Source organism: Arachis ipaensis, chromosome B3 (assembly GCF_059453495.1).
Source record: "Arachis ipaensis isolate K30076 ecotype BB chromosome B3, ASM5945349v1, whole genome shotgun sequence".
NCBI lineage: Eukaryota > Viridiplantae > Streptophyta > Magnoliopsida > Fabales > Fabaceae > Arachis > Arachis ipaensis.
Window position 1 is genome coordinate 74141668 of NC_142438.1, and position 72089 is coordinate 74213756.

Genomic DNA, 72089 nt, shown 5'->3' on the forward strand with positions numbered 1-72089 from the left:
TTTTTGAATTTTAAATTATATGATTAAATTATTTTTTTATATTATAAAAGTAAAATAAAGTCCAGCAATATCTAGTAAACAACAAATTTGTAAATTTATTATTTTCTTTTTTACTTTTTAAACAAAAAATTAATATTTTTCTAATAGTAGAAAAATAAAAATTCTAACAATATACAAAAAAACAAAATAATTGAAAAATTTTAAAATTAATTTATTCTTAATTTGTGTACAAGTGCAACCAAAAAAAGTTAAGTGTCCAGGTGTAGCATTATCCGGTGAATAAAAAATAAAAAAGAATTTAAAAAATTTAAAAGTTTTAAAAATTTTAAAAAACTAAATTTTTTATTTTTGAATTTTTATATTATGAAATTAAATTTTTTTATTTAAATTAGAAAAATAAAATAAAGTCTAGCAATATCAGTAAATAACAGATCTGTAAATTTATTATTTTTTAATTTTTAAAATAAAAAAATAAGTTCTTTTCTAATAATAGAAGAAAAAAATTCCAAAAATATACAAAAAATAGAAAAATAGAAAAATTTTAAATTTTTTAAAGTAATTTATTCTTAATTTGTGAACAGGTGTAGCAAAAAAAGTCAACTGTCCGAGTGTAGCATTTTTCGGTGTATAAAAAGTAAAAAATATTATTAAAAAATTTAAAATTTTTATAAACTAAATTTTTTATTTTTGAGTTTTTAAATTATATTATTAAATTATTTTTTTATATTATAAAAGTAAAATAAAGTCTAGCAATATCTAGTAAACAACAAATTTTTAAATTTATTATTTTCTTTTTTACTTTTTAAACAAAAATATTAATTTTTTTCTAATAGTTGAAAAATAAAAATGCTTACAATATACAAAAAAACAAAATAATTGAAAAATTTTAAAATTAATTTATTCTTAATTTGTGTACAAGTGCAACCAAAAAACGTCAAGTGTCCAGGTGTAGCATTATCTGGTGAATAAAAAATAAAAAAGAATTTAAATATTTAAAAATTTTAAAAACCTAAATTTTTTATTTTTGAATTTTTATATTATGAGATTAAATTTTTTTATTTAAATTAGAAAAATAAAATAAAGTCTAGCAATATCTAGTAAATAACAGATCTGTAAATTTATTATTTTTTAATTTTTAAAATAAAAAAATAAGTTCTTTTCTAATAATAGAAGAAAAAAATTCCAAAAATATACAAAAAATAGAAAAATTGAAAAATTTTAAATTTTCTAAAGTAATTTATTCTTAATTTATGAACAGGTGTAGCAAAAAAAGTCAACTGTCCAGGTGTAGCATTTTTCGTTGAATGAAAAGTAAAAATATTATTCAAAAATTTAAAATTTTTATAAACTAAATTTTTTATTTTTGAATTTTAAATTATATGATTAAATTATTTTTTTATATTATAAAAGTAAAATAAAGTCCAGCAATATCTAGTAAACAACAAATTTGTAAATTTATTATTTTCTTTTTTACTTTTTAAACAAAAAAATTAATATTTTTCTAATAGTAGAAAAATAAAAATTCTAACAATATACAAAAAAACAAAATAATTGAAAAATTTTAAAATTAATTTATTCTTAATTTGTGTACAAGTGCAACCAAAAAAAGTTAAGTGTCCATGTGAAGCATTACCTGTTTGTTGAATTTTTTCTTTTCCTTGTTTAATTTCTGCAAATCCAATTCCCAATTCCCTTTACAATTCAAGCCATTTACATTTATTTTACTTTAAGATTCTGCAATTTACATTTCTTGCATTCTAAGTTTTTGCCATTTAATTTCTTGTTCTTTAAGATTCAGCACTTTATTTTCTGTTCTCTTTAATTTCATGCAATTTACCCATTCCCTTTACTTTCCATGCAATTTAAATTCTGTTAATCACAAATCACTCAACCAAATCTTGATTCGCTTGACTAAATCAACCACTAAACTGAAATTGCTCAATCCTTCAATCCCTGTGGGATCGACCTCACTCACGTGAGTTATTATTACTTGATACGACCCGGTGCACTTGCCAGTGAGTTTTGTGTGTTTGGAATTCGTTTTCCGAAAATACACATCAAGTTTTTGGCGCCGTTGCCGGAGATTGAAATAGATTGACAATGATTAAGTGAAGTGGAGCTCTAGATCAAGCACTTTTTCTTTTCTGTTTCTCTAATTTTTGACTAACACACTAACTGTTTGAAATTTTTCTTAAACTAAACTTCATTCTAGCAATAGATTGAAGTGTTACTGGTGGTGTTTCTTTTGTTTTGTTTGTATGTCAGGTACAGGGAGATCCATTCCTGTTTTATCTGAAACTGACCAGAGAACTCTTAGAAGGTTAAGAAGAGCTGAAAGAGGGAAAAATATTGTTGGAGAGGAAGAATCTGAGGAAGAATATCACGAGATGGAAGGAGATCCATCTAATCCAGGAGGAGGGGTTAACAATAACCCACAACAGAGGAGAGTACTGGCCTCCTATACCTTTGCAAATGCTAGACATTGTGGAAGCAGCATTCTCACCCCTAATGTCAATGCAAATAACTTTGAACTGAAGCCACAACTCATCACATTGGTCCAAAACAACTGCTCGTTTGGGGGAGGACCATTGGAGGATCCAAATCAACATCTATCTACCTTCTTAAGGATTTGTGACACTGTCAAATCCAATGGCGTGAATCCTGAAACTTACAAGCTTCTTCTGTTCCCGTTCTCATTAAGGGACAAGGCCGCACAATGGCTTGAAACTTTTCCCCAAGGAAGTATCACTAGTTGGGATAACTTGGTGACTAAATTTTTAGCCAAATTCTATCCACCCCAAAGAGTCATCAGGCTGAAAACCGAGGTGCAGACATTCACACAATTAGATACCGAATCCTTGTATGAAGCATGGGAGAGGTACAAAGCCTTAATCAGAAAGTGTCCTCCAGAGATGTTCAATGAATGGGACGTGCTGCAAAATTTCTATGAAGGCCTGATATTAAAATCTCAAGAGGTATTGGATCATTCTGCTGGAGGTTCACTACAACTGATGAAAACTGCTGAGGAAGCCCAGAATCTTGTGGACATGGTGGCCAACAATCAATATTTCTTTGCTCATCAAAGAAACCGCCAACCATCACAAAGGAGAGGAGTAATGGAGCTATAAGGAGTAGATTCAATCTTAGCTCAAAACAAAATGATGCAGCAACAAATTCAATAATAGTTTGAACAAATGGCCAAAAGGATTGATAGCCTTCAAGTAGCAGCTGTGAACACAAGCCAACCATCAACTGTATGGGTGCAGAATGAAGAAAGCCAAGAAGAGCAACAACAGGAGCAAGTGCAGTACATGCATAACCAAAACTCTGGACAGAATGAAGTGTATGGTGACACATACAACCCATCTTGGAAGAACCACCCAAACCTCAGATGGGGAGACAATCACAACCAAAACCAACAACCATGGCAGAGGAACTCAAACCAAAACACTTCAAGGAACAACCAAAACCACAACCAGCAGCAAACTAACCAAAACCCTTACAGAAAACCTCAAAACAACTACCCCAACCCCAACCATTACCAATCCAATAACCAACCCACCAACCAAAATGCCTACCATCCACCATCCACATCTCACAACCCACCACAAGCATCACCTGAATCTCAAAGACTCACTAACTTGGAAACTTTGATAGACAAAATGTGGAAACACCAGGAAATGACAACCAAGAACCATGAAGCCTCCATGAAGAGCCTAGAGAGGCAGATTGGGCAAATCTCCAAGCAGATTTCTGTTGAGAGACCTTCAAGCTCACTGCCGAGTGACACAATCCCAAATCCTAAGGAAGAATGCAAGGCGATACAATTAAGGAGTGGGAGAACATTGATGAGCAACAATGACACTACAAAGAAGCAAGCAGAGAGCAGCAAAAGACCAATAGAAGATGAAAAGCAAACAAAGGCAGATGAAGCCAAGGATCAAGTTGTGATGCCAAACAAGAGCACTGAGAAACTCAAAGAGAAGAACAACCAACCACACAGTTCAAAAGAAGTGATTCAGGGACAGCAGCAAGTAGGAAAGAGTATCACACCTCCACTGCCATATCCCCAGAGATTCAGCAAAGAGACTAAGGACCAACATTTTCATAAGATCCTTGAGACTTTCAAAAAGCTGGAGATTAATATTCCCTTGGCTGAAGCACTTGAGCAAATGCCTCTGTATGCCAAGTTTTTGAAGGAGCTTATCAACAAGAAAAGAAGTTGGGACGAGAAAGAGACCATACTGCTTACTGAGGAATGCAGGGCTTTGATTCAAAAAGGGCTTCCTCCTAAGCTTGAAGACCCTGTGATCTTTTTGCTGCCTTGCACCGTTGGGGAATTAACCATTACTAAGGCAATGTGCGATCTTGGAGCAAGTATTAACTTAATTCCCTCCTCTTTGGTGAAAAAGCTGCGTATAGAGGAAGTTAAACCGGTACAGATGTCTCTAGAGCTGGTAGATAAGTCAATGGTATACCCCAGGGGTGTAATTGAAAATCTTCTAGTCAAGGTGGACAAATTCATATACCCTGCAGATTTTGTGGTTCTAGATTCAGATGAGGATGAAAGTGACTCCATCATACTTGGGAGACCGTTCTTGGCCACTGCTAGGGCTATCATAGACGTAGAGCAAGGAGAATTAACTCTCAGGATGCATGATAAGAGTGTCACTCTGAGAGTATTACCAGAAGCGTAGTTCAGTGATGAGAAGAAAGACTATATGAAACTCGACAAGGAAGAATCACAGTTAAAGGAAGAAAGGAACAAGGCGATTCACAGTCACCTCCCAAAGCAAGAAGTAGATAATACAGCATGGGAAGAAGAAAAAGAACTTGTACAGAGCAATGAAGAGATTCATGAAAGCATTGATGTGTTAGTTATCAAGAAGAAGAATCCCAAAATGAAGCCCACTTGCAAGCAGAAAGTATCAATAAGAAGAAGGAAGAAGAATGAAAACAGAATAAAAAAGGGATGGAAGAACAAAAAAATTCCAACAGAAGGGCTCTCTAAAGGTGACAAAGTGCAGTTAGTCTATCAACAACTGGGAGCAAGCCAACAGATTGATGATTACTATACTGTGAGCAAAATACTCTCACTAGAACATGCTGAGATAGAACACCAAGGAACAAAGAAGAAGCTCACAATCAGAGGGGACAAGTTGAGGCACTATAACCATCAACCACCATGAAAGAAAGCCCCAATGTCAAGCTAGTGACATTAAAAGAGCGCTTGTTGGGAGGCAACCCAACCAGAGGTAGTTTTCTTTTCATAGCCTTTTCAATAAAAATGTTAAATGATTGGTATGTATTGCAAGGAGCTAAGTTTGGTGTTTCACACCAAAACAATTTAAGGGAGAATAAAGGATTCTAAGTTTGGTGTTCCACCAAAATCTCATTTAAAAGCACATTCTCACCTTCTGCACAAAGGGTTACTAGCTCCAAGCAATCTGATAAATCATTTAATCATTGTCTGTTTCTAGTTTTTAGTTTTATTACCTTTAGCAAAGACTTAGGTTTTCACATATGGTTATTTTAATGCATAAGAAACATGGCAAGGGGCTAAGTTTGGTGTTCACACACCAAAGTAAGTTCAAAAGCCTACAAGAAAGTCTTGCACACTAACCAGTCACCTAAGGGCTTGAGAAGCAAGCAACTTTTGAGAATTATGCAGGAAACTAACCACCAATTGAAGACATAATGCACCATGACTCAAAAGGGGATCAACAAAAAGAAGGACAAAAGAACTGCAAACCAATAGGTTGTATCTATACTTAACTTCAGCTGTTGAGAGATGCCATGAGTTATATCTTGCTAAAGTGTTCATCTAGTACAAGTAGAATCAATTTTCTTAAAATAAGTAAGCTAGTCTAAGTGTGTGCTTGTGTGTTTACTTTCACTTGACAAAAAGCATGCTTTGTCCCCTGTATCTTTAATTCAATAAAAGAAATGTTTGAATGTGAAGTAAGATAGTTCTCTGTTAGATAGAAGTACAATAAAAGTAAGTGGTGGTATGTATGTGTGATTGTATGATAGCTCACTTTTAGTGAATAAAAGAACTAGGATGCCTCCTTCTAAGTAGAAAGTGGCCTACTGTCTATGAATCTCAATCAAATAAAAGTCCTTGGTTAAAAAGAAAAACAAAAAGAGAAAAGAAAAAGCCAAAAAGTGGCAACAGAACAAAAGAAAATAAAAAGAAACAAAGCCAGACACCAATAGCTTGACCTTAGAATATATTCCTGTGGTGTCTTTGTACTAGGATCTGCTTGGATTATTAAGTTCTTTGGAGTGCATCAACACTCGGTGACTTGAGTTAACTAACTCGGGATCATCAGCTGAAAGTCCACTATCAAGAGCAACCTAACTACAAGGCATTTAGTAACCCAAAGAGGTGCTGGGCATCAATGTTTTAAGAAGGAATGTGAGCCAAGTGTCTATAGTGAATAATGTGTCAAGTATAAAGAAATAAATGAACTTGTTACACATGACACTGAACTAAAGCTTATAGAAAAAAAAAATAATAGTCAAGGACAAAGGAATAATGAGAGGTCATAGCAGTGTGTTGCTTGATGCTTGAAGGAGACTTTCTAGGCCTAAAAGTCAATAAGAAGTGAGTGTTTACTTATCCACATAAAACCCCATGAACTACCAATAATACTCTGCTAGCATGAACATCCTCTTCCATTTCATTCTTTCTTCTCAATAATTCTTTTCTTGCTTGGGGACAAGCAAGCTTTAAGTTTGGTGTTGTGATGACAAGTCATCTTAGCCTAGTTTCACTAGCCTTTTTCTTTTGTTTTCAATTGATTTTATGTACTTTCTTAAGCCATAAGCAAGCCAATTGGGTAGATTTCCATGTTTCCTTTGATTCAATCAACCATGGATGAATTAATGCACTTTCATGAGATTTTATGCTATAATTGTCATATATTATGAAAGAAACACAATCTCATGATTTGGGGCATAGCTTTGATTGTTTTGATTGATTGATGATAGGTGAAAAGAGTTTTGAAGAAGGTTGAAGAAAGAAGGAATGGCTAGGAGCAAGAGAGAACAAAAAGCTTGAGCCAAAGTTTACCTCAAACTTTAGCTCAAACTTTTGGAAGAATTGAAAACACCCCAGAGGAAAAAAAGCTTGAGCCAAAGTTTGCCTCAAACTTTAGCTCAAACTTTTGGAAAAAAGCTTGAGCCAAAGTTTGCCTCAAACTTTAGCTCAAACTTTTTGGGAAAAAAGCTTGAGCCAACGTTTGCCTCAAACTTTTTGGCAAACGTTGGCATCACAAAACCAACACCCTGGAGGAGAAAAGCTTGCGCCAACGTTTGCCTCAAACTTTTTGGCAAACGTTGGCGCCACATGATGTATGGAAAATGATCCAACACAAAACTCACCGGCAAGTGTACCGGGTCGCATCAAGTAATAATAACTCACATGAGTGAGGTCGATCCCACAGGGATTGAAGGATTGAGCAATTTTTGTTTAGTGGTTGATTTAGTCAAGCGAATCAAGATTTGGTTGAGTGATTGTAACTTGCAGAAACTAAATTTGCTTGGAAAGTAAAGGGGGAAGGGTAAAGTGCAGTAAATTAAAGAGCAGGAAAGTAAAGAAGCAGATTCTTAAAGTGTAAGTAATGTAAATTGCAGAAACTTAGATTGCAAGAAATGTAAATGGCTGAAGCTTAAAGTGCAAGAAATGTAAATTGCTTGAATCATAAAAGGAATTGGAAATTGGGATTGCAGAATCTGAACAAGAACAACTAAATTGCATTAAACATAAAAGAGAAAATCTAAGTGCAGTAAAGTGGATCTTAACAGAAAAGTAAAATGACTTGAAGAATTTAAAAGCAGGAAAGCAGTGCTTAATTTGCAGCAAAGTAAAAGAGGTTGAAGATCTCAAGAGTGGAAGAGACTAGATAACAATTCTAGATCTCAAATCCTTCCTTGATCCAACAAGAACAATTGCAAGAGAAATGAAGAAAAGTGAATTGCAGAAATTGTAGAAGAAGAAGCAGTAAAGGGAAATTAGAATTCAATTATGCAGAAAATTAAAACAAGATCTCAAGGTGAGATTGAAACAGAAGTTCTTCAATTCTCCACCCAAGATCCAAAGCAAGGAAATAAAAGAGTGTTCAAGCAAGAACCAAGAAGAAGAGAGATCAATTCTCCTTCCAAGTTCTCTGAAATCTAAACTCAAAAACAAAAGCTCAAAAATGAAAAATGAAAGTTCAAAGAAAAATTCAAAATAAAATTCCGCTCCCTAATTACATCAAACTAACTCCTATTTATACACTTTCTATTCTTGGATATTGGAATTTGGATGGGCTTTTGATTTGGTGAAAGAATGAAGTAAGTTGGAATTTTAAATTTCAATTTCAGCCCAAATGCATCTCCCAGGGGAATGCTCAGCTCACAAAGTAAGCTGAGCTTTGTGCCTTGCATAGCGTGTCTTGCTGGTTGGGAAGCATCAGGGGAGAGCTCAGCTCACTTTGTGAGCTGAGCGCTAGTGTCTTGGTGCCAATTTGTGCGCGCCTTGTGCTGCCCAGGACCGTGTCATGCGCGCTCCACTCTTTTCCTGGCCGTGTCAAGATGTGTTGCATGTGCCCATGGATAGCGCTCAGCTCACTTTGTGAGCTGAGCTTTGGTGCATCCAAGGAAGGGTCCTTGGTTCGAAACTTGGAGGAAGCATGCGCTGGAGCTTTTCCTTGGTTTTCTTGTGATGCCTTGCTTCCTTGTTTCCTCATGGTGGTGAGTTCGAACCTTGAGGAGTGCATTTGGCCATTTTTTGCTTATTTTCCTTAGTGAGTAGCGCCTCTCCCATCCCCCTTGGTCATGAGTTCAAGTCTTGGAGCATGCATTTGCAAATCATTTTCTTTGAATTATTTCCTCAATGCTCTCGATAATGCTCACTTTGTGAGCTGAGCTTGGTTCCTCATTTCCTTATTTCTTGGCCTTGTGTTGTGCTCAGCTCACAAAGTGAGCTGAGCTTTGTGCCTTGGTCTCCTGGAAGCAAGTGTAGCGCTCACTTAGTGAGCTTTGGAGAGAGCTTCATGGTTTTGTTGCACCACACTTCCTCCTTTCTTGGCCACACTTTTTCTCCTTTGAGCCACGCTTCTTAGGCCATGCTTCCTTCTTTTCTTCTTTTCTTCACCTACAATTAATCAAAATAACCAATCAAAGTATCACCAAATTCACAAGGTCTATTAATCATTAAAAATCAATTAAATTTAGCTTAAACCTCATGATTTAGCATCAATTTCATGGTGGTTGTTTGATTCAAAGAAGTCATGCATTTTCATTCCAAATTACTTACTTAGAGTGCAAGAAAGTGCATAAACCAAATGAAAAACAAAGAAAAAGGCTAGTAAAACTAGACTATGATGACTTGTCATCACAACACCAAACTTAAAACTTGCTTGTCCCCAAGCAAGCATAAAACATAAGAGAAGATAGAACGAAATAGATAAGTATATATGTTCTTATTAGGCAGATAATTGAACTTGGTCTATGGGGCTTTATGCAGATCAAAAGTAGCTCATTTATTACTTGCTGTCAAAATAAACAATGTTCCTTTAAAGGTTCACTAAGGTTGCTGCTATGAATTCTCACTTCCTGCTCATTTCCCTTGTCAGCTTTTCTTCCTTCTTTTGCATTACAGAACTTATTTCTTATTGAAGGCTTGGTGTCAAATGTTGCAGTGGCCTTTGGCCTTATTTTACTCAACATTTCTTCACCACAGACACATGGCTCACTTTGTTCTTCCTAGGATCATTGATGCCCAACATCTCTTTGGATCACTAACTGTTTTGTAGCTAGGTTGCTCTTTATTGTGGACTTTCAGTTGGCAATCCCAAATCAGTTGATCTAAGTTGCCAAGTTTTAAAATACTCCTTAGAACTTACTTGTCCAAGCATATCCTAGTACACAAACACCACAGGCATATGTCCTAGGGTCCAAGCTATTGGTGTCTAGCCTTATTGTTTTTCTCTTAGCCAACTTTTAGCTTTTTCTTCTTTCTCTTTTCTTTGTTTTGATTTATTTCCAAGGGACTTTCAATAATTGAAGGATCATAGCAGCAAACTAGCTTACACTTCAAGAAACAAGTCATTCTGCAACATTTATTCCATGAGCTAATAGTTGAATCAAACACACACCACCACTAACTCCATTCCAACTTTTGCAACATTGAACAATTACTTTTCTAAATCAAACATCTTTCTTTTATTCAAACAGCAAGGGAGACAAGACAAACTTTTCAAGTTAATGAGTGATGACAATTATTATGCAGATGACTTTTAGGCAAAAATTATGCAGATAGCTTTCTTCAACATGTACTTCCACTTGCAACTAAATAATCATTCCAACCAGACTTAAAGGACTCTCTGAATTAAATCATTACATAATAACAAGGATCAAGAATAGGTACAACCTGTGGAGTTGCAATTTTCCATTCTTCTTTCTTATTTGCTCCTTTTGAGTTATAATTCAGGTGTTCTTTTAAGTTGTTGGCTATTTTTTTTCTGCCTGCTCCTCAATTGTTGCTTGCTGTTCAACCCCTTCAGGTGTTGGTAAATCTGCAAAGCTTGTGCGTGGGTTCTCGAACTTATTTTGGTGTGTGAACACCAAACTCACTTGCCAATATTTCTCATGCAACAAATTGTATGTGAACTCTTTTTCTTTTTTCACAAGAAATAAACTAATGATTTTGAAATAGCAGAATAGTTAATTAGTTTATCTAAATGCTCAAAGCTAGCATTATATAGGGGGTGAGAATCTGTTTTATGATGAGATTTTGGTGGAACACCAAACTTAGAATCCTTCATTCTCCCTTATATTGTTTTGGTGTGCAACACCAAACTTTAGCTTTTTGCAATGTAGATAAGGCTAATTAACCTCTTTATTGAAATAACTATGGAAAGAAACTACCTCAGGTTGGGTTGCCTCCCAACAAGCGCTCTTTTATTGTCACTAGCTTGACATTCTCTGTGTTTGTTCAGTTTAGGTACTAAACTTCCTTTTCCTTGTCCCATTGTCCTCCTAAATAAGGCTTTGCTCTATGTCCATTTGCTGTGAAGTGGTTCTGTGTGGCTTCATCTAGCAGCTCAAGACTTCCATAAGGAAAGACTTTTGTTACTAGATACGGGCCTGTCCATTTGGACTTGAGCTTTCCAGGAAAGATCTTGAGCCTTGAGTTATACAGGAGCACTTGCTGTCCTATCTTGAACTCTTTCTTTGAGATCTTCTTGTCATGCCACCTCTTAGCTCTCTCCTTGTATATCTTAGCATTCTCATAAGCTTCTAGTCTAAACTCATCCAACTCATTAAGTTGTAGCAGCCTCTTTTCTCCTGCTGCTTGAGAATCAAGATTGAGGAGTTTGGTGGCCCAAAAAGCTTTATGTTCAAGCTCCACAGGGAGGTGACAAGATTTTCCATATAATAGCTGAAATGGGGACTTTCCAATGGGAGTTTTGAAAGCTGTCCTGTATGCCCAGAGTGCATCTTCTAGTTTCCTGGTCCAATCTTTCCTTGTGCTTCCCACTGTTTTTTCTAAAATTCTCTTCAACTCTCTGTTTGCTAATTCAGCCTGGCCATTAGTCTGAGGATGGTATGGTGTGGCTACTTTATGTATAACTCCATATTTGTGGAGGAGTTTCTCCATTTGTTTGTTGCAGAAGTGACCACCACCATCACTGACAAGACCCTTGGGTACTCCATATCTAGTGAAGATATGCTTCTTAAGGAATTGAAGGACAATTTGTGCATCACAAGTGGTTGTGGCTATGGCTTCCACCCATTTTGAGACATACTCTACTGCCACCAAGATGTATCTGAAGGAATACGAAGGGGGAAAAGGTCCCATGAAATCAATACCCCATAGGTCAAATAGCTCAATTTCCAGGATGAAATTCTGAGGCATCTCATTCCTTTTTGTCAATCCTCCAGCTCTTTGGCATTCATTGCATTGGTGAACAAACTCTCTGGCATCCTTGAAGATAGTTGGCCAATAGAAACCGCTTTGTAACACCTTTGCAGCTGTTCTCTCTGGTCCAAAATGTCCACCATATGCTGAACCATGACAATGCCACAATATGTCCCTCATTTCATTTTCATGGACACATCTCCTAATCATTCCATCAGAGCATCTTTTGAACAAAAAGGGTTCATCCCACAAGAACTTCCTTGCTTCATTGAACAGCTTCTTCACTTGTTGCTTAGAATATTCTTGAGGTATCTTCCTTCCCACTTTGTAGTTCGCTATGTCAGCAAACCAGGGTATTTGTTGAACTTGGAACAGGTGCTCATCTGGGAAGTTCTCATTTACTTGTTGTGGTCTATCTTGACAGGCTTCTTGTGGTACTCTTGATAAATGATCCGCCACTTGATTTTCACTTCCCTTTCTATCTCTTACTTCAATATCAAACTCTTGAAGTAGCAGCACCTACCTAATAAGCCTTGGCTTTGAATCCTGTTTAGACATTAAATACTTGAGAGCAGCATGGTCAGTGTACACTATAACTTTGGAGCCAATCAAGTATTGTCTAAACTTATCAAATGCATAAACAATCGCCAAAAGTTCTTTCTCGGTGGTTGTATAATTTTTCTGTGTTTCATTTAACACTTTGCTGGCATAATATATGACATGGTGCAACTTGTCTTTCTTTTGTCCCAGCACAGCACCAATAGCAAGGTCACTTGCATCACACATGAGTTCAAAAGGTAAGTTCCAATCAGGAGGTGTGATGATTGGTGCTGTGATGAGTTTTCTTTTTAAGGTTTCAAAGGCATGCTTACAGTTGTCATCAAAGATGAAAGGGTTGTCAATCACTAGCAAATTGCTCAATGGCTTTGCTATTTTTGAGAAATCTTTGATGAACCTTCTGTAGAAACCAGCATGCCCAAGAAAACTCCTCACTGCTTTCACATTAACGGGTATAGGAAGTTTTTCAATAATTTCTATTTTAGCTTTATCAACTTCTATACCTCTGCATGACACCTTATGCCCAAGAACTATCCCTTCAGGAACCACGAAATGGCATTTTTCCCAATTTAAGATCAAGTTAGTTTCTTGGCATCTTTTCAAAACAAGAGTTAAATGATGCAAACAGGTGTTAAATGAATTTCCAAAAACAGAAAAATCATCCATGAAGACTTCTAAAAATTTTTCAACCATATCTGAGAAAATGGAAAGCATACACCTTTGAAATGTGGCTGGGGCGTTGCACAGCCCAAAGGGCATCCTCCTGTATGCAAAAACTCCAAATGGACATGTGAAGGCAGTTTTCTCTTGATCTTTAGGGTCCACCACGATTTGATTGTAACCAGAATACCCATCTAAGAAACAATAATAGGCATGGCCAGCTAGTCTTTCCAACATCTGATCAATGAATGGGAGAGGGAAATGGTCTTTCCTTGTGGCATCATTCAATCTTCTATAGTCTATGCACATCCTCCACCCAGTCACTGTCCTAGTAGGGATCAACTCATTCTTCTCATTGGTGATGACCGTCATTCCTCCTTTTTTTGGTACAACTTGAACCGGGCTCACCCATGAGCTGTCAGAGATTGGAAAGATTATTCCAGCATTCCACAACTTCATGACTTCCTTTTGAACTACCTCCTTCATGGCTGGGTTGAGTCTTCTTTGGGGTTGGACCACAGGCTTTGATTCTTCTTCCAGCAAAATTTTATGCATACAAATGGCTGGACTAATACCTTTGATATCGTCAATTGTCCACTCCAAGGCTGCTTTGTGAGCTTTCAACACTTCAATCAGTTTTGTTTCTTCTTCCATATTCAAGGAGGAGTTAATGATCACTGGTAGGGTCCCTTCTTCTCCCAGGAACACATATTTGAGGTGAGGGGGAAGAGGTTTCAATTCCTGTTTTGGCTTTTCTTTCTCCTTGTCTTCACTAGAGATTTCTACCACCTCTTCTTCCTGTTGCTCATGACAAGTGGCTTCTAACATTTCCTCCACTAGACTTTCTATCATGTCCACCTTCATGTAGTTTTCTTGTTCAGGAGGGTGTTGCATTGATTTGAAGACAGTGATGACCATTTGCTCATTATGTACTCTAAAAATCATTTCTCCCTTCTCTACATCAATAATGGCTCTGGCTGTGGCCAAAAATGGCCTTCCCAAGATGATTGAGTTGTTTCCTTCTTCCTCTGTATCCAGAATGATGAAGTCTGCTGGGAAGATAAACTCCCCAACCTTCACTAACAGGTTTTCCACAATGCCATTGGGTGTCTTGATTGATCTGTCAGCCATCACCAAAGACATCCTGGTAGGTTTGAGTTCCTCTATAGCAAGCTTTCTCATCATTGATAATGGCATCAGATTGATGCTAGCACCAAGGTCACAGAGAGCTTTGTCCAGGGTCATTTTGCCTATGGTACATGAAACTACAAAACCCCCTGGATCTTTGAGCTTTGGTGGGATAACTCCTTGAATCACGGCGCTACATTCTTCAGTGAGAAGTATAGTTTCCTTCTCTTGCCAACTCTTCTTCTTGTTGATAAGTTCCTTCAAGAACTTTGCGTACAGGGGCATTTGCTCAAGTGCTTCAGCTAAGGGAATATTGATCTCTAACTTCTTGAAGATTTCAAGAAATTTTGGGAAGTGTTGATCCTTAGTCTCCTTGTTGAACCTTTGAGGATATGGCAAGGGTGGAGTGAAGTTCATTCCCTGCCTTTCGTCCTTAGTTGGCTCTTCAATTACTTCCTTTCCCTTTCTTGATTTTTGTGGCTGGTCGTCTTTTTCTTGAACTTGATTCTGAGTTGGCTTGCTTGCTGTTACATCTTCATCATTGGCCTTCTCTTTTTCAGCTTGTTTCTTGTCACTTTCCTTTGGCTTCTTGGTTGCTTCTTCATTTTTCACCAGGACTTTTCCACTCCTCAGTTGAATTGCCTTGCACTCCTCTTTAGGATTAGGAATGGTGTCACTTGGTAGTGAGTTAGGTGGCCTTTCAATGGCAATCTGCTTGGAGAGTTGGCCGATTTGCCTTTCCATATTTTTCATGGAGGCTTCTTGGTTCCTCATTGTCATCTCTTGAGTTTTCATCATTTTTTCCATTAGGAGCTCCAAGTTGTTAATCCTTTGGGATTCTTGTGAGATTGGTTGATTGTGGGGTGTTGAAGGTTGAGGGTAAGTGTTCTGATTTGAGGATTGGTTATTGGATGGGTAGTGGTTAGAGTTGGGGTAGTTGTTTTGGGGTTTTCTGTAGGAGTTTTGGTTAGCTTGCTGCTGGTTGTGGTTTTGGTTGTTTCTTGAAGTGTTTTGATTTGAGTTTCTCTGCCATGGTTGTTGATTTTGGTTGTGATTATCTCCCCACCTAAGGTTTGGGTGGTTCTTCCAAGAAGGGTTGTAGGTGTCACCATAGACTTCATTTGGCCCAGAATTTTGGTTGTGCATGTACTGGACTTGCTCTTGCTATTGCTCCTCTTGAGTCTCTTCATTTTGTCCCCATGTGGATGATGGTTGGCTTGTATTAACTGCTGCAACTTGGAGGCTATCAATCCTCTTGGCCATTTGCTCAAATTGTTGTTGAATTTGCTGCTGCATCATTTTGTTTTGAGCCAAGATTGAGTCCACTCCTTCCAACTCCATCACTCCTTTCCTTTGTGATGGTTGGCGTTGCCTTTGGTGAGCAAAGAAATATTGGTTGTTGGCCACCATATCAATGAGATTTTGGGCTTCCTCTGCTGTTTTCATCAATTGTAAAGAACCTCCTGCTGAATAATCCAAGGCCTCTTGAGATTTCAATGTCAAGCCTTCATAAAAATTCTGCAATCTATCCCACTCACTGAACATTCCTGGTGGACACTTCCTGATTAGAGCTTTGTATCGTTCCCATGCCTCATACAAGGGTTCAGTATCCATTTGTGTGAATGTTTGCACTTCAGTCTTCAATCTAATAATGCTTTGAGGTGGGTAAAACTTGGCAAGGAACTTGGTTACTAGATCATCCCAATTGTTGATGCTGCCTCTTGGGAAGGATTCCAACCATTGAGTGGCTTTGTCTCTGAGAAAAAATGGAAATAGCAGTAGCTTGTAACTGTCAGGGTGCACACCATTGGTTTTGACAGTGTCACAAATCCTCAAGAAGGTGGATAAGTGTTGGTTAGGATCTTCAAGTGGTCCTCCTCCATAAGAACAATTGTTTTGAACCAAGGTGATGAGTTGTGGCTTTAGTTCAAAATTATTTGCATTAACATTTGGGGTAAGAATGCTACTCCCACAATGTCTAGGATCTGCACTTGTGTAGGAAGCTAAAACTCTTCTCTGTGGTGGATTATTGTTGTTATTGGCTGCTCCTTCAGCCCCATTTGGTGGGTTTGTTAAGTGTTCCTCCATATCTTGGAATTCTTCTTCTGACTCCTCTTCTCCAATAATGTTTTTCCCTCTTTCAGCTCTTCTTAATCTTCTGAGGGTTCTTTCGTCTTGTTCACAAAAAGTGGGTGTAATTCTCCTTGTACCTGACATACAACCAAAGCATAAAAATCACAACACCAGAAAGCAACAACACTTCAATCCATGGCTGAAGTGAAATGTTAATTGGCTTAAGCAAAAATTCAAATAGTTAGTGTGTTAGTCAAAAACAGAAAAATAAAAAAGTGCTTGATCTAGATCTTCACTTCACATAATCATTGTCAATCTAATCAATCCCCGGCAACGGCGCCAAAAACTTGATGTGTGGAAAATGATCCAACACAAAACTCACCGGCAAGTGTACCGGGTCGCATCAAGTAATAATAACTCACATGAGTGAGGTCGATCCCACAGGGATTGAAGGATTGAGCAATTTTTGTTTAGTGGTTAATTTAGTCAAGCGAATCAAGATTTGGTTGAGTGATTGTAACTTGCAGAAACTAAATTTGCTTGGAAAGTAAAGGGGGAAGGGTAAAGTGCAGTAAATTAAAGAGCAGGAAAGTAAAGAAGCAGATTCTTAAAGTGTAAGTAATGTAAATTGCAGAAACTTAGATTGCAAGAAATGTAAATGGCTGAAGCTTAAAGTGCAAGAAATGTAAATTGCTTGAATCATAAAAGGAATTGGAAATTGGGATTGCAGAATCTGAACAAGAACAACTAAATTGCATTAAACATAAAAGAGAAAATCTAAGTGCAGTGAAGTGGATCTTAACAGAAAAGTAAAATGACTTGAAGAATTTAAAAGCAGGAAAGCAGTGCTTAATTTGCAGCAAAGTAAAAGAGGTTGAAGATCTCAGGAGTGGAAGAGACTAGATAACAATTCTAGATCTCAAATCCTTCCTTGATCCAACAAGAACAATTGCAAGAGAAATGAAGAAAAGTGAATTGCAGAAATTGTAGAAGAAGAAGCAGTAAAGGGAAATTAGAATTCAATTATGCAGAAAATTAAAACAAGATCTCAAGGTGAGATTGAAACAGAAGTTCTTCAATTCTCCACCCAAGATCCAAAGCAAGGAAATAAAAGAGTGTTCAAGCAAGAACCAAGAAGAAGAGAGATCAATTCTCCTTCCAAGTTCTCTGAAATCTAAACTCAAAAACAAAAGCTCAAAAATGAAAAATGAAAGTTTAAAGAAAAATTCAAAATAAAATTCCGCTCCCTAATTACATCAAACTAACTCCTATTTATACACTTTCTATTCTTGGATATTGGAATTTGGATGGGCTTTTGATTTGGTGAAAGAATGAAGTAAGTTGGAATTTTAAATTTCAATTTCAGCCCAAATGCATCTCCCAGGGGAATGCTCAGCTCACAAAGTGAGCTGAGCTTTGTGCCTTGCATAGCGTGTCTTGCTGGTTGGGAAGCATCAGGGGAGAGCTCAGCTCACTTTGTGAGCTGAGCGCTAGTGTCTTGGTGCCAATTTGTGCGCGCCTTGTGCTGCCCAGGACCGTGTCATGCGCGCTCCACTCTTTTCCTGGCCGTGTCAAGATGTGTTGCATGTGCCCATGGATAGCGCTCAGCTCACTTTGTGAGCTGAGCTTTGGTGCATCCAAGGAAGGGTCCTTGGTTCGAAACTTGGAGGAAGCATGCGCTGGAGCTTTTCCTTGGTTTTCTTGTGATGCCTTGCTTCCTTGTTTCCTCATGGTGGTGAGTTCGAACCTTGAGGAGTGCATTTGGCCATTTTTTGCTTATTTTCCTTAGTGAGTAGCGCCTCTCCCATCCCCATTGGTCATGAGTTCAAGTCTTGGAGCATGCATTTGCAAATCATTTTCTTTGAATTATTTCCTCAATGCTCTCGATAATGCTCACTTTGTGAGCTGAGCTTGGTTCCTCATTTCCTTATTTCTTGGCCTTGTGTTGTGCTCAGCTCACTTGTGAGCTGAGCTTTGTGCCTTGGTCTCCTGGAAGCAAGTGTAGCGCTCACTTAGTGAGCTTTGGAGAGAGCTTCATGGTTTTGTTGCACCACACTTCCTCCTTTCTTGGCCACACTTTTTCTCCTTTGAGCCACGCTTCTTAGGCCACGCTTCCTTCTTTTCTTCTTTTCTTCACCTACAATTAATCAAAACAACCAATCAAAGTATCACCAAATTCACAAGGTCTATTAATCATTAAAAATCAATTAAATTTAGCTTAAACCTCATGATTTAGCATCAATTTCATGGTGGTTGTTTGATTCAAAGAAGTCATGCATTTTCATTCCAAATTACTTACTTAGAGTGCAAGAAAGTGCATAAACCAAATGAAAAACAAAGAAAAAGGCTAGTAAAACTAGACTATGATGACTTGTCATCACCACACTTGCACACCCTGGAGGAGAAAAGCTTGCGCCAACATTTGCCTCAAGCTTTTTGGCAAACGTTGGCGCCACACATATACACAAGGGGACCAACGTTTGAGAAAAAGTTTGACCTCAAACTTTAGCCCAAACGTTGGTAGCAGCAAGTGAAGTCATCTGGTATAAAAAGTTTGAGTAAAAGTTTTGATGAGATATTTTGGTGAGAAACGAATTTCTACCAAAACACCCAAAACTAACCGGCAAGTGTACCGGGTCGTGTCAAGTAATAAAAACTCACGGGAGTGAGGTCGATCCCACAGGGATTGAAGGATTGAGCAATTTTAGCTTAGTGGTTGATTTAGTCAAGCGAATCAAGTGTTGGTTGGGTGATTTGTGATTTGCAGAATGTAAATTGCATGAAATCAAAGAGAGCGGGAAAGTAAATTGCTGAAACTTAAAGAACAAGAAATTAAATAACAGAAACTTAAAGTGCAAGAAATGTAAATTGCAGAATCTTAAAGTGCAAGAAATGTAAATTGCTTGAAATGTAAAGGGGATTGGGATGTGGATTTGCAGAATTTAAACACAGAAAAGTTGAATTGCATTAAACAGAAGAGGAAAAGGGGATTGGGATTGAACCGGATCTTGAAGCAGTGAAGTAAATGAAGAGAAAAAGCAATAAACAGGGAATTGAAATGAGAAATTCAGATCTCAGGACCCAGAGACTAGAAAACCAAGTCTAGATCTCAATGCCTTCCTAGATCCAACAAGAACAATAGCAAGGAAATTGTAAATTGCAAAGAAAAGAGATGAAGAACAATGAACCGGAAATGAAATTCAATTAACAGTAAAGAAAGCAGAGAGATCCAAGATTGAGATTGAAACAGAATTTCTTCAATTCTCCAATCCAAGATCCAAGACAAATGTAAAATGAAATTGAAAGCAATGAAAGCAAGAAATTAAAGTGCACTCAAGTTCAAAAGCTCTCCGAAAACTATTATGAAAATTCTAAAAGGAAAGCTCTCTAAACAAATTGAATTCTATCCTATTTATACACTTTCCAAAATGATCTTCAAGCCTTGAGTTGGGCCTTTGTTCTTGGTGGAATTGGGTTGAAAGAGGCCTTGGTTGATTGCTCTTGAAGATTGAAGAAGAACCGAAGTGAACCAATTGAACCGGAAATGAAGTTAGCCAACGTTGGTCTTCAACGTTAGGGCCAAAGTTAGGGGTCTAACTGATGAGATATTTTGGTGAAAAATAAATTTCCACCAAAACACACAAATCTAACCGGCAAGTGTACCGGGTCGCATCAAGTAATAATAACTCACATGAGTGAGGTCGATCCCACAGGGATTGAAGGATTGAGCAATTTTAGTTTAGTGGTTGATTTAGTCAAGCGAATCTAGTATTGGTTGAGTGTTTGTGATTAACAGAAACTAAATTACTTTGAATGTAAAAGGGAAAGGGAAAATTGCAACAAACTAAAGAGCAGGAAAATAAAGAAACTGAATCTTAAAGAGCATGTAAAATAAAGTGCAGAATCTTAACTTGCAAGGAATATAAATGACTGAAGCTTAAAGTGCAAGAAATGTAAATTGCTTGAATTGTAAAAGGGATTGGGGTGTGGACTTGCAGGAATTAAACAAGAAACAAGTAAATGGCATTAAACATAAAAGAGAAAATTGAAGTGCAGTGAAGTAGATCTTAACAGAAAAGTAAAATGACTTGAGAATTTAAAGAACTAGAAAGCAGTGCTTAAATTGCAGCAAATTAAAAGGGGTTGAGATCTCAGGAGTGGAAGAGACTAGATAACAAGTCTAGATCTCAAATCCTTCCTTGATCCAACAAGAGCAATTGCAAAAGAAGTAAAGAAAAGTAAATTGCAGAAGCAAAGTAGATGAAGAAGCAGTAAACAGAAATTCAAATTCAATTATGCAGAAAGAAAATAAACAAGGGATCTCAAGGTGAGATTGAAACAGAATTTCTTCAATTCTCCACCAAAGATCCAAAGCAAGAAAATTAAAGAGTGTTCAAGCAAGAACCAAGAAGAAGAGAGATCAATTCTCCTTCCAAGTTCTCTGAAATCTAAACTCAAAAACAAAAGCTCAAAAATGAAAAATGAAAGTTCAAAGAAAAATTCAAAATAAAAATTCAGCTCCCTAATTACATCAAACTAACTCCTATTTATACACTTTCTATTCTTGGATATTGGAATTTGGATGGGCTTTTGATTTGGTGAAGATTTGAATTAAATTGGACTTTTGGTTGAATTTTCAGCCCATGGGTAATATGCTTCCAGGGGAGTGCTCAGCTCACAAAGTGAGCTGAGCTTTGACACTTAGTGTGGGGAAGCATTAATAGCGTGCTGCTGTCTTGGGGTGCATCAGGGGAGAGCTCAGCTCACTTTGTGAGCTGAGCATTGGTGCCTTAGTGCCAATTTGTTGTGCTGCCCCTTGGACCGTGTCATGCGCTCCACTCCTTTCCTGGCCGTGTCAAGATGTGCCCCCATGCATCAAGAAGTAGCGCTCAGCTCACTTTGTGAGCTGAGCTTTGGTGTATCCAAGGAAGGGTCCTTGGTTCGAAACCCATGGGAAGCATGCGCTACCCCTTTTCTTGGTTGCCTTGCTTCCTTGCTTCCTCAAGGTGTGGGGTTCGAAGCTTGGGGAGTGCATTTGGCCAATTTTGGCTTATTTTCCATGAGAGTAGCGCCTCCACCCTTTCCCTTTGGTCATGGGTTCAAGTCTTGGAGCATGCATTTGGAAATCATTTTTCTTGAATTTCTCCTCTAGCGCTCTCGATAATGCTCACTTTGTGAGCTGAGCTTGGTTCCTCATTTCCTTATTTCTTGGCCTTGTGTTGTGCTCAGCTCACAAAGTGAGCTGAGCTTTGTGCCTTGGTCCCTTGGAAGTGAGTGTAGCGCTCTCTTAGTGCTTGGTGCTCTTGGAATGGGTTCCATGGTTTGTTGCACTACACTTTCTCCTTTGATGGCCACACTTTCTATTCCTTGAACCACGCTTCTTAGGTCACGCTTTTCTTCTTTTCTTCTTTTCTTCACCTACAATTAATCAAAACAACCAATCAAAGTATCACCAAATTCACAAGGTTTACAAATCATAAAACTGCAATTAAATTTGGCCTAAACCTCATGATTTAGCATCAATTATATGGTGGTTGTTTGATTAAGAGAAGTAATGCAATTCCATTCCAAATTACTTACTTCGAGTACAAGAAAGTGTATAAAACCAAATGAAAATGAAGGAAAAGACTATTAAAAAAGGGTATATGATGACTTGTCATCACAACACCAAACTTAAAACTTGCTTGTCCCCAAGCAAGCAGTAAAACATAAGGAAAATTACTAGAAGCAGAGAAGCGTATAAGCCTTTTATTAGAAGACATTGAATACTGGTAAATGGGATTTTTATGCATGGTATCTTAGGGATTTTTATTCTGGGGCTGAGACATCAACATTCCTTTGGATCCTTACTTGAATTACACAAAAAATGAGACTTGTTATTGCTTGGGATTTTTTTCTTGGCTGAGGCTTAATGCTATGTGGTAAGGCAACTTTTTAGAGTAAGCTTTCAGCCAACATTCCCGCCCCAGTTGGTTCAAGATGCTAGGTGTTGAAACACCCCTATGGGCTTACTTGCTCAAGCCTCTCCTTAGCACACACACATCACAGGCATTTAGCTTATTTTGTTCATCTCTGTTTGTTCTTTGGAAATTGATGCCCAGCACCTCTTTGGGTTACTAAATGCTTTGTCTCAAAGTAGCTCTTGATGGTGGACTTTCGGTTGGCAATCCCGGGTTAGTTAACCCAAGTTACCGGGTGATGAAGCACCCCTTAGAACCTAGTTATCCAAGCTTATCTTTGTACAAGAACATCACAGGCATTTATCCAAATTTGCAGCCATTGGTGCCTAGCCTTGTGTATTTCTTTTTTTTTTTTTTTTGCTTCTTTCTTTTGCATTTTTTTCTTTCATTTTGGACCTTTTTCATTTGTCAAGTCTCATGAAATGTAACTCAAGTTTATATCACAAAGTCATGCCAGCATTCAGCCTTATTTATAAATCACCTAATGAACCAGCACATACCACCACATAATCTTATTTTGTCTCATATCATACCAGACTTTTACTCTTTCTCTATTTCACAGTTATTTTTCTTTTATTCAAGCATGAGGAACAAAGCATATAATTCAAGTAAGATGAAAGTGAATCAAGCACTTAGACTAGTAAGCCATAACAGCATGAAAACAAACAAACTTGCAGACAGTAAATGAATCTAGAAAGATACTAATCAACAGGGGACATTTGCACTTTCAATTAACATATTTGAACTAGAATCAGTCAGAGAACAATACAACCTCTTGGAGTCTGTTTGTTTCATCTGTGTCATCATCATTGTTGGGTTCCATGTCCTTCCTCTGTCCATGATGATGTACCTTTTCCTCCAAGAGATTGAATGACTTCCTACAAAAGATATTGAAAGTTGCTTGTTCCCCAAGCACTTGAGAGGTAGTTAGCATGCATGTATGCTTGTGATTCTGTGAACCTAAGTTGGTGTGGGAACACCAAACTTAGTTCCTTGCCTACTTCTATATGTAGCAGAATAAATACATGCATGAAACATCAAGTACTTTTATTAAGGAGGTAAACTATGGACTAGAAAACAAACTATGAACTAGAAAACAACTAAAAACTAGAAACATGACAATTGTTAAGCAGTTTCTCTGATGGTTTAGAGCCAATACTGATCATGTTGAGGGTGCAATATGTTCTTAATGAAATTTTTGGTGGAACACCAAACTTAGCATCCAACATTCACCCCTTAATTATTTTGGTGTGCAACACCAAACTTAGCTCTTTGCAATACTGAGAAATCTACTCAACTCTTTTATTAAATTAGCTATGAAGAGAAAATTACCTCAGGTTGGGTTGCCTCCCAACAAGCGCTTCTTTATTGTCACTAGCTTGACATGTTGTTCTTCACTTTCTTCCTCTTCTTCCAGTTGGTTAAGAGGAATGACCTCAAGGGGGGGAATGTTTCAGCTGTTGTCCCCTTTCTTATTCTCTTCTCAGCAAGCCTCCTTTTGTACATAGCTTGATTGAGCTTGCTTGCTAGTTCAGGGGAAGGATTGTTTGCAGTTGACCTTCTCTTGAATGTTGTCCTTTGTAGCTTGGTCACAATCCTCTTCTCGGTGCTTTTGTTAATTGCCTTCACTTCCTTGAGTCCAAGTTTTGGTGGTTGTGTGGTTGTTGGAGTGATTTCTTCATTAAGAGCTTCTTGCATTGGAGGTTCCATGGGCTTTTCCTCTTTGCACTTCTCTGCTTCAGTTGAGTGTGACTTCTCTTGAGTATCTTTCTCCATTTCTTCTTCATGATTTTCCACTAATTCCTTTGGGAGTGAAGTTTCAGGTTCCTCTATCACCTCAATTAGCTTCTGTGAATATGAAGCCACATGTTCAAACGCCTCCACAACCTCCTTTTCTATTGAAATTTTACTTGACACAAAGGCTTCCTCATCTTGCTTTTCCACTTCCTCACTCACAAATTGGTCTTCATCCTTACTGTTTGATGGTTCTAAGTTCCTCTTTGTTTGCTCTAAGGGCCCATTCATCTTCTTGAGGATGGTTTCTTTCCAGGATTGGGGTTGTGTGTATCTTTCCACGAGTTTTCTATGTATTTCAATGGCTTGGCATTGGCTTTCTAAGGGTTCTTTGGACCATTGAAGGTAATCCTCAACTGCTAATTCAAGAGATGAAGGTTGAGAGTAATTTTTGTGACGTGAATGTGTTGTGGTGAAGTTGTGTTGAGGGGTGTGGAATGAGTTGTGTGATTGATGGGATGACTTGTATGGATTTTGGAGGAAACTTTGTGTTGAGGCATAATCAAGTGATGAAGAACTTTTAAATGAGAAACTGGGACGTGAGGATGGATGCTCTTTCATTCCTTGGTGATACTCCCAGCCACCGTTAGAATAATGACTTGAATTATTTTGTGGTGGTGGGAAGTATCCCATATGATTCTCTTGCTCATCTTGTGTCTCTGAAGCAAATCTCCATGAATTGGAGTGCTCAGGATCTGTAATTTGTTGGTGATATTCCCAGCCATCATTGGAAATTGGTGATGGTGGGTAACATCCCATAAAATTTTTTTGATCATAAGATGAGTTGAACTCCATTTGAATTTTGGAAAACACAACACCATTGAAAATTGAAATTACTCATATCAGAGATGAGAATTTCTTAGTGAGGCAAAAACTCAAACACCTTGGTTTCAATCTATAACAGAGAACAAAAATAAAGAAAATGCTTGATCTAGACCACCACCTCACTTAATCATTGTCAATTTAATCAATCCCCGGCAACGGCGCCAAAAACTTGATGAGATATTTTGGTGAAAAATAAATTTCCACCAAAACACACAAATCTAACCGGCAAGTGTACCGGGTCGCATCAAGTAATAATAACTCACATGAGTGAGGTCGATCCCACAGGGATTGAAGGATTGAGCAATTTTAGTTTAGTGGTTGATTTAGTCAAGCGAATCTAGTATTGGTTGAGTGTTTGTGATTAACAGAAACTAAATTACTTTGAATGTAAAAGGGAAAGGGAAAATTGCAACAAACTAAAGAGCAGGAAAATAAAGAAACTGAATCTTAAAGAGCATGTAAAATAAAGTGCAGAATCTTAACTTGCAAGGAATATAAATGACTGAAGCTTAAAGTGCAAGAAATGTAAATTGCTTGAATTGTAAAAGGGATTGGGGTGTGGACTTGCAGGAATTAAACAAGAAACAAGTAAATGGCATTAAACATAAAAGAGAAAATTGAAGTGCAGTGAAGTAGATCTTAACAGAAAAGTAAAATGACTTGAGAATTTAAAGAACTAGAAAGCAGTGCTTAAATTGCAGCAAATTAAAAGGGGTTGAGATCTCAGGAGTGGAAGAGACTAGATAACAAGTCTAGATCTCAAATCCTTCCTTGATCCAACAAGAGCAATTGCAAAAGAAGTAAAGAAAAGTAAATTGCAGAAGCAAAGTAGATGAAGAAGCAGTAAACAGAAATTCAAATTCAATTATGCAGAAAGAAAATAAACAAGGGATCTCAAGGTGAGATTGAAACAGAATTTCTTCAATTCTCCACCAAAGATCCAAAGCAAGAAAATTAAAGAGTGTTCAAGCAAGAACCAAGAAGAAGAGAGATCAATTCTCCTTCCAAGTTCTCTGAAATCTAAACTCAAAAACAAAAGCTCAAAAATGAAAAATGAAAGTTCAAAGAAAAATTCAAAATAAAAATTCAGCTCCCTAATTACATCAAACTAACTCCTATTTATACACTTTCTATTCTTGGATATTGGAATTTGGATGGGCTTTTGATTTGGTGAAGATTTGAATTAAATTGGACTTTTGGTTGAATTTTCAGCCCATGGGTAATATGCTTCCAGGGGAGTGCTCAGCTCACAAAGTGAGCTGAGCTTTGACACTTAGTGTGGGGAAGCATTAATAGCGTGCTGCTGTCTTGGGGTGCATCAGGGGAGAGCTCAGCTCACTTTGTGAGCTGAGCATTGGTGCCTTAGTGCCAATTTGTTGTGCTGCCCCTTGGACCGTGTCATGCGCTCCACTCCTTTCCTGGCCGTGTCAAGATGTGCCCCCATGCATCAAGAAGTAGCGCTCAGCTCACTTTGTGAGCTGAGCTTTGGTGTATCCAAGGAAGGGTCCTTGGTTCGAAACCCATGGGAAGCATGCGCTACCCCTTTTCTTGGTTGCCTTGCTTCCTTGCTTCCTCAAGGTGTGGGGTTCGAAGCTTGGGGAGTGCATTTGGCCAATTTTGGCTTATTTTCCATGAGAGTAGCGCCTCCACCCTTTCCCTTTGGTCATGGGTTCAAGTCTTGGAGCATGCATTTGGAAATCATTTTTCTTGAATTTCTCCTCTAGCGCTCTCGATAATGCTCACTTTGTGAGCTGAGCTTGGTTCCTCATTTCCTTATTTCTTGGCCTTGTGTTGTGCTCAGCTCACAAAGTGAGCTGAGCTTTGTGCCTTGGTCCCTTGGAAGTGAGTGTAGCGCTCTCTTAGTGCTTGGTGCTCTTGGAATGGGTTCCATGGTTTGTTGCACTACACTTTCTCCTTTGATGGCCACACTTTCTATTCCTTGAACCACGCTTCTTAGGTCACGCTTTTCTTCTTTTCTTCTTTTCTTCACCTACAATTAATCAAAACAACCAATCAAAGTATCACCAAATTCACAAGGTTTACAAATCATAAAACTGCAATTAAATTTGGCCTAAACCTCATGATTTAGCATCAATTATATGGTGGTTGTTTGATTAAGAGAAGTAATGCAATTCCGTTCCAAATTACTTACTTCGAGTACAAGAAAGTGTATAAAACCAAATGAAAATGAAGGAAAAGACTATTAAAAAAGGGTATATGATGACTTGTCATCACTAACTTTGACCCCAACTTTTCATAGCAGTAAACCACATCCTTCTGGTATGGACGTTGGCGCCAACGTTAGGGGTCTAACTTTGACCCTAACGTTGGCCTTGCTTGGTGTGATTGGCGCCAACGTTAGCCTCCACGTTAGGGGGCTAACGTTGGCGCAAACGTTGCCTACTCCCCCATTGTGATTCAAGTGCCAACGTTAGTGGCCCAGGGATGAAGTTTCTCTTGCCAACGTTAGCCTCCAAGTTAGGGGGCTAACGTTGGCTCAAACGTGGGAGCCCAGGGAGTACTTCATGCCCAACGTTAGCCTCCAAGTTAGGGGGCTAACGTTGGGGCTAACTTCAAGCTTCCAAGTTCAATTTCAACTTCCATTCTTCACTTCTAGCCATTCCTCTTTGCTTCAATCTTTCTCCAAGCCTTCTTCACCTATCATTGATCAACCAAACTAATCAAAGTTTTGCTCAAAATCATGAGGTATTCAATCTTCCACAATATGCAACAATTATAGCTCAAAACCTCATGAAATGGCATGAATTCACATATGGTTGGTTCAATCAAGGGAAACATGAAATTCTACTCAATTAGCTTGCTTGTAGCTCAAGAAAGTGCATAATTCTAATGAAAACTAAAGAAAAAGACTAGCTAAAATGGGTTAAGATGACTTGTCATCACAACACCAAACTTAAAGCTTGCTTGTCCCCAAGCAAGAAATGAATTATTAAGAAGAAAGAATGAAATGGAAGAGGAAGTTCATGCTAGCAAAGTGTTATTGATAGTTCATGGGGTTTTATGTGGATATGCAAATGCTCACTTCTTATTGACTCCTAGGCCTAGAAAGTCTCCTTCAAGCTTCAAGTGACATACTGCTATGACCTCTCATTATTCCTTTATCCTTGGTCATTACTTTATTCAAAAGCTTTATTTGAGTGTCATGTGTAGCAAGTTCATTTTCTTTTCTTTATACTTGACACATTATTCACCATAGACACTTGGCTCACATTCCTTCTTAAAACATTGATGCCCAGCACCTCTTTGGGCTACTAAATGCTTTGTAGTTAGGTTGCTCTTGATAGTGGATTTTCAGCTGATGATCCCGGGTTAGTTAACCCAAGTCACCAAGTGTTGAGGCACTCCTAAGAGCTTACTAATCCAAGCAGATCCTAGTACAAAAACATCACAGGCATATATTTCAAAGTTCAAGCTATTGGTGTCCAGCTTTCTTTCTTTTTGTTTTTCTTTTGTTTTGTCACTTTTTGGCTCTCTTTGTTCTTTCTTTCTTTTTGTTTTTCTTTCTAACCAAGGAATTCAATTCAATTGAAATTCATAGACAGTAGGCCACTCTCTACTTAGAAGGAGATATCCTAGCTCTTTATTCACTAAAAGTGAGCTATTATACAATCACACACACACTACCACTTACTTTTATTCCACTTCTAACTAACAGAGACCATTTCACTTCACATTCAAACTGTTCTTTTATTAAATTTAAAGATGCAGGGGACAACACATTCTTCTTGTCAAGTGAAAATGAACACACAAGCCAACATAAAAACCAGCCTACAAAAACATAATTGATGCATACTATACTAACAGTTTCTGTTAAAATGGGCATATTCATACTTCCAAATTAGAGCAATTCAATACTGATGGAGTTAAATGACAATACAACCTCTTGGTGGTTCCTTCTTCTTTCATCTCAGCTAATGGTGAGTAGTCCTCCCAGAAGAGTGATTGATTTTCTGCAGTGTTAATGGAAGTTGCTTGTTTCTCAAGCCCTTATGTGATTTGTTAGTGTGCAAGACTTTCTTGTAGGCGTTTGAACTTACTTTGGTGGGTGAACACCAAACTTAGTCTCTTGCCATGTTTCTTATCCATAACCATATGTTGAAAGCTTAAATCTTTGCTAAAGGTAATAGAATTGAAAACTAGAAACAGACAATGCTTAAATGATTTGTCAGATTGCTTGGAGCTGGTAACTCTTTATATAGAAAGTGAGAATGTGCTTTTAAGTAAGATTTTGGTGGAACACCAAACTTAGAATCCTTTATTCTCCCTTAATATGTTTTGATGTGAAACACCAAACTTAGCTCCTTGCAATACATACCACTCATTTAACCTTTTTATTGAACTAATTATGAAAAGAAAAGTACCTCCGGTTGGGTTGCCTCCCAACAAGCGCTCTTTTATTGTCACTAGCTTGACATCTTTCAATTCTTTTCAAGAGGGCTGTAGGTGTTGAACCTCTTTTTCCTTAACCCATTGTCCTCCCAAGTACAACTTTGCTCTGTGACCATTCACAGTGAATTGATTCTTTGTTGCCTCATCTAGTAGTTCAATATTCCCATAAGGAAAAATCTTTGTCACCAAGTATGGGCCAGTCCACTTAGACTTCAGTTTGCCAGGGAAGATTTTAAGCCTTGAATTATACAGGAGTACTTGTTGTCCAGGCTTGAATTCCTTCTTTGTGATCTTCTTGTCATGCCACTTCTTAGCTTTCTCTTTGTATATCTTTGCATTTTCATAAGCTTCCAGTCTGAATTCATCCAGTTCATTTAGTTGTAACAACCTTTTTTCTCCTGCAGCTTGGGGATCAAGGTTGAGGAGTTTAGTGGCCCAAAAAGCTCTGTGTTCAAGCTCTACAGGGAGGTGGCAGGATTTGCCATACAGTAGCTGAAAGGGTGACTTGCCAATAGGAGTTTTAAAAGCTGTCCTATATGCCCACAATGCATCCTCTAGCTTCCTAGCCCAATCCTTTCTTGTGATTCCCACTGTTTTCTCTAGGATCTTCTTTAATTCTCTATTTGCAAGTTCGGCTTGGCCGTTAGTCTGAGGGTGGTAGGGTGTGGCTACTTTGTGAATCACTCCATATTTGTGAAGGAGTTTCTCCATTTGTTTGTTGCAAAAGTGACTACCACCATCACTAATAAGACTTTTAGGCACTCCAAACCTAGTGAAGATGTGCTTTTTGAGGAATTGGAGGACGATCTGTGCATCACAGGTGGTTGTGGCTATAGCTTCTACCCATTTTGAGACATATTCCACTGCTACCAGGATGTATCTAAAAGAATAGGAAGGAGGAAAAGGCCCCATGAAATCAATTCCCCACAGATCGAACAATTCTAATTCCAAGATAAAATTTTGAGGCATCTCATTCCTTCTTGTTAATCCTCCTGCTTTCTGGCATTCATTACATTGGTGTACATATTCTCTGGCATCCTTGAAAATAGTTGGCCAATAGAAGCCACTCTGTAGTATTTTTGCGGCTGTTTTTTCTGGGCCAAAGTGTCCACCATAAGCTGAACCATGACAATGCCACAAGATGTCCCTCACTTCACTTTCAGGAATACACCTCCTGATCACTCCATCAGAGCATCTCTTGAATAAGAAGGGTTCATCCCATGAAAATTTCCTTGCTTCTTTAATCAACTTCTTCACTTGTTGCTTAGAGAATTCTTGCGGTATCTTCCTTCCCACTTTGTAATTTGCTATGTCAGCAAACCAAGGTGCTTGCTGGATCTGCAGAAGGTGCTCATCTGGGAAGCTTTCATTTATTGGCTGGGATGCTTTTTGATTTGTTTTATGTGGTAGTCTTGACAGATGATCAGCGACCTGATTTTCAGTGCCCTTCCTATCTCTTATTTCAATGTCAAATTCTTGTAGGAGCAGTATCCACCTGATGAGTCTTGGTTTAGCATCCTATTTTGACATCAAATACTTGAGTGCAGCATGATCAGTGTAAACTACAACCTTCGATCCTATCAGATATGATCTAAACTTATCAAATGCATAGACTACAGCTAGCAACTCTTTTTCTGTTGTAGTGTAATTTCTTTGGGCCTCATTCAACACTTTACTTGCGTAATATATGACATGATGCAAATTCCCCTTCTTTTGTCCAAGTACAGCACCAATTGCAATGTCACTTGCATCACACATGAGTTCAAAAGGTAATCCCCAATCTGGGGGTGTGATTATTGGTGCTGTTGTGAGTTTATTTTTTAAAGTTTCAAATGCATGCTGACAGTTTTCATCAAAAACAAAAGGGTTATCAAGCATTAACAGATTACTTAAAGGTTTGGCTATTTTTGAAAAGTCCTTGATAAACCTTCTGTAAAATCCGGCATGCCCCAAGAAACTTCTAACAGATTTCACATTAATTGGTGGAGGGAGTTTTTCTATAATCTCAACCTTTGCCTTATCAACCTCTATCCCTTTTCTTGAGACTTTATGGCCAAGAACAATTCCTTCGGGTACCATAAAATGGCACTTCTCCCAGTTTAAAACCAAATTAGTTTCTTGGCACCGTTTCAAGACAAGAGTTAAATGGTTTAGGCAAGCATTGAAATTATCACCAAAAACAGAGAAGTCATCCATGAAGACTTCTAAAAATTTTTCGACCATATCAGAAAAAATGGAGAGCATACACCTTTGAAATGTGGCAGGGGCGTTGCATAGCCCAAAAGGCATCCGCCTATACGCAAAAACTCCAAATGGACATGTGAAGGCAGTTTTCTCTTGGTCCTTGGGGTCTACCACGATTTGATTATACCCAGAATATCCGTCCAAGAAACAGTAATAGGCATGGCCGGCTAACCTTTCCAGCATCTGATCAATGAATGGGAGAGGGAAATGATCCTTCCTGGTGGCATCATTCAATCTTCTATAGTCTATGCACATTCTCCACCCAGTCACTGTTCTAGTAGGGATCAACTCATTCTTCTCATTAGTGATGACTGTCATCCCTCCCTTCTTTGGTACAACTTGAACCGGGCTTACCCATGGGCTGTCAGATATTGGGAATATTATCCCTGCATTCCACAACTTCATTACTTCCTTCTGGACAACTTCCTTCATTGTAGGATTTAGCCTTCTTTGTGGTTGAACCACTGGTTTGGAATTATCTTCCAAGAGGATCTTATGCATACATACTGCAGGGCTGATTCCCTTCAAATCATCAATGGTCCATCCTAAAGCATCTTTGTGAGCTTTGAGTACATCAAGAAGTTCTCCTTCTTCCTTCTTTGACAGGGATGAATTAATGATTACTGGGAAGCTCTCCGATGTGCCAAGGAATGCATATTTGAGATGGGTGGGTAAAGGTTTCAATTCTTGTCTTCGTACATCTTCTTTCTTATCTTGCCTTTCATATTGCTCAGTAAAGGTCTCAGCCACTTGTTCCTCTGTTGTTTCTTGATTTCCTTCTTGCTCTTGAAAATTTTCTTCCAAAGTTTCTTCCACCAAACTATCTATCATCTCCACTCTCACATAATCTTCTTGCTCAGGAGCGTTTTGCATTGATTTGAACACATTTATAATCATTTGTTCATTATGGACCCTGAAGGTCATTTCTCCTTTTTCAACATCAATGATGGCCCTTGCTGTGTGTAGAAATGGCCTTCCCAGAATGATTGAGTCGTTTCCTTCTTCTTCAGTATCCAAAATTACAAAATCTGCTGGGAAGATAAACTCCCCAATCTTTACTAACAGATTCTCCACAATTCCATTAGGTGTCTTGATTGATCTGTCAGCCATGACTAGCGACATCCTGGTGGGTTTAAGTTCTTCTATGGCAAGTTTTCTCATCATTGAGAGAGGCATTAAGTTGATGCTGGCACCCAGGTCACATAGGGCCTTGTTGAGAATTATCTTGCCAATAGTGCATGAGACTACAAAGCTTCCCGGATCCTTAAGTTTTGGTGGAATACCCCGTTGGATCACAGCACTGCATTCTTCTGTGAGTAATATGGTTTCCCTTTCAAGCCAACTTCTTTTCTTGTTGATAAGATCCTTCAGAAACTTGGAATACAGAGGCATTTGCTCAAGTGCTTCGGCCAAGGGAATGTTGATTTCCAGCTTCTTAAAAATTTCAAGGAATTTGTGAAAATGCTTGTCATTAATCTCTTTGTTGAACCTTTGAGGGTATGGCAAGGGAGGAGTGAAGTTATTTCCCTGCCTTTGGTCCTCAGTTGGCCCTTCAATTACTTCCTTTCCCTTTCTTGATTTTTGTGGCTGATCTTCTTTTTCTTGAACTTGATTCTGAGTTGGCTTGCTTGCTGCCTCCTTCTTGTCATTGACTTTCTCTTCTTCAGCTTGTTTCTTGTCACTTTCCTTTGGCTTCTTGGTTGCTTCTTCATTTTTCACCAAGACTCTTCCACTCCTCAATTGTATTGCCTTGCATTCTTCCTTAGGATTTGGGATTGTGTCACTCGGCAGTGAGCTTGAAGATTTCTCAACAGAAATCTGTTTGGAGATTTGCCCAATTTGCCTCTCTAGGCTCTTCATGGAGGCTTCATGGTTCTTGGTTGTCATTTCTTGGTGTTTCCACATTTTGTCTATCAAGGTTTCCAAGTTGGTGAGTCTTTGAGATTCAGGTGATGCTTGTGGTGGGTTGTGAAATGTGGATGGTGGATGGTAGGCATTTTGGTTGGTGGGTTGGTTATTAGATTGGTAATGGTTGGGGTTGGAGTAGTTGTTTTGAGGTTTTCTGTAGGGGTTTTGGTTAGTTTGCTGCTGGTTGTGGTTTTGGTTGTTTCTTAAAGTGTTTTGGTTTGAGTTTCTCTTCCATGGTTGTTGATTTTGGTTGTGATTGTCTCCCCACCTAAGGTTTGGGTGGTTCTTCCAAGAAGGGTTGTAAGTGTCACCATATACTTCATTTGGCCCAGAATTTTGGTTGTGCATGTACTGGACTTGTTCTTGCTGTTGCTCCTCTTGAGTCTCTTCACTCTGTCCCCATGTGGTTGATGGTTGGCTAATGTTGACTGCTGCAACTTGGAGACTATCAATCCTCTTAGCCATTTGCTCAAATTGTTGTTGAAATTGCTGTTGCATCATCTTGTTTTGAGCTAGGATTGAATCCACTCCGTCTAGTTCCATTACTCCTCTTCTTTGTGATGGTTGGCGGCTTCTTTGATGAGCAAAGAAATATTGATTGTTGGCCACCATGTCCACAAGATTCTGAGCTTCCTCAGCAGTTTTCATTAGTTGTAGTGAACCTCCAGCAGAATGATCTAATGCCTCCTGAGATTTCAATGTCAGGCCTTCATAGAAATTTTGCAGCACATCCCATTCATTGAACATCTCTGGAGGGCACTTTCTGATTAAGGCTTTGTACCTCTCCCATGCTTCATACAAGGATTCAGCATCTAATTGTGTGAATGTCTGCACCTCAGTTTTCAGCCTGATGACTCTCTGGGGTGGATAGAATTTGGCTAGAAATTTAGTCACCAAGTCATCCCAACTAGTGATACTTGCTTGGGGAAAAGTTTCAAGCCATTGTGCAGCCTTATCCCTTAATGAGAACGGGAACAGCAGGAGCTTGTAAGTTTCAGGATTCACACCATTGGATTTGACAGTGTCACAGATCCTCAAGAAGGTAGATAGATGTTGATTTGGATCCTCCAATGGTCCTCCTCCAAATGAGCAGTTGTTCTGGACCAATGTGATGAGTTGTGGCTTCAGTTCAAAGTTATTTGCATTGACATTAGGGGTGAGAATGCTGCTTCCACAATGTCTAGCATTTGCAAAAGTATAGGAAGCCAATACTCTCCTCTGTTGTGGTGGATTATTAACTCCTTCTCCTGGATTAGATGTATCTCCTTCCATCTCGTGGTATTCTTCCTCAGATTCTTCTTCTCCAACAATACTTTTCCCTCTTTCGGCTCTTCTTAACCTCCTGAGAGTTCTTTCGTCTTGTTCATGAAAATTGGGTATGGCTCTTCGTGTACCTGACATACAAGCAGAACATAAGAGCACACAAACTAGTGATACTTCAATCTACTGCTAGAATGAAGTTTTAGTTAGCTTAAGCAAAAATTCAAACAGTTAGTGGGTTAATCAAAAGTTAATGAAAAATAAAGAAAAAGTGCTTGATCTAGATTACCACCTCGCTTAATCATTGTCAATCTAATCAATCCCCGGCAACGGCGCCAAAAACTTGATGAGATATTTTGGTGAGAAACGAATTTCTACCAAAACACCCAAAACTAACCGGCAAGTGTACCGGGTCGTGTCAAGTAATAAAAACTCACGGGAGTGAGGTCGATCCCACAGGGATTGAAGGATTGAGCAATTTTAGCTTAGTGGTTGATTTAGTCAAGCGAATCAAGTGTTGGTTGGGTGATTTGTGATTTGCAGAATGTAAATTGCATGAAATCAAAGAGAGCGGGAAAGTAAATTGCTGAAACTTAAAGAACAAGAAATTAAATAACAGAAACTTAAAGTGCAAGAAATGTAAATTGCAGAATCTTAAAGTGCAAGAAATGTAAATTGCTTGAAATGTAAAGGGGATTGGGATGTGGATTTGCAGAATTTAAACACAGAAAAGTTGAATTGCATTAAACAGAAGAGGAAAAGGGGATTGGGATTGAACCGGATCTTGAAGCAGTGAAGTAAATGAAGAGAAAAAGCAATAAACAGGGAATTGAAATGAGAAATTCAGATCTCAGGACCCAGAGACTAGAAAACCAAGTCTAGATCTCAATGCCTTCCTAGATCCAACAAGAACAATAGCAAGGAAATTGTAAATTGCAAAGAAAAGAGATGAAGAACAATGAACCGGAAATGAAATTCAATTAACAGTAAAGAAAGCAGAGAGATCCAAGATTGAGATTGAAACAGAATTTCTTCAATTCTCCAATCCAAGATCCAAGACAAATGTAAAATGAAATTGAAAGCAATGAAAGCAAGAAATTAAAGTGCACTCAAGTTCAAAAGCTCTCCGAAAACTATTATGAAAATTCTAAAAGGAAAGCTCTCTAAACAAATTGAATTCTATCCTATTTATACACTTTCCAAAATGATCTTCAAGCCTTGAGTTGGGCCTTTGTTCTTGGTGGAATTGGGTTGAAAGAGGCCTTGGTTGATTGCTCTTGAAGATTGAAGAAGAACCGAAGTGAACCAATTGAACCGGAAATGAAGTTAGCCAACGTTGGTCTTCAACGTTAGGGCCAAAGTTAGGGGTCTAACTTTGACCCCAACTTTTCATAGCAGTAAACCACATCCTTCTGGTATGGACGTTGGCGCCAACGTTAGGGGTCTAACTTTGACCCTAACGTTGGCCTTGCTTGGTGTGATTGGCGCCAACGTTAGCCTCCACGTTAGGGGGCTAACGTTGGCGCAAACGTTGCCTACTCCCCCATTGTGATTCAAGTGCCAACGTTAGTGGCCCAGGGATGAAGTTTCTCTTGCCAACGTTAGCCTCCAAGTTAGGGGGCTAACGTTGGCTCAAACGTGGGAGCCCAGGGAGTACTTCATGCCCAACGTTAGCCTCCAAGTTAGGGGGCTAACGTTGGGGCTAACTTCAAGCTTCCAAGTTCAATTTCAACTTCCATTCTTCACTTCTAGCCATTCCTCTTTGCTTCAATCTTTCTCCAAGCCTTCTTCACCTATCATTGATCAACCAAACTAATCAAAGTTTTGCTCAAAATCATGAGGTATTCAATCTTCCACAATATGCAACAATTATAGCTCAAAACCTCATGAAATGGCATGAATTCACATATGGTTGGTTCAATCAAGGGAAACATGAAATTCTACTCAATTAGCTTGCTTGTAGCTCAAGAAAGTGCATAATTCTAATGAAAACTAAAGAAAAAGACTAGCTAAAATGGGTTAAGATGACTTGTCATCAAGTTTGCCTCAAACTTTTACTCAAACTTTTATGATTCTTGACGCGGTTCACAATGGGTTTCTCTCCAACTCCAAGAGCAATCAACAGAGACTCTTATCAAGCCAATTCCATCAAGAGCAAAGGCCCAATTCAAGGCTTGAAGACCATTTGAAGAAAGTGTATAAATAGCTTAGGATTTAAGTTTTAAGGGAGAGCTTTTTTCCTGATAGAATTTTCAGAACACTTACAGTGGAGAGCACCTTGACATTTTTGCATTATTGTTTTAGAATTCAAGAGAATTAGAGAGGAGAATTGATCTCTCTTCTTCCTTGTTCTTGTTTGAGCACATTTTACTTTTCTTGTTTCGGATCTTGGGTGGAGAATTGAAGAACTTCTGTTTCAATCTCACCTTGAGATCTCGTTTAATTTTCTGCATAATTGAATTTCCATTTCTGTTAACTGCTTCGGCTTCTACTCTTCTGCAATTTACATTTCTTTATTTCCTTTGCAATTGTTCTTGCTGGATCTAGGAAGGCAGTGAGATCTAGACTTGGCTATCTAGTCTCTTGAGTCCTGAGATCTATAGCTTTCAATTTCAATTTCCTTGTTTCGTTGTCACACCAAGCTTATTCTCATTTTCATTTAAGATCCGGTTTAATTGAATCCATCTTTTACATTTCTGTTTGTTGAATTTTTTCTTTTCCTTGTTTAATTTCTACAAATCCAATTCCCAATTCCCTTTACAATTCAAGCCATTTACATTTCTTGCACTTTAAGATTCTGCAATTTACATTTCTTGCGTTCTAAGTTTCTGCAATTTAATTTCTTATTCTTTAAGATTCAGCACTTTATTTTCTGTTCTCTTTAATTTCATGCAATTTACCCATTCCCTTTACTTTCCATGCAATTTAAATTCTGTTAATCACAAATCACTCAACCAAATCTTGATTCGCTTGACTAAATCAACCACTAAACTGAAATTGCTCAATCCTTCAATCCCTGTGGGATCGACCTCACTCACGTGAGTTATTATTACTTGATACGACCCGGTGCACTTGCCGGTGAGTTTTGTGTGTTTGGAATTCGTTTTCCGAAAATACACATCACCCTGCATCCTTAATTCAATAAAAGAAATGTTTGGAATGTGAAATGAGATAGTTCTTTGTTAGCTGGAAGTACAATAATAGTGAGTGGTGGTATGAATGCATGATTGTATGATAGCTCACTTTTAGTGAATAAAAGAACTAGACTGTCTCCTTTTAAATAGAAGGTAGCTCACTGTCTATGAATCTCAATAGAATAAAAGTCCTAGGTTAAAAAAAAAACAAAAAGAGAAAAGAAATAGCCAAAGAGTGGCAACAGAACAAAAGAAAAATAAAAAGAAACAAAGCTAGACACCAATAGCTTGAACCTTAGAATATATGCCTGTGGTGTCTTTGTACTAGGATCTGCTTGGATTATTAAGTTCTTTGGAGTACATCAACACTTGGTGACTTGGGTTAACTAACCCGGGATCATCAACTGAAAGTCCACTATCAAGAGCAACCTAACTAAAAGGCATTTAGTAACCCAAAGAGGTGCTGGGCATCAATGTTCTAAGAAGGAATGTGAGCCAAGTGTCTATAGTGAATAATGTGTCAAGCATAAAGAAAGAAAAGAGCTTGTTACACATGACACTGAAATAAAGCTTATAAAAAAAATTGTCCGGGTGTAGCATTTTTCGGTGAATAAAAAGTAAAAAGTATTATTAAAAAATTTAAAATTTTTATAAACTAAATTTTTTATTTTTGAATTTTTAAATTATATGATTAAATTATTTTTTTATATTATAAAAGTAAAATAAAGTCCAGCAATATCTAGTAAACAACAAATTTGTAAATTTATTATTTTCTTTTTTACTTTTTAAACAAAAAAATTTTTTTTCTAATAGTAGAAAAATAAAAAATTCTAACAATATACAAAAAAACAAAATAATTGAAAAATTTTAAAATTAATTTATTCTTAATTTGTGAATAAGTGCAACCAAAAATAGTCAAGTGTCCAAGTGTAGCATTATCCGGTGAATAAAAAATAAAAAAAATTTAAAAATTTTAAAAAACTAAATTTTTTATTTTTGAATTTTTAAATTATAAGATTAATTTTTTTTATCTAAATTAGAAAAATAAAATAATGTCCAACAATATCTAGTAAACATCAGATCTATAAATTTATTATTTTTTTTAATTTTAAATAAAAAAATAAATTTTTTTCTAATTGTACAAAAAGAAAAAATTCTAACAATATCTAAAAAATAAAAAATTGAAAATTTTTAAAATTAATTTATTCTTAATGGGTGAAGAAGTGTAGTAAAAAAAAGTCAAGTGTCTGGGTGTACCATTATCCAGTGAATAAAAAATATTTTGAAAAAAAATTAAAAATTTTAATAACTAATTTTTTTTTATATTATGAGATTAAATTTTTTATTTAAATTAGAAAAATAAAATAAAGTCTAGCAATATCAAGTAAATAACAGATATGTAAATTTATTATTTTTTAATTTTTAAAATAAAAAAATAAGTTCTTTTCTAATAATAGAAGAAAAAAATTCCAACAATGTACAAAAATTAGAAAAATTGAAAAATTTTTAATTTTTTAAATTAATTTATTCTTAATTTGTGAATAGGTGTAGCAAAAAAAGTCAACTGTCCGGGTGTAGCATTTTTCGGTGAATAAAAAGTAAAAGATATTATTAAAAAATTTAGAATTTTTATAAACTAAATTTTTTATTTTTGAATTTTTAAATTATATGATTAAATTATTTTTTTATATTATAAAATTAAAATAAAGTCCAGCAATATCTAGTAAACAACAAATTTGTAAATTTATTATTTTTTTTTTACTTTTTAAACAAAAAAATTAATATTTTCTAATAGTAAAAAAATAAAAATTCTAACAATATACAAAAAAACAAAATAATTGAAAAATTTTAAAATTAATTTATTCTTAATTTGTGTACAAGTGCAACCAAAAAAAGTTAAGTGTCCAAGTGTAGCATTATCCGGTGAATAAAAAATAAAAAAGAATTTAAAAAATTTAAAAATTTTAAAAAACTAAATTTTTTATTTTTGAATTTTTATATTATGAAATTAAATTTTTTTATTTAAATTAGAAAAATAAAATAAAGTCTAACAATATCTAGTAAATAACAGATCTGTAAATTTATTATTTTTTAATTTTTAAAATAAAAAATAAGTTCTTTTCTAATAATAGAAGAAAAAAATTCCAAAAATATACAAAAAATAGAAAAATTGAAAAATTTTAAATTTTTTAAAGTAATTTATTCTTAATTTGTGAACAAGTGTAGCAAAAAAGTCAACTGTCCGAGTGTAGCATTTTTCGGTGTATAAAAAGTAAAAAATATTATTAAAAATTTAAAATTTTTATAAACTAAATTTTTTATTTTTGAATTTTTAAATTATATTATTAAATTATTTTTTTATATTATAAAAGTAAAATAAAGTCCAGCAATATCTAGTAAACAACAAATTTTTAAATTTATTATTTTCTTTTTTACTTTTTAAACAAAAATATTAATTTTTTCTAATAGTAGAAAAATAAAAATTCTAACAATATACAAAAAAACAAAATAATTGAAAAATTTTAAAATTAATTTATTCTTAATTTGTGTACAAGTGCAACCAAAAAAAGTCAAGTGTCCAGGTGTAGCATTATCTGGTGAATAAAAAATAAAAAAGAATTTAAAAATTTAAAAATTTTAAAAAACTAAATTTTTTATTTTTGAATTTTTATATTATGAGATTAAATTTTTTTATTTAAATTAGAAAAATAAAATAAGGTCTAGCAATATCTAGTAAATAACAATTTGTAAATTTATTATTTTTTAATTTTTAAAATAAAGAAATAAGTTCTTTTCTAATAATAGAAGAAAAAAAATTCCAACAATATACAAAAAATAGAAAAATTGAAAAATTTTAAATTTTTTAAAGTAATTGATTCTTAATTTGTGAACAGGTGTAGCAAAAAAAGTCAACTGTCCGGGTGTAGCATTTTTTGGTGAATAAAAAGTAAAAAATATTATTAAAAAATTTAAAATTTTTATAAACTAATTTTTTTATTTTTGAATTTTTAAGTAGTGTTAAAGTAGTGTTAGACACCCAACCAATGAAGGTGTCCCCACAATCATCTGAATGCTATACTGTGAACCGGATCCTTTCACTTGAACACCTAGAAATCATCAAAGAGGAGACCGAAAGGAAGTTCACAGTAAGAGGAGAAAAGCTAAGGCACTATGCTTATCAGCCTCCATGATCAAAGAACAAGATGTCAAGCTAGTGACAATAAAGAAGCGCTTGTTGATAGGCAACCCAACCTGAGGTAGTTTTCTTTTCATAGTCTTTTCAATAAAAATGTTGAATAATTGGTATGCATTGCAAGGAGCTAAGTTTGGTGTTGTAACCAAAACAATTTAAGGGAGAATGAAGGATTCTAAGTTTGGTGTTCTACCAAAACCTCATTTAAAAGCACATTCTCACCTCCTGCACAATACTAGCTCCAAGCAATCAAACAAATTATTCAACTACTTAACTGCTTTCTAGTTTTAACTCCATAACCTTTAGCAAGGACACAAGATTTTACATAAAGTTAACCTGTTGCATCAGAGGAAGTGACAAGGAATTAAGTTTGGTGTTCCCATACCAAATTAAATCCAAAAGCCACACTCAATTCATACATACTAACCAGTCACCTAAGGGCTTAAGAAGCAAGCAACTTTTGAGAATTATGCAGGGAACTAACCACCAATTGAAGACATCATGCACCACAACTCAAAAGGGGCACAACAGAAGGAAGAACAAAAGAACTGCAAACCAATAGGTTGTATCTATACTTAACTCTTGCGGTTGAGAAATGCTTCGACTGATGACTTGCTAAAGTGTTCATCTAGTATAGGCAGAATCACTCTTGGCAATAAGAAAGCTAGTCTAAGTGTGTGCTTGTGTGTTTATTTTCACCTAACTAAATGCATGCTTTGTCCCCTGTGATGACAAGTCATCTTAGCCTAGTTTCACTAGCCTTTTTCTTTTGTTTTCAATTGATTTTATCCACTTTCTTAAGCCATAAGCAAGCCAATTGGGTAGATTTCCATGTTTCCTTTGATTCAATCAACCATGGATGAATTAATGCACTTTCATGAGATTTTATGCTATAATTGTCATATATTATGAAAGAAACACAATCTCATGATTTGGGGCATAGCTTTGATTGTTTTGATTGATTGATGATAGGTGAAAAGAGTTTTGAAGAAGGTTGAAGAAAGAAGGAATGGCTAGGAGCAAGAGAGAACAAAAAGCTTGAGCCAAAGTTTGCCTCAAACTTTAGCTCAAACTTTTGGAAGAATTGAAAACACCCCAGAGGAAAAAAAGCTTGAGCCAAAGTTTGCCTCAAACTTTAGCTCAAACTTTTTGGGAAAAAAGCTTGAGCCAACGTTTGCCTCAAACTTTTTGGCAAACGTTGGCATCACAAAACCATCACCCTGGAGGAGAAAAGCTTGCGCCAACGTTTGCCTCAAACTTTTTGGCAAACGTTGGCGCCACACTTGCACACCTTGGAGGAGAAAAGCTTGCGCCAACGTTTGCCTCAAGCTTTTTGGCAAACGTTGGCGCCACACATATACACAAGGGGACCAACGTTTGAGCAAAAGTTTGACCTCAAACTTTAGCCCAAACGTTGGTAGCAGCAAGTGAAGCCATCTGGTATAAAAAGTTTGAGTAAAAGTTTGCCTCAAACTTTTACTCAAACTTTTATGATTCTTGACCCGGTTCACAATGGGTTTCTCTCCAACTCCAAGAGCAATCAACAGAGACTCTTATCAACCCAATTCCATCAAGAGCAAAGGCCCAATTCAAGGCTTGAAGACCATTTGAAGAAAGTGTATAAATAGCTTAGGATTTAAGTTTTAAGGGAGAGCTTTTTTCCTGAGAGAATTTTCAGAACACTTACAGTGGAGAGCACCTTGACATTTTTGCATTATTGTTTTAGAATTCAAGAGAATTAGGGAGGAGAATTGATCTCTCTTCTTCCTTGTTCTTGTTTGAGCACATTTTACTTTTCTTGTTTCGGATCTTGGGTGGAGAATTGAAGAACTTATGTTTCAATCTCACCTTGAGATCTCGTTTAATTTTCTGCATAATTGAATTTCCATTTCTGTTAACTGCTTCGGCTTCTACTCTTCTGCAATTTACATTTCTTTATTTCCTTTGCAATTTTTCTTGCTGGATCTAGGAAGGCAGTGAGATCTAGACTTGGCTATCTAGTCTCTTGAGTCCTGAGATCTATAGCTTTCAATTTCAATATCCTTGTTTCGTTGTCACACCAAGCTTATTCTCATTTTCATTTAAGATCCGGTTTAATTGAATCCATCTTTTACATTCCTGTTTGTTGAATTTTTTCTTTTCCTTGTTTAATTTTTCCAAATCCAATTCCCAATTCCCTTTACAATTCAAGCCATTTATATTTCTTGCACTTTAAGATTCTGCAATTTACATTTCTTGCGTTCTAAGTTTCTGCCATTTAATTTCTTGTTCTTTAAGATTCAGCACTTTATTTTCTGTTCTCTTTAATTTCATGCAATTTACCCATTCCCTTTACTTTCCATGCAATTTAAATTTTGTTAATCACAAATCACTCAACCAAATCTTGATTCGCTTGACTAAATCAACTACTAAACTGAAATTGCTCAATCCTTCAATCCCTGTGGGATCGACCTCACTCACGTGAGTTATTATTACTTGATACGACCCGGTGCACTTGCCGGTGAGTTTTGTGTGTTTGGAATTCGTTTTCCGAAAATACACATCACCCTGCATCCTTAATTCAATAAAAGAAATGTTTGGAATGTGAAATGAGATAGTTCTTTGTTAGCTGGAAGTACAATAATAGTGAGTGGTGGTATGAATGCATGATTGTATGATAGCTCACTTTTAGTGAATAAAAGAACTAGACTGTCTCCTTTTAAATAGAAGGTAGCTCACTGTCTATGAATCTCAATAGAATAAAAGTCCTAGGTTAAAAAAAAAAACAAAAAGAGAAAAGAAATAGCCAAAGAGTGGCAACAGAACAAAAGAAAAATAAAAAGAAATAAAGCTAGACACCAATAGCTTGAACCTTAGAATATATGTCTGTGGTGTCTTTGTACTAGGATCTGCTTGGATTATTAAGTTCTTTGGAGTGCATCAACACTTGGTGACTTGGGTTAACTAACCCGGGATCATCAACTAAAAGTCCACTATCAAGAGCAACCTAACTACAAGGCATTTAGTAACCCAAAGAGGTGCTGGGCATCAATGTTCTAAGAAGGAATGTGAGCCAAGTGTCTATAGTGAATAATGTGTCAAGCATAAAGAAAGAAAAGAGCTTGTTACACATGACACTGAAATAAAGCTTATAAAAAAAAATAATAGTCAAGGACAAAGGAATAATGAGAGGTCATAGCAGTGTGTTGCTTGATGCTTGAAGGAGATTTTCTAGGCCTAAATGTCAATAAGAAGTGAGTATTTACATATCTACATAGAATCCCATGAGCTACCAATAATACTCTGCTAGCATGAACATCTTCTTCCATTTCATTCTTTCTTCTCAATAATTCTTTTCTTGCTTGGGGACAAGCAAGCTTTAAGTTTGGTGTTGTGATGACAAGTCATCTTAGCCTAATTTCACTAGCCTTTTTCTTTTGTTTTCAATTGATTTTATGCACTTTCTTGAGCCATAAGTAAGCCAATTGGGTAGAATTTCATGTTTCCTTTGATTCAATCAACCATGGATAAATTAATGTAATTTCATGAGATTTTGTGCTATAACTATCATATATTATGAAAGAATAACAATCTCATGATTTTGAGCATAGCTTTGATGTCTTTGATTGATTGATGATAGGTGAAAAGAGCTTTGAAAAAGGTTGAAGAAAGAAGGAATGGCAAAGAGCAAGAGAGAACAAAAAGCTTGAGCCAAAGCTTGCCTCAAACTTTAGCTCAAACTTTTGGAGGAGCTTGACTACACCCTGGAGGGAGCAAAAGCTTGCGCCAACGTTTGACCTCAAGCTTTTAGGCAAACATTGGCGCCACAACAAACACACCCTGGAGGGAGCAAAAGCTTGCGCCAACGTTTGACCTCAAGCTTTTAGGCAAACGTTGGCGCCACAACAAACATACCCTTGAGGGAGCAAAAGCTTGCGCCAACGTTTGACCTCAAGCTTTTAGGCAAACGTTAGCGCCATAACAGCCTGAAGGGGTATACTTCCAACAAGAATAACTTGAGTTGTAGATGTCAAATTGAGGTGATTCCAATTGGGTTAGAAAGCTAACATTCAGAGCTTTCCAACCATATATAATAGTCTATAGTGGGCATAAAATTGGCAACGTTGACAGGAGGACAAAGTAGCACCCCAAGAGGCGTGCAAGAGGGATCCACGTTTGGCTCAAAATTTGACCTCAAACTTTGTCTCAAACGTGGATGACAGCAAGGGAGGCTAGCTGATATGAAAAGCTTGAGTAAAAGTTTGCCTCAAACTTTTACTCAAGCTTTTCTGGTTCATGACCTGGTTCACAAATGGGTTTCTCTCCAACTCCAAGAGCAATTAACAGAGGCTTTTGTCAACCCAATTCCATCAAGAGCAAAGGCCCAATTCAAGACTTGAAGATCATTTGAAGAGAGTGTATAAATAGCTTAGATTTTAAGTTTTTAGGGGGCTTTTCCTTTTTAGTTTCGCTGAGTGATTTTGGGAGAGCTTTTGGTTAGGAGTTATTTGGAGATTCTAAGTCTTGGGGAAGGGAATTGAATTCTCTTTCTCTTAGTTTTCTTAATTTTAATTTCATTTACACTTTGCTTGAATCTTGGGTGTTGGAGAATTGAAGGAATTCTGTTTCAATCCCACCCTGAGATCTCTCTGTCTCTCTGTTTTATTTACTGCACTTTTTGAGAAATCAATATTTGCATTCCTTTCTTCTACTGCTTGATCTTTACTTTTCTTGCAATTGAATTCTGAATTTGGATCTAGGAAGGCATTGAGATCTAGACTTGGTTATCTAGTCTCTTGGGTCCTGAGATCTGGAGTTTTCATTTTAATTTCTCTGTTGAATGCGTCTCCAAGTTCATTTACATTTCCAGTTGAGATCCGTTTCATTTTAATTCCTTTTCTATTTTTCTGTTTATCACAATTTACTTTTCCTTGTCTAATTTCTGCAAATCCAATTCCCAATTTCCGTTATAATTCAAGCCATTTACATTTCTTGCACTTCAAGATTCTACAATTTACATTTCTTGCGTTCTAAGTTCTGCCATTTAATTTCTTGTTCTTTAAGATTCAGCACTTTTACTTTCTGTTCTCTTTACTTTACTGCAATCATCCCTCTCCCTTTAATTTATTCTTAATTTGTGAATAAGTGCAACCAAAAATAGTCAAGTGTCCAAGTGTAGCATTATCCGGTGAATAAAAAATAAAAAAAATTTTAAAAATTTAAAAATTTTAAAAAACTAAATTTTTTATTTTTGAATTTTTAAATTATAAGATTAAATTTTTTTATCTAAATTAGAAAAATAAAATAATGTCCAATAATATCTAGTAAACATTAGATCTATAAATTTGTTATTTTTTTTAATTTTAAACAAAAAAATAATTTTTTTTCTAATAGTACAAAAAGAAAAAATTCTAACAATATCTAAAAAATTGAAAATTTTTAAAATTAATTTATTCTTAATGGGTGAACAAGTGTAGTAAAAAAAAGTCAAGTGTCTGGGTGTACCATTATCGGGTGAACAAAAAATATTTTGAAAAAAATTAAAAATTTTAATAACTAAATTTTTTTATATTATGAGATTAAATTTTTTTATTTAAATTAAAAAAATAAAATAAAGTCTAGCAATATCAAGTAAATAACAGATCTGTAAATTTTTTATTTTTTAATTTTTAAAATAAAAAAATAAGTTCTTTTCTAATAATAGAAGAAAAAAATTCCAACAATATACAAAAATTAGAAAAATTGAAAAATTTTAAATTTTTTAAAGTAATTTATTCTTAATTTGTGAACAGGTGTAGCAAAAAAAATCAACTGTCCGGGTGTAGCATTTTTGGTGAATAAAAAGTAAAAAATATTATTAAAAAATTTAAAATTTTTATGAACTAAATTTTTTATTTTTGAATTTTTAAATTATATGATTAAATTATTTTTTTATATTATAAAAGTAAAATAAAGTCCAGCAATATCTAGTAAACAACAAATTTGTAAATTAATTATTTTCTTTTTTACTTTTTAAACAAAAAAATTAATTTTTTTCTAATAGTAGAAAAATAAAAATTCTAACAATATACAAAAAAATAAAATAATTGAAAAATTTTAAAATTAATTTATTCTTAATTGGTGTGCAAGTGCAACCAAAAAAAGTTAAGTGTCCAGGTGTAGCATTATCCGGGGAATAAAAAATAAAAAAGAATTTAAAAAATTTAAAAATTTTAAAAAACTATATTTTTTATTTTTGAATTTTTATATTATGAAATTAAATTTTTTTATTTAAATTAGAAAATAAAATAAAGTATAGCAATATCTAGTAAATAACAAATCTGTAAATTTATTATTTTTTAATTTTTAAAATAACAAAATAAGTTCTTTTCTAATAATAGAAGAAAAAAATTCCAAAAATATACAAAAAATAGAAAAATTAAAAAATTTTAAATTTTTTAAAGTAATTTATTCTTAATTTGTGAACAGGTGTAGCAAAAAAAGTCAACTGTCCGGGTGTAGCATTTTTCGGTGAATAAAAAGTAAAAAATATTCTTAAAACATTTAAAATCTTTATAAACTAAATTTTTTATTTTTGAATTTTTAAATTATATGATTAAATTATTTTTTACATAAAAGTAAAATAAAGTCCAGCAATATCTAGTAAACAACAAATTTGTAAATTTATTATTTTCTTTTTTACTTTTTAAACAAAAAAAATTTTTTCTAATAGTAGAAAAATAAAAAATTCTAACAATATACAAAAAATTAATAATTGAAAAATTTTAAAATTAATTTATTCTTAATTTATGAATAAGTGCAACCAAAAATAGTCAAGTGTCCAGGTGTAGCATTATCCGGTGAATAAAAAATAAAAAAAATTTAAAAAACTAAATTTTTTATTTTTGAATTTTTAAATTATAAGATTAAATTTTTTTATCTAAATTAGAAAAATAAAATAATGTCCAACAATATCTAGTAAACATCAGATCTATAAATTTATTATTTTTTTAATTTTAAACAAAAAAATAAATTTTTTTCTAATAGTACAAAAAGAAAAAAATTCTAAAAATATCTAAAAAATAAAAAATTGAAAATTTTTAAAATTAATTTATTCTTATGGGTGAACAAGTGTAGTAAAAAAAAGTCAAGTGTCTGGGTGTACCACTATCCGGTGAATAAAAAATATTTTGAAAAAAATTAAAAATTTTAATAACTAAGTTTTTTTTATATTATGAGATTAAATTTTTTTATTTAAATTAGAAAAATAAAATAAGGTCTAGCAATATCAAGTAAATAACAAATCTGTAAATTTATTATTTTTTAATTTTTAAAATAAAAAAACAAGTTCTTTTCTAATAATAGAAGAAAAAAATTCCAAAAATATACAAAAATTAGAAAAATTGAAAAATTTTAAAATTTTTAAAGTAATTTATTCTTAATTGGTGAACAGGTGTAGCAAAAAAAGTCAACTGTCCGGATGTAGAATTTTTCGGTGAATAAAAAGTAAAAAATATTATTAAAAAATTTAAAATTTTTATAAACTAAATTTTTTATTTTTGAATTTTTAAATTATATGATTAAATTATTTTTTTATATTATAAAAGTAAAATAAAGTCCAGCAATATCTAGTAAACAACAAATTTGTAAATTTATTATTTTCTTTTTTACTTTTTAACCAAAAAATTAATTTTTTTCTAATATTAGAAAAGTAAAAATTCTAACAATATACAAAAAAACAAAATAATTGAAAAATTTTAAAATTAATTTATTCTTAATCTGTGTACAAGTGCAACCAAAAAAAGTTAAGTGTCCAAGTGTAGCATTATCCAGTGAATAAAAAATAAAAAAGAATCTAAAAAATTTAAAAATTTTAAAAATTTTAAAAAACTAAATTTTTTATTTTTGAATTTTTATATTATGAAATTAAATTTTTTTATTTAAATTAGAGAAATAAAATAAAGTGTAGCAATATCTAGTAAATAACAAATCTGTAAATTTATTATTTTTTAATTTTGAAAATAACAAAATAAGTTCTTTTCTAATAATAGAATAAAAAAATTCAAAAAATATACAAAAAATTGAAAAATTGAAAAATTTTAAATTTTTTTAAGTAATTTATTCTTAATTTGTGAACAGGTGTAGCAAAAAAAGTCAACTGTCCGGGTGTAGCATTTTTTGGTGAATAAAAAGTAAAAAATATTATTAAGAAATTTAAAATTTTTATAAACTAAATTTTTTATTTTTGAATTTTTAAATTATATGATTAAATTATTTTTTACATTATAAAAGTAAAATAAAGTCCAGCAATATCTAGTAAACAACAAATTTGTAAATTTATTATTTTCTTTTTTACTTTTTAAACAAAGAAAATTTTTTTCTAGTAGTAGAAAAATAAAAAATTCGAACAATATACAAAAAAATAATAATTGAAAAATTTTAAAATTAATTTATTCTTAATTTGTGAATAAGTACAACAAAAAATAGTCAAGTGTCCAGGTGTAGCATTATCCCGTGAATAAAAAATAAAAAAAATTTAAAAATTTTAAAAATTTTAAAAAACTAAATTTTTTAATTTTGAATTTTTAAATTATAAGATTAAATTTTTTTATCTAAATTAGAAAAATAAAATAATGTCCAACAATATCTAGTAAACATCATATCTATAAATTTATTATTTTTTTTAATTTTAAACAAAAAAATAAATTTTTTTCTAATAGTAAAAATAGAAAAAATTATAACAATATCTAAAAAATAAAAAATTTACAATTTTTAAAATTAATTTATTCTTGATGGGTGAACAAGTGTAGTAAAAAAAAGTCAAGTGTCTGGGTGTACCATTATCCGGTGAATAAAAAATATTTTGAAAAAAATTAAAATTTTAATAACTAAATTTTTTTTATATTATGAGATTAAATTTTTTTATTTAAATTAGAAAAATAAAATAAAGTCTAGCAATATCAAGTAAATAACAGATCTGTAAATTTATTATTTTTTAATTTTAAAAATAAAAAAATAAGTTCTTTTCTAATAATAGAAGAAAAAAATTCCAACAATATACAAAAATTAGAAAAATTGAAAAATTTTAAATTTCTTTAAGTAATTTATTCTTAATTTGTGAACAGGTGTAGCAAAAAAAGTCAACTATCCGGATGTAGCATTTTTCGGTGAATAAAAAGTAAAAAATATTATTAAAAAATTTAAAATTTTTATAAACTAAATTTTTTATTTTTGAATTTTTAAATTATATGATTAAATTATTTTTTACATTATAAAAGTAAAATAAAGTCCAGCAATATCTAGTAAACAACAAATTTGTAAATTTATTATTTTCTTTTTTACTTTTTAAACAAAGAAAATTTTTTTCTAGTAGTAGAAAAATAAAAAATTCGAACAATATACAAAAAAATAATAATTGAAAAATTTTAAAATTAATTTATTTTTAATTTGTGAATAAGTACAACAAAAAATAGTCAAGTGTCCAGGTGTTGCATTATCCCGTGAATAAAAAATAAAAAAAAATTTAAAAATTTTAAAAATTTTAAAAAACTAAATTTTTTAATTTTGAATTTTTAAATTATAAGATTAAATTTTTTTATCTAAATTAGAAAAATAAAATAATGTCCAACAATATCTAGTAAACATCAGATCTATAAATTTATTATTTTTTTTAATTTTAAACAAAAAAATAAATTTTTTTCTAATAGTAAAAATAGAAAAAATTATAACAATATCTAAAAAATAAAAAATTTAAAATTTTTAAAATTAATTTATTCTTGATGGGTGAACAAGTGTAGTAAAAAAAAGTCAAGTGTCTGGGTGTACCATTATCCGGTGAATAAAAAATATTTTGAAAAAAATTAAAATTTTAATAACTAAATTTTTTTTATATTATGAGATTAAATTTTTTTATTTAAATTAGAAAAATAAAATAAAGTCTAGCAATATCAAGTAAATAACAGATCTGTAAATTTATTATTTTTTAATTTTAAAAATAAAAAAATAAGTTCTTTTCTAATAATAGAAGAAAAAAATTCCAACAATATACAAAAATTAGAAAAATTGAAAAATTTTAAATTTTTTTAAGTAATTTATTCTTAATTTGTGAACAGGTGTAGCAAAAAAAGTCAACTATCCTGATGTAGCATTTTTCGGTGAATAAAAAGTAAAAAATATTATTAAAAAATTTAAAATTTTTATAAACTAAATTTTTTATTTTTGAATTTTTAAATTATATGATTAAATTATTTTTTACATTATAAAAGTAAAATAAAGTCCAGCAATATCTAGTAAACAACAAATTTGTAAATTTATTATTTTCTTTTTTACTTTTTAAATAAAGAAAATTTTTTTATAGTAGTAGAAAAATAAAAAATTCTAACAATATATAAAAAAAAATAATAATTGAAAAATTTTAAAATTAATTTATTCTTAATTTGTGAATAAGTGCAACCAAAAATAGTCAAGTGTCAAGGTGTAGCATTATCCGGTGAATAAAAAAAAATTTAAAAATTTTAAAAATTTTAAAAAACTAAATTTTTTAATTTTGAATTTTTAAATTAAAAGATTAAATTTATTTATCTAAATTAGAAAAATAAAATAATGTCCAACAATATCTAGTAAACATCAGATCTATAAATTTATTATTTTTTTTTAATTTTAAACAAAAAAATAAATTTTTTTCTAATAGTACAAATAGAAAAAATTCTAACAATATCTAAAAAATAAAAAATTGAAAATTTTTAAAAATAATTTATTCTTAATGGGTGAACAAGTGTAGTAAAAAAAAGTCAAGTGTCTGGGTGTACCATTATCCGGTGAATAAAAAATATTTTGAAAAAAATTAAAAATTTTAATAACTAAATTTTTTTTATATTATGAGATTAAATTTTTTTATTTAAATTAGAAAAATAAAATAAAGTCTAGCAATATCAAGTAAATAACAGATCTGTAAATTTATTATTTTTAATTTTTAAAATAAAAAAATAAGTTCTTTTCTAATAATAGAAGAAAAAAATTCCAACAATATACAAAAATTAGAAAAATTGAGAAATTTTAAATTTTTTTAAGTAATTTATTCTTAATTTGTGAACAGGTGTAGCAAAAAAAGTCAACTGTCCGGATGTAGCATTTTTCGGTGAATAAAAAGTAAAAAATATTATTAAAAAATTTAAAATTTTTATAAACTAAATTTTTTATTTTTGAATTTTTAAATTATATGATTAAATTATTTTTTACATTATAAAAGTAAAATAAAGTCCAGCAATATCTAGTAAACAACAAATTTGTAAATTTATTATTTTCTTTTTTACTTTTTAAACAAAGAAAATTTTTTTCTAGTAGTAGAAAAATAAAAAATTCGAACAATATACAAAAAAATAATAATTGAAAAATTTTAAAATTAATTTATTCTTAATTTGTGAATAAGTACAACAAAAAATAGTCAAGTGTCCAGGTGTAGCATTATCCCGTGAATAAAAAATAAAAAAAATTTAAAAATTTTAAAAATTTTAAAAAACTAAATTTTTTAATTTTGAATTTTTAAATTATAAGATTAAATTTTTTTATCTAAATTAGAAAAATAAAATAATGTCCAACAATATCTAGTAAACATCAGATCTATAAATTTATTATTTTTTTTAATTTTAAACAAAAAAATAAATTTTTTTCTAATAGTAAAAATAGAAAAAATTATAACAATATCTAAAAAATAAAAAATTTAAAATTTTTAAAATTAATTTATTCTTGATGGGTGAACAAGTGTAGTAAAAAAAAGTCAAGTGTCTGGGTGTACCATTATCCGGTGAATAAAAAATATTTTGAAAAAAATTAAAATTTTAATAACTAAATTTTTTTTATATTATGAGATTAAATTTTTTTATTTAAATTAGAAAAATAAAATAAAGTCTAGCAATATCAAGTAAATAACAGATCTGTAAATTTATTATTTTTTAATTTTAAAAATAAAAAAATAAGTTCTTTTCTAATAATAGAGGAAAAAAATTCCAACAATATACAAAAATTAGAAAAATTGAAAAATTTTAAATTTTTTTAAGTAATTTATTCTTAATTTGTGAACAGGTGTAGCAAAAAAAGTCAACTATCCGGATGTAGCATTTTTCGGTGAATAAAAAGTAAAAAATATTATTAAAAAATTTAAAATTTTTATAAACTAAATTTTTTATTTTTGAATTTTTAAATTATATGATTAAATTATTTTTTACATTATAAAAGTAAAATAAAGTCCAGCAATATCTAGTAAACAACAAATTTGTAAATTTATTATTTTCTTTTTTACTTTTTAAACAAAGAAAATTTTTTTCTAGTAGTAGAAAAATAAAAAATTCGAACAATATACAAAAAAATAATAATTGAAAAATTTTAAAATTAATTTATTCTTAATTTGTGAATAAGTACAACAAAAAATAGTCAAGTGTCCAGGTGTAGCATTATCCCGTGAATAAAAAATAAAAAAATTTAAAAATTTTAAAAATTTTAAAAAACTAAATTTTTTAATTTTGAATTTTTAAATTATAAGATTAAATTTTTTTATCTAAATTAGAAAAATAAAATAATGTCCAACAATATCTAGTAAACATCAGATCTATAAATTTATTATTTTTTTTAATTTTAAACAAAAAAATAAATTTTTTTCTAATAGTAAAAATAGAAAAAATTATAACAATATCTAAAAAATAAAAAATTTAAAATTTTTAAAATTAATTTATTCTTGATGGGTGAACAAGTGTAGTAAAAAAAAGTCAAGTGTCTGGGTGTACCATTATCCGGTGAATAAAAAATATTTTGAAAAAAATTAAAATTTTAATAACTAAATTTTTTTTATATTATGAGATTAAATTTTTTTATTTAAATTAGAAAAATAAAATAAAGTCTAGTAATATCAAGTAAATAACAGATCTGTAAATTTATTATTTTTTAATTTTAAAAATAAAAAAATAAGTTCTTTTCTAATAATAGAAGAAAAAAATTCCAACAATATACAAAAATTAGAAAAATTGAAAAATTTTAAATTTTTTTAAGTAATTTATTCTTAATTTGTGAACAGGTGTAGCAAAAAAAGTCAACTATCCGGATGTAGCATTTTTCGGTGAATAAAAAGTAAAAAATATTATTAAAAAATTTAAAATTTTTATAAACTAAATTTTTTATTTTTGAATTTTTAAATTATATGATTAAATTATTTTTTACATTATAAAAGTAAAATAAAGTCCAGCAATATCTAGTAAACAACAAATTTGTAAATTTATTATTTTCTTTTTTACTTTTTAAACAAAGAAAATTTTTTTCTAGTAGTAGAAAAATAAAAAATTCTAACAATATATAAAAAAAAATAATAATTGAAAAATTTTAAAATTAATTTATTCTTAATTTGTGAATAAGTGCAACCAAAAATAGTCAAGTGTCAAGGTGTAGCATTATCCGGTGAATAAAAAAAAATTTAAAAATTTTAAAAATTTTAAAAAACTAAATTTTTTAATTTTGAATTTTTAAATTAAAAGATTAAATTTTTTTATCTAAATTAGAAAAATAAAATAATGTCCAACAATATCTAGTAAACATCAGATCTATAAATTTATTATTTTTTTTTAATTTTAAACAAAAAAATAAATTTTTTTCTAATAGTACAAATAGAAAAAATTCTAACAATATCTAAAAAATAAAAAATTGAAAATTTTTAAAAATAATTTATTCTTAATGGGTGAACAAGTGTAGTAAAAAAAAGTCAAGTGTCTGGGTGTACCATTATCCGGTGAATAAAAAATATTTTGAAAAAAATTAAAAATTTTAATAACTAAATTTTTTTTATATTATGAGATTAAATTTTTTTATTTAAATTAGAAAAATAAAATAAAGTCTAGCAATATCAAGTAAATAACAGATCTGTAAATTTATTATTTTTAATTTTTAAAATAAAAAAATAAGTTCTTTTCTAATAATAGAAGAAAAAAATTCCAACAATATACAAAAATTAGAAAAATTGAGAAATTTTAAATTTTTTTAAGTAATTTATTCTTAATTTGTGAACAGGTGTAGCAAAAAAAGTCAACTGTCCGGATGTAGCATTTTTCGGTGAATAAAAAGTAAAAAATATTATTAAAAAATTTAAAATTTTTATAAACTAAATTTTTTATTTTTGAATTTTTAAATTATATGATTAAATTATTTTTTACATTATAAAAGTAAAATAAAGTCCAGCAATATCTAGTAAACAACAAATTTGTAAATTTATTATTTTCTTTTTTACTTTTTAAACAAAGAAAAATTTTTTCTAGTAGTAGAAAAATAAAAAATTCTAACAATATACAAAAAAATAATAATTGAAAAGTTTTAAAATTAATTTATTCTTAATTTGTGAATAAGTGCAACCAAAAATAGTCAAGTGTCCAGGTGTAGCATTATCCGGTGAATAAAAAATAAAAAAAATTTTAAAATTTTAAAATTTTAAAAAACTAAATTTTTTAATTTTGAATTTTTAAATTATAAGATTAAATTTTTTTATCTAAATTAGAAAAATAAAATAATGTCCAACAATATCTAGTAAACATCAGATCTATAAATTTATTATTTTTTTTAATTTTAAACAAAAAAATAAATTTTTTTCTAATAGTACAAATAGAAAAAATTATAACAATATCTAAAAAATAAAAAATTGAAAATTTTTAAAATTAATTTATTCTTAATGGGTGAACAAGTGTAGTAAAAAAAAGTCAAGTGTCTGGGTGTACCATTATCCGGTGAATAAAAAATATTTTGAAAAAAATTAAAAATTTTAATAACTAATTTTTTTTTATATTATGAGATTAAATTTTTTTATTTAAATTATAAAAATAAAATAAAGTCTAGCAATATCAAGTAAATAACAGATCTGTAAATTTATTATTTTTTAATTTTTAAAATAAAAAAATAAGTTCTTTTCTAATAATAGAAGAAAAAAAATTCCAACAATATACAAAAATTAGAAAAATTGAAAAATTTTAAATTTTTTTAAGTAATTTATTCTTAATTTGTGAACAGGTGTAGCAAAAAAAGTCAACTGTCCGGATGTAGCATTTTTCGGTGAATAAAAAGTAAAAAATATTATTAAAAAATTTAAAATTTTTATAAACTAAATTTTTTATTTTTGAATTTTTAAATTATATGATTAAATTATTTTTTACATTATAAAAGTAAAATAAAGTCCAGCAATATCTAGTAAACAACAAATTTGTAAATTTATTATTTTCTTTTTTACTTTTTAAACAAAGAAAATTTTTTTCTAGTAGTAGAAAAATAAAAAATTCTAACAATATACAAAAAAATAATAATTGAAAAATTTTAAAATTAATTTATTCTTAATTTGTGAATAAGTGCAACCAAAAATAGTCAAGTGTCAAGGTGTAGCATTATCCGGTGAATAAAAAATAAAAAAAAATTTAAAATTTTAAAATTTTAAAAAACTAAATTTTTTAATTTTGAATTTTTAAATTATAAGATTAAATTTTTTTATCTAAATTAGAAAAATAAAATAATGTCCAACAATATCTAGTAAACATCAGATCTATAAATTTATTATTTTTTTTAATTTTAAACAAAAAAATAAATTTTTTTATAATAGTACAAATAGAAAAAATTCTAACAATATCTAAAAAATAAAAAATTGAAAATTTTTAAAATTAATTTATTCTTAATGGGTGAACAAGTGTAGTAAAAAAAAAGTCAAGTGTCTGGGTGTACCATTATCCGGTGAATAAAAAATATTTTGAAAAAAATTAAAAATTTTAATAACTAATTTTTTTTTATATTATGAGATTAAATTTTTTTATTTAAATTATAAAAATAAAATAAAGTCTAGCAATATCAAGTAAATAACAGATCTGTAAATTTATTATTTTTTAATTTTTAAAATAAAAAAATAAGTTCTTTTCTAATAATAGAAGAAAAAAATTCCAACAATTTACAAAAATTAGAAAAATTGAAAAATTTTAAATTTTTTTAAGTAATTTATTCTTAATTTGTGAACAGGTGTAGCAAAAAAAGTCAACTGTCCGGATGTAGCATTTTTCGGTGAATAAAAAGTAAAAAATATTATTAAAAAATTTAAAATTTTTATAAACTAAATTTTTTATTTTTGAATTTTTAAATTATATGATTAAATTATTTTTTACATTATAAAAGTAAAATAAAGTCCAGCAATATCTAGTAAACAACAAATTTGTAAATTTATTATTTTCTTTTTTACTTTTTAAACAAAGAAAATTTTTTTCTAGTAGTAGAAAAATAAAAAATTCTAACAATATACAAAAAAATAATAATTGAAAAATTTTAAAATTAATTTATTCTTAATTTGTGAATAAGTGCAACCAAAAATAGTCAAGTGTCCAGCTGTAGCATTATCCGGTGAATAAAAAATAAAAAAAATTTTAAAATTTTAAAATTTTAAAAAACTAAATTTTTTAATTTTGAATTTTTAAATTATAAGATTAAATTTTTTTATCTAAATTAGAAAAATAAAATAATGTCCAACAATATCTAGTAAACATCAGATCTATAAATTTATTATTTTTTTTAATTTTAAACAAAAAAATAAATTTTTTTATAATAGTACAAATAGAAAAAATTCTAACAATATCTAAAAAATAAAAAATTGAAAATTTTTAAAATTAATTTATTCTTAATGGGTGAACAAGTGTAGTAAAAAAAAAGTCAAGTGTCTGGGTGTACCATTATCCGGTGAATAAAAAATATTTTGAAAAAAATTAAAAATTTTAATAACTAATTTTTTTTTATATTATGAGATTAAATTTTTTTATTTAAATTATAAAAATAAAATAAAGTCTAGCAATATCAAGTAAATAACAGATCTGTAAATTTATTATTTTTTAATTTTTAAAATAAAAAAATAAGTTCTTTTCTAATAATAGAAGAAAAAAATTCCAACAATTTACAAAAATTAGAAAAATTGAAAAATTTTAAATTTTTTTAAGTAATTTATTCTTAATTTGTGAACAGGTGTAGCAAAAAAAGTCAACTGTCCGGATGTAGCATTTTTCGGTGAATAAAAAGTAAAAAATATTATTAAAAAATTTAAAATTTTTATAAACTAAATTTTTTATTTTTGAATTTTTAAATTATATGATTAAATTATTTTTTACATTATAAAAGTAAAATAAAGTCCAGCAATATCTAGTAAACAACAAATTTGTAAATTTATTATTTTCTTTTTTACTTTTTAAACAAAGAAAATTTTTTTCTAGTAGTAGAAAAATAAAAAATTCTAACAATATACAAAAAAATAATAATTGAAAAATTTTAAAATTAATTTATTCTTAATTTGTGAATAAGTGCAACCAAAAATAGTCAAGTGTCCAGGTGTAGCATTATCCGGTGAATAAAAAATAAAAAAAATTTTAAAAGTTTAAAATTTTAAAAAACTAAATTTTTTAATTTTGAATTTTTAAATTATAAGATTAAATTTTTTTATCTAAATTAGAAAAATAAAATAATGTCCAACAATATCTAGTAAACATCAGATCTATAAATTTATTATTTTTTTTAATTTTAAACAAAAAAATAAATTTTTTTATAATAGTACAAATAGAAAAAATTCTAACAATATCTAAAAAATAAAAAATTGAAAATTTTTAAAATTAATTTATTCTTAATGGGTGAACAAGTGTAGTAAAAAAAAAGTCAAGTGTCTGGGTGTACCATTATCCGGTGAATAAAAAATATTTTGAAAAAAATTAAAAATTTTAATAACTAATTTTTTTTTATATTATGAGATTAAATTTTTTTATTTAAATTATAAAAATAAAATAAAGTCTAGCAATATCAAGTAAATAACAGATCTGTAAATTTATTATTTTTTAATTTTTAAAATAAAAAAATAAGTTCTTTTCTAATAATAGAAGAAAAAAATTCCAACAATTTACAAAAATTAGAAAAATTGAGAAATTTTAAATTTTTTTAAGTAATTTATTCTTAATTTGTGAACAGGTGTAGCAAAAAAAGTCAACTGTCCGGATGTAGCATTTTTCGGTGAATAAAAAGTAAAAAATATTATTAAAAAATTTAAAATTTTTATAAACTAAATTTTTTATTTTTGAATTTTTAAATTATATGATTAAATTATTTTTTACATTATAAAAGTAAAATAAAGTCCAGCAATATCTAGTAAACAACAAATTTGTAAATTTATTATTTTCTTTTTTACTTTTTAAACAAAGAAAATTTTTTTCTAGTAGTAGAAAAATAAAAAATTCGAACAATATACAAAAAAATAATAATTGAAAAATTTTAAAATTAATTTATTCTTAATTTGTGAATAAGTACAACAAAAAATAGTCAAGTGTCCAGGTGTAGCATTATCCCGTGAATAAAAAATAAAAAAATTTAAAAATTTTAAAAATTTTAAAAAACTAAATTTTTTAATTTTGAATTTTTAAATTATAAGATTAAATTTTTTTATCTAAATTAGAAAAATAAAATAATGTCCAACAATATCTAGTAAACATCAGATCTATAAATTTATTATTTTTTTTAATTTTAAACAAAAAAATAAATTTTTTTCTAATAGTAAAAATAGAAAAAATTATAACAATATCTAAAAAATAAAAAATTTAAAATTTTTAAAATTAATTTATTCTTGATGGGTGAACAAGTGTAGTAAAAAAAAGTCAAGTGTCTGGGTGTACCATTATCCGGTGAATAAAAAATATTTTGAAAAAAATTAAAATTTTAATAACTAAATTTTTTTTATATTATGAGATTAAATTTTTTTATTTAAATTAGAAAAATAAAATAAAGTCTAGCAATATCAAGTAAATAACAGATCTGTAAATTTATTATTTTTTAATTTTAAAAATAAAAAAATAAGTTCTTTTCTAATAATAGAAGAAAAAAATTCCAACAATATACAAAAATTAGAAAAATTGAAAAATTTTAAATTTCTTTAAGTAATTTATTCTTAATTTGTGAACAGGTGTAGCAAAAAAAGTCAACTATCCGGATGTAGCATTTTTCGGTGAATAAAAAGTAAAAAATATTATTAAAAAATTTAAAATTTTTATGAACTAAATTTTTTATTTTTGAATTTTTAAATTATATGATTAAATTATTTTTTACATTATAAAAGTAAAATAAAGTCCAGCAATATCTAGTAAACAACAAATTTGTAAATTTATTATTTTCTTTTTTACTTTTTAAACAAAGAAAATTTTTTTCTAGTAGTAGAAAAATAAAAAATTCGAACAATATACAAAAAAATAATAATTGAAAAATTTTAAAATTAATTTATTCTTAATTTGTGAATAAGTACAACAAAAAATAGTCAAGTGTCCAGGTGTAGCATTATCCCGTGAATAAAAAATAAAAAAATTTAAAAATTTTAAAAATTTTAAAAAACTAAATTTTTTAATTTTGAATTTTTAAATTATAAGATTAAATTTTTTTATCTAAATTAGAAAAATAAAATAATGTCCAACAATATCTAGTAAACATCAGATCTATAAATTTATTATTTTTTTTAATTTTAAACAAAAAAATAAATTTTTTTCTAATAGTAAAAATAGAAAAAATTATAACAATATCTAAAAAATAAAAAATTTAAAATTTTTAAAATTAATTTATTCTTGATGGGTGAACAAGTGTAGTAAAAAAAAGTCAAGTGTCTGGGTGTACCATTATCCGGTGAATAAAAAATATTTTGAAAAAAATTAAAATTTTAATAACTAAATTTTTTTTATATTATGAGATTAAATTTTTTTATTTAAATTAGAAAAATAAAATAAAGTCTAGTAATATCAAGTAAATAACAGATCTGTAAATTTATTATTTTTTAATTTTAAAAATAAAAAAATAAGTTCTTTTCTAATAATAGAAGAAAAAAATTCCAACAATATACAAAAATTAGAAAAATTGAAAAATTTTAAATTTTTTTAAGTAATTTATTCTTAATTTGTGAACAGGTGTAGCAAAAAAAGTCAACTATCCGGATGTAGCATTTTTCGGTGAATAAAAAGTAAAAAATATTATTAAAAAATTTAAAATTTTTATAAACTAAATTTTTTATTTTTGAATTTTTAAATTATATGATTAAATTATTTTTTACATTATAAAAGTAAAATAAAGTCCAGCAATATCTAGTAAACAACAAATTTGTAAATTTATTATTTTCTTTTTTACTTTTTAAACAAAGAAAATTTTTTTCTAGTAGTAGAAAAATAAAAAATTCTAACAATATATAAAAAAAAATAATAATTGAAAAATTTTAAAATTAATTTATTCTTAATTTGTGAATAAGTGCAACCAAAAATAGTCAAGTGTCAAGGTGTAGCATTATCCGGTGAATAAAAAAAAATTTAAAAATTTTAAAAATTTTAAAAAACTAAATTTTTTAATTTTGAATTTTTAAATTAAAAGATTAAATTTTTTTATCTAAATTAGAAAAATAAAATAATGTCCAACAATATCTAGTAAACATCAGATCTATAAATTTATTATTTTTTTTTAATTTTAAACAAAAAAATAAATTTTTTTCTAATAGTACAAATAGAAAAAATTCTAACAATATCTAAAAAATAAAAAATTGAAAATTTTTAAAAATAATTTATTCTTAATGGGTGAACAAGTGTAGTAAAAAAAAGTCAAGTGTCTGGGTGTACCATTATCCGGTGAATAAAAAATATTTTGAAAAAAATTAAAAATTTTAATAACTAAATTTTTTTTATATTATGAGATTAAATTTTTTTATTTAAATTAGAAAAATAAAATAAAGTCTAGCAATATCAAGTAAATAACAGATCTGTAAATTTATTATTTTTAATTTTTAAAATAAAAAAATAAGTTCTTTTCTAATAATAGAAGAAAAAAATTCCAACAATATACAAAAATTAGAAAAATTGAGAAATTTTAAATTTTTTTAAGTAATTTATTCTTAATTTGTGAACAGGTGTAGCAAAAAAAGTCAACTGTCCGGATGTAGCATTTTTCGGTGAATAAAAAGTAAAAAATATTATTAAAAAATTTAAAATTTTTATAAACTAAATTTTTTATTTTTGAATTTTTAAATTATATGATTAAATTATTTTTTACATTATAAAAGTAAAATAAAGTCCAGCAATATCTAGTAAACAACAAATTTGTAATATTATTATTTTCTTTTTTACTTTTTAAACAAAGAAAAATTTTTTCTAGTAGTAGAAAAATAAAAAATTCTAACAATATACAAAAAAATAATAATTGAAAAGTTTTAAAATTAATTTATTCTTAATTTGTGAATAAGTGCAACCAAAAATAGTCAAGTGTCCAGGTGTAGCATTATCCGGTGAATAAAAAATAAAAAAAATTTTAAAATTTTAAAATTTTAAAAAACTAAATTTTTTAATTTTGAATTTTTAAATTATAAGATTAAATTTTTTTATCTAAATTAGAAAAATAAAATAATGTCCAACAATATCTAGTAAACATCAGATCTATAAATTTATTATTTTTTTTAATTTTAAACAAAAAAATAAATTTTTTTCTAATAGTACAAATAGAAAAAATTATAACAATATCTAAAAAATAAAAAATTGAAAATTTTTAAAATTAATTTATTCTTAATGGGTGAACAAGTGTAGTAAAAAAAAGTCAAGTGTCTGGGTGTACCATTATCCGGTGAATAAAAAATATTTTGAAAAAAATTAAAAATTTTAATAACTAATTTTTTTTTATATTATGAGATTAAATTTTTTTATTTAAATTATAAAAATAAAATAAAGTCTAGCAATATCAAGTAAATAACAGATCTGTAAATTTATTATTTTTTAATTTTTAAAATAAAAAAATAAGTTCTTTTCTAATAATAGAAGAAAAAAAATTCCAACAATATACAAAAATTAGAAAAATTGAAAAATTTTAAATTTTTTTAAGTAATTTATTCTTAATTTGTGAACAGGTGTAGCAAAAAAAGTCAACTGTCCGGATGTAGCATTTTTCGGTGAATAAAAAGTAAAAAATATTATTAAAAAATTTAAAATTTTTATAAACTAAATTTTTTATTTTTGAATTTTTAAATTATATGATTAAATTATTTTTTACATTATAAAAGTAAAATAAAGTCCAGCAATATCTAGTAAACAACAAATTTGTAAATTTATTATTTTCTTTTTTACTTTTTAAACAAAGAAAAATTTTTTCTAGTAGTAGAAAAATAAAAAATTCTAACAATATACAAAAAAATAATAATTGAAAAATTTTAAAATTAATTTATTCTTAATTTGTGAATAAGTGCAACCAAAAATAGTCAAGTGTCCAGGTGTAGCATTATCCGGTGAATAAAAAATAAAAAAAAATTTAAAATTTTAAAATTTTAAAAAACTAAATTTTTTAATTTTGAATTTTTAAATTATAAGATTAAATTTTTTTATCTAAATTAGAAAAATAAAATAATGTCCAACAATATCTAGTAAACATCAGATCTATAAATTTATTATTTTTTTTAATTTTAAACAAAAAAATAAATTTTTTTATAATAGTACAAATAGAAAAAATTCTAACAATATCTAAAAAATAAAAAATTGAAAATTTTTAAAATTAATTTATTCTTAATGGGTGAACAAGTGTAGTAAAAAAAAAGTCAAGTGTCTGGGTGTACCATTATCCGGTGAATAAAAAATATTTTGAAAAAAATTAAAAATTTTAATAACTAATTTTTTTTTATATTATGAGATTAAATTTTTTTATTTAAATTATAAAAATAAAATAAAGTCTAGCAATATCAAGTAAATAACAGATCTGTAAATTTATTATTTTTTAATTTTTAAAATAAAAAAATAAGTTCTTTTCTAATAATAGAAGAAAAAAATTCCAACAATTTACAAAAATTAGAAAAATTGAAAAATTTTAAATTTTTTTAAGTAATTTATTCTTAATTTGTGAACAGGTGTAGCAAAAAAAGTCAACTGTCCGGATGTAGCATTTTTCGGTGAATAAAAAGTAAAAAATATTATTAAAAAATTTAAAATTTTTATAAACTAAATTTTTTATTTTTGAATTTTTAAATTATATGATTAAATTATTTTTTACATTATAAAAGTAAAATAAAGTCCAGCAATATCTAGTAAACAACAAATTTGTAAATTTATTATTTTCTTTTTTACTTTTTAAACAAAGAAAATTTTTTTCTAGTAGTAGAAAAATAAAAAATTCTAACAATATACAAAAAAATAATAATTGAAAAAATTTAAAATTAATTTATTCTTAATTTGTGAATAAGTGCAACCAAAAATAGTCAAGTGTCCAGCTGTAGCATTATCCGGTGAATAAAAAATAAAAAAAATTTTAAAATTTTAAAATTTTAAAAAACTAAATTTTTTAATTTTGAATTTTTAAATTATAAGATTAAATTTTTTTATCTAAATTAGAAAAATAAAATAATGTCCAACAATATCTAGTAAACATCAGATCTATAAATTTATTATTTTTTTTAATTTTAAACAAAAAAATAAATTTTTTTATAATAGTACAAATAGAAAAAATTCTAACAATATCTAAAAAATAAAGAATTGAAAATTTTTAAAATTAATTTATTCTTAATGGGTGAACAAGTGTAGTAAAAAAAAAGTCAAGTGTCTGGGTGTACCATTATCCGGTGAATAAAAAATATTTTGAAAAAAATTAAAAATTTTAATAACAAATTTTTTTTTATATTATGAGATTAAATTTTTTTATTTAAATTATAAAAATAAAATAAAGTCTAGCAATATCAAGTAAATAACAGATCTGTAAATTTATTATTTTTTAATTTTTAAAATAAAAAAATAAGTTCTTTTCTAATAATAGAAGAAAAAAATTCCAACAATTTACAAAAATTAGAAAAATTGAAAAATTTTAAATTTTTTTAAGTAATTTATTCTTAATTTGTGAACAGGTGTAGCAAAAAAAGTCAACTGTCCGGATGTAGCATTTTTCGGTGAATAAAAAGTAAAAAATATTATTAAAAAATTTAAAATTTTTATAAACTAAATTTTTTATTTTTGAATTTTTAAATTATATGATTAAATTATTTTTTACATTATAAAAGTAAAATAAAGTCCAGCAATATCTAGTAAACAACAAATTTGTAAATTTATTATTTTCTTTTTTACTTTTTAAACAAAGAAAATTTTTTTCTAGTAGTAGAAAAATAAAAAATTCTAACAATATACAAAAAAATAATAATTGAAAAATTTTAAAATTAATTTATTCTTAATTTGTGAATAAGTGCAACCAAAAATAGTCAAGTGTCCACGTGTAGCATTATCCGGTGAATAAAAAATAAAAAAAATTTAAAAATTTTAAAAATTTTAAGAAAATAAATTTTTTAATTTTGAATTTTTAAATTATAAGATTAAATTTTTTTATCTAAATTAGAAAAATAAAATAATGTCCAACAATATCTAGTAAACATCAGATCTATAAATTTATTATTTTTTTTTAATTTTAAACAAAAAAATAAATTTTTTTCTAATAGTAAAAATAGAAAAAATTCTAACAATATCTAAAAAATAAAAAATTGAAAATTTTTAAAATTAATTTATTCTTAATGGGTGAACAAGTGTAGTAAAAAAAAAGTCAAGTGTCTGGGTGTACCATTATCCAGTGAATAAAAAATATTTTGAAAAAAATTAAAAATTTTAATAACTAAATTTTTTTTATATTATGAGATTAAATTTTTTTATTTAAATTAGAAAAATAAAATAAAGTCTAGCAATATCAAGTAAATAACATATCTGTAAATTTATTATTTTTTAATTTTTAAAATAAAAAAATTAGTTCTTTTCTAATAATAGAAGAAAAAAATTCCAACAATATACAAAAATTAGAAAAATTGAAAAATTTTAAATTTTTTTAAGTAATTTATTCTTAATTTGTGAACAGGTGTAGCAAAAAAAGTCAACTGTCCGGATGTAGCATTTTTCGGTGAATAAAAAGTAAAAAATATTGTTAAAAAATTTAAAATTTTTATAAACTAAATTTTTTATTTTTGAATTTTTAAATTATATGATTAAATTATTTTTTACATTATAAAAGTAAAATAAAGTCCAGCAATATCTAGTAAACAACAAATTTGTAAATTTATTATTTTCTTTTTTACTTTTTAAACAAAGAAAATTTTTTTCTAGTAGTAGAAAAATAAAAAATTCTAACAATATACAAAAAAATAATAATTGAAAAATTTTAAAATTAATTTATTCTTAATTTGTGAATAAGTGCAACCAAAAATAGTCAAGTGTCCAGGTGTAGCATTATCCGGTGAATAAAAAATAAAAAAAATTTAAAAATTTTAAAAAAATAATTTTTTTAATTTTGAATTTTTAAATTATAAGATTAAATTTTTTTATCTAAATTAGAAAAATAAAATAATGTCCAACAATATCTAGTAAACATCAGATCTATAAATTTATTATTTTTTTTAATTTTAAACAAAAAAATAAATTTTTTTCTAATAGTACAAATAGAAAAAATTCTAACAATATCTAAAAAATAAAAAATTGAAAATTTTTAAAATTAATTTATTCTTAATGGGTGAACAAGTGTAGTAAAAAAAAGTCAAGTGTCTGGGTGTACCATTATCCGGTGAATAAAAAATATTTTGAAAAAAATTAAAAATTTTAATAACTAATTTTTTTTTATATTATGAGATTAAATTTTTTTATTTAAATTATAAAAATAAAATAAAGTCTAGCAATATCAAGTAAATAACAGATCTGTAAATTTATTATTTTTTAATTTTTAAAATAAAAAAATAAGTTCTTTTCTAATAATAGAAGAAAAAAATTCCAACAATTTACAAAAATTAGAAAAATTGAAAAATTTTAAATTTTTTTAAGTAATTTATTCTTAATTTGTGAACAGGTGTAGCAAAAAAAGTCAACTGTCCGGATGTAGCATTTTTCGGTGAATAAAAAGTAAAAAATATTATTAAAAAATTTAAAATTTTTATAAACTAAATTTTTTATTTTTGAATTTTTAAATTATATGATTAAATTATTTTTTACATTATAAAAGTAAAATAAAGTCCAGCAATATCTAGTAAACAACAAATTTGTAAATTTATTATTTTCTTTTTTACTTTTTAAACAAAGAAAATTTTTTTCTAGTAGTAGAAAAATAAAAAATTCTAACAATATACAAAAAAATAATAATTGAAAAATTTTAAAATTAATTTATTCTTAATTTGTGAATAAGTGCAACAAAAAATAGTCAAGTGTCCAGGTGTAGCATTATCCGGTGAATAAAAAATAAAAAAAATTTAAAAATTTTAAAAATTTTAAAAAAATAAATTTTTTAATTTTGAATTTTTAAATTATAAGATTAAATTTTTTTATCTAAATTAGAAAAATAAAATAATGTCCAACAATATCTAGTAAACATCAGATCTATAAATTTATTATTTTTTTTAATTTTAAACAAAAAAATAAATTTTTTTCTAATAGTACAAATAGAAAAAATTCTAACAATATCTAAAAAATAAAAAATTGAAAATTTTTAAAATTAATTTATTCTTAATGGGTGAACAAGTGTAGTAAAAAAAAGTCAAGTGTCTGGGTGTACCATTATCCGGTGAATAAAAAATATTTTGAAAAAATTTAAAATTTTAATAACTAAATTTTTTTTATATTATGAGATTAAATTTTTCCATTTAAATTAGAAAAATAAAATAAAGTCTAGCAATATCAAGTAAATAACAGATCTGTAAATTTATTATTTTTTAATTTTTAAAATAAAAAAATAAGTTCTTTTCTAATAATAGAAGAAAAAAAATTCCAACAATATACAAAAATTAGAAAAATTGAAAAATTTTAAATTTTTTTAAGTAATTTATTCTTAATTTGTGAACAAGTGTAGCAAAAAAAGTCAACTGTCCGGATGTAGCATTTTTCGGTGAATAAAAAGTAAAAAATATTATTAAAAAATTTAAAATTTTTATAAACTAAATTTTTTATTTTTGAATTTTTAAATTATATGATTAAATTATTTTTTACATTATAAAAGTAAAATAAAGTCCAGCAATATCTAGTAAACAACAAATTTGTAAATTTATTATTTTCTTTTTTACTTTTTAAACAAAGAAAATTTTTTTCTAGTAGTAGAAAAATAAAAAATTCTAACAATATACAAAAAAATAATAACTGAAAAATTTTAAAATTAATTTATTCTTAATTTGTGAATAAGTGCAACAAAAAATAGTCAAGTGTCCAGGTGTAGCATTATCCGGTGAATAAAAAATAAAAAAAATTTAAAAATTTTAAAAATTTTAAAAAAATAAATTTTTTAATTTTGAATTTTTAAATTATAAGATTAAACTTTTTTATCTAAATTAGAAAAATAAAATAATGTCCAACAATATCTGGTAAACATCAGATCTATAAATTTATTATTTTTTTTAATTTTAAACAAAAAATAAATTTTTTTCTAATAGTACAAATAGAAAAAATTCTAACAATATCTAAAAAATAAAAAATTGAAAATTTTTAAAATTAATTTATTCTTAATGGGTGAACAAGTGTAGTAAAAACAAGTCAAGTGTCTGGGTGTACCATTATCCGGTGAATAAAAAATATTTTGAAAAAAATTTAAAATTTTAATAACTAAATTTTTTTTATATTATGAGATTAAATTTTTTTATTTAAATTAGAAAAATAAAATAAAGTCTAGCAATATCAAGTAAATAATAGATCTGTAAATTTATTATTTTTTAATTTTTAAAATAAAAAAATAAGTTCTTTTCTAATAATAGAAGAAAAAAATTCCAACAATATACAAAAATTAGAAAAATTGAAAAATTTTAAATTTTTTTAACTAATTTATTCTTAATTTGTGAATAGGTGTAGCAAAAAAAGTCAACTGTCCGGATGTAGCATTTTTCGGTGAATAAAAAGTAAAAAATATTATTAAAAATTTTAAAATTTTTATAAACTAAAGTTTTTATTTTTGAATTTTTAAATTATATGATTAAATTATTTTTTTATATTATAAAAGTAAAATAAAGTCCAGCAATATCTAGTAAACAACAAATTTGTAAATTTATTATTTTCTTTTTTACTTTTTAAACAAAAAAATTAATTTTTTTCTAATAGTAGAAAAATAAAAATTCTAACAATATACAAAAAAACAAAATAATTGAAAAATTTTAAAATTAATTTATTCTTAATTTGTGTACAAGTGCAACCAAAAAAATTTAAGTGTCCAAGTGTAGCATTATCCGGTGAATAAAAAATAAAAAAGAATTTAAAAATTTTAAAAATTTTAAAAAACTAAATTTTTTATTTCTGAATTTTTATATTATGAAATTAAATTTTTTTATTTAAATTAAAAAAATAAAATAAAGTCTAGCAATATCTAGTAAATAACAAATCTGTAAATTTATTATTTTTTAATTTTTAAAATAACAAAATAAGTTCTTTTCTAATAATAGAAGAAAAAAATTCAAAAAATATACAAAAAATTGAAAAATTGAAAAATTTTAAAATTTTTAAAGTAATTTATTCTTAATTTGTGAACAGTTGTAGCAAAAATAGTCAACTGTCCGGGTGTAGCAATTTTCGGTGAATAAAAAGTAAAAAATATTATTAAAAAATTTAAAATTTTTATAAACTAAATTTTTTATTTTTGAATTTTTAAATTATATGATTAAATTATTTTTTACATTATAAAAGTAAAATAAAGTCCAGCAATATCTAGTAAACAACAAATTTGTAAATTTATTATTTTCTTTTTTACTTTTTAAACAAAGAAAATTTTTTTCTAGTAGTAGAAAAATAAAAAATTCTAACAATATACAAAAAAATAATAACTGAAAAATTTTAAAATTAATTTATTCTTAATTTGTGAATAAGTGCAACAAAAAATAGTCAAGTGTCCAGGTGTAGCATTATCCGGTGAATAAAAAATAAAAAAAATTTAAAAATTTTAAAAATTTTAAAAAAATAAATTTTTTAATTTTGAATTTTTAAATTATAAGATTAAACTTTTTTATCTAAATTAGAAAAATAAAATAATGTCCAACAATATCTGGTAAACATCAGATCTATAAATTTATTATTTTTTTTAATTTTAAACAAAAAATAAATTTTTTTCTAATAGTACAAATAGAAAAAATTCTAACAATATCTAAAAAATAAAAAATTGAAAATTTTTAAAATTAATTTATTCTTAATGGGTGAACAAGTGTAGTAAAAACAAGTCAAGTGTCTGGGTGTACCATTATCCGGTGAATAAAAAATATTTTGAAAAAAATTTAAAATTTTAATAACTAAATTTTTTTTATATTATGAGATTAAATTTTTTTATTTAAATTAGAAAAATAAAATAAAGTCTAGCAATATCAAGTAAATAATAGATCTGTAAATTTATTATTTTTTAATTTTTAAAATAAAAAAATAAGTTCTTTTCTAATAATAGAAGAAAAAAATTCCAACAATATACAAAAATTAGAAAAATTGAAAAATTTTAAATTTTTTTAACTAATTTATTCTTAATTTGTGAATAGGTGTAGCAAAAAAAGTCAACTGTCCGGATGTAGCATTTTTCGGTGAATAAAAAGTAAAAAATATTATTAAAAATTTTAAAATTTTTATAAACTAAAGTTTTTATTTTTGAATTTTTAAATTATATGATTAAATTATTTTTTTATATTATAAAAGTAAAATAAAGTCCAGCAATATCTAGTAAACAACAAATTTGTAAATTTATTATTTTCTTTTTTACTTTTTAAACAAAAAAATTAATTTTTTTCTAATAGTAGAAAAATAAAAATTCTAACAATATACAAAAAAACAAAATAATTGAAAAATTTTAAAATTAATTTATTCTTAATTTGTGTACAAGTGCAACCAAAAAAATTTAAGTGTCCAAGTGTAGCATTATCCGGTGAATAAAAAATAAAAAAGAATTTAAAAATTTTAAAAATTTTAAAAAACTAAATTTTTTATTTCTGAATTTTTATATTATGAAATTAAATTTTTTTATTTAAATTAAAAAAATAAAATAAAGTCTAGCAATATCTAGTAAATAACAAATCTGTAAATTTATTATTTTTTAATTTTTAAAATAACAAAATAAGTTCTTTTCTAATAATAGAAGAAAAAAATTCAAAAAATATACAAAAAATTGAAAAATTGAAAAATTTTAAAATTTTTAAAGTAATTTATTCTTAATTTGTGAACAGTTGTAGCAAAAATAGTCAACTGTCCGGGTGTAGCAATTTTCGGTGAATAAAAAGTAAAAAATATTATTAAAAAATTTAAAATTTTTATAAACTAAATTTTTTATTTTTGAATTTTTAAATTATATGATTAAATTATTTTTTACATTATAAAAGTAAAATAAAGTCCAGTAATATCTAGTAAACAACAAATTTGTAAATTTATTATTTTCTTTTTTACTTTTTAAACAAAAAAAATTTTTTTCTAGTAGTAGAAAAATAAAAAATTCTAACAATATACAAAAAAATAATAATTGAAAAAATTTAAAATTAATTTATTCTTAATTTGAGAATAAGTGCAACCAAAAATAGTCAAGTGTCCAGGTGTAGCATTATCCGGTGAATAAAAAATAAAAAAAATTTAAAAATTTTAAAAATTTTAAAAGTGCAACCAAAAATAGTCAAGTGTCCAGGTGTAGCATTATCCGGTGAATAAAAAATAAAAAAATTTAAAAATTTAAAAAAACTACATTTTTTAATTTTGAATTTTTAAATTATAAGATCAACTTTTTTTATCTAAATTAGAAAAATAAAATAATGTCCAACAATATCTAGTAAACATCAGATCTATAAATTTATTATTTTTTTTAATTTTAAACAAAAAAATAATTTTTTTTCTAATAGTACAAATAGAAAAAATTCTAACAATATCTAAAAAATAAAAAATTGAAAATTTTTAAAATTAATTTATTCTTAATGGGTGAACAAGTGTAGTAAAAAAAAGTAAGTGTCTGGGTGTACCATTATCCGGTGAATAAAAAATATTTTGAAAAAAATTAAAAATTTTAATAACTAAATTTTTTTTATATTATGAGATTTAATTTTTTTATTTAAATTAGAAAAA